The following is a 72,089-nucleotide window of genomic DNA, read 5'->3' as shown; positions in this document are numbered from 1 at the left end:
CTTTGACAGGTTCCACGTAAGTGTGGTCAGAGTGGCATTCTACATGAGAAGTCTATGAATTTTAGTCACAGCTGTTTCATTGTTGATCCTTGCTCTGCCCTGTGTCACCTTGTGGAGAACTCTGGCAGGAGTGACATGAGATTGTGTGCACCATTTATTGGTACTTACAAAGCTTTTGACTTTGTGGACAGTACACATTATAGACTAAGGCTCATGAATGTAACTGAACCTGAATTACTACTGCTTCCCCAGGATCTGTATCTTAATAGCATTATCTAGTTAGAATCAAAGGCAAACCTTTCATGAAGGCTAAGAGATGGATTTTTTACCCTTTTCTTCCAAATGTGATCCTAAATGACTTAAAACTGCTTTGGGATCTGTTAGCTGCATGTCCCCCACTAGCCGGAATTAAAATATTAGTACTATATTGTCTTCTGTATAGATGACATGCTTCTATTTATCCTAAACTACAAAGGGCTTGAAACTTGCCTCATCTATCTCACTATTGTATCTGGAAAAAAATGCCTTAATATCAACTCTTTTAAAGCTTGAATTGTTATTTTTGGTAGACATACTCTAAAGTATAGTATAGTATAGTATAGTGTAGTGTAGTGTAGTGTAGTGTAGTGTAGTGTAGTGTAGTGTAGTGTAGTGTAGTGTAGTATAGTATAGTATAGTGTTGCTGATTAACTTACACAGTGCATCCACAACTCTGTTTTTTCTGTCAGAAGTAAATTTACTGACCAAATTTATTATTTGATTGAAATTCTCAATGTTGTCCTAAAGGATTGAATTATCATAATTTTTAGCTACTATAATTATTTACTCCCTAATTCTACCTTCTTAGTGATAAATGATAATCAATTCTGGCACAGTCATAGTCCATTAAACATATAAAAATTAGAGTGAAATTAGCCTATTGCTATTAATCTTTAAATTGTTTAGTAATTGATTTTACATTGATTTCATTCATAGTGTTTTGTCTTTATAGATATCAATAATTTATTTAAAATTCTACACACTTGAAAAATTCCTTTTGGGATATTGTGTATTTTCTTTGAGAATATGTTCAAGAAAAGAAATAACCAAAGAGATTGTGTTTCTGTTCCACTATCAGGCCTGGGCAAAATTTTCTATTTAAATAGTGATTAATTTTTTCTCTCTGACCCAATATGAGGAAACCCTGGTGGTGTAGTGGATAAGAGCTACAGCTGCTAACCAAAGGGTCAGCAGTTCGAATCTACCAGGCACTCCTTGGAAACTCTATGGGGCAGTTCTACTCTGTCCTATAGGGTGGCTGTGAGTCGGAATCGACTGAACGGCACTAGGTCTGGTTTGGTTTGGACCTGATATGAAAATTGGATCACAGTCCTTATTCTTTGTTAGTTAAAGACAATTAAATTCCTAAGAAACAAACAAACAAAACACCTCATGCACATGGACAAATTTCTTCACAGAGTTTGATTACTGAGAAGTAAAATTTTGTGAAATAAGGGATACAAGCAATTGAGTTGCCATTTTAAACATCTAAGTGTGACTATGGTCTTCATAAAAAGTTTCTGACTTTTTTCTCCTTCCTTACATAAAAACAAATTATCTTCCCTGTTTTTCTTTTTGTTGTTGTTTTATATAATTCATTTTTACAATTAATATTTCATTGTATTTTTGGTGAATGTTTATACAGGAAATCAGGCCCCCACTTGACCATTTCTATACAAATTGTTCAGTGACGTTAGTTACATTTTTCACAGTGTGTCAACATTCTCCTTAATTGTGTTCTGGTTGTTCTGTTTCCAGTACTCTAGTTTCCCTGCCCCCTTATCTTCTTATCTTTGCTTTAGGGTACCTATGTTTTTCTACTATTACTTCATGGATATGTATTCCATCAAAATAAAGACATGGAATCAGAGAAGTCATAACTTTTAAATCTTTAATTGAAATAAAATGTATCATCTGTGTAAATAAATATCGTAATATAAATGTGGACCGTTTTTCTTTAAAAAAAATGGTCAGGTTTTAAAGCAGTGAGTTGTGACTGGCACCCTAGATTCTCAGAAAAAAATACAACAAAGGGACAAGTTGTTTCCTAAAACCTTTGCAGGGAACTGAGGGACAGGGCACCCTTATGGAGAAACTCATAGGTTTCTCCTGTGATTTCAGCTCTATCCCAGTTGCATAAGAGAATGAAAAAGTACAAGACATAATTCGAGTCTCAAAGGAGCCTCCAACTTAGCTAAGAAGTCAAGATCAATACATGCACAAAGATTGTATATACTCCAGGCTCTGTTTAGGAAAAAGAATGAAAACAACAAATACAAAATTAGAGACAAATGAGAATACTTGGAGCCAGAAAAAGAAAATCCTGACAAATTACTGGAACTGTGAAGGTTTAGGTGTCTTTCTTCTGAGATTTTTCTAGGGAGTTTAACAGAATTGCTCACATGGAAATGCCTCGTGGATGCAGCCGGGCTTCCTTCCTGTCTGGAAAATTCAGCAACTCCAGGGACTCCCAGCTCTCATGGGGCCTTAGCAAGTGAGAAGCCCAGGGGTTTCAGCCTCACTGGCTTCTCTGTGCACCTGCTTCTGTGTATACCTGGTTTAGTCAGTAAGAAAACTGTAAATGACACCTGCGGGACCAAGAAATGTGTTAATCATTATAAACCGATCATATTTGAAATTATTTCTTCATTCGTCTGTTTTAAAACTAGAGCACGAGGGTAGAGAATCAATAAGAGGTTGGACAATTTTCCTTCTTCTGAATGTGCCTCAATTATTACTTGAATTTCCAGCACCTTGAGAGAATTTTGAGCCGGCATAGGGTTGTGTGAAGGTTGAGTTTTACAGGTGAGAATAGGTACCCCTCCTTTTTTCTGTGAAGACCCCACTGGGCACCCAGGAGTGTAGCAGACCAAGCAGAGTAGGCCTGTTACCAAGATAGTGGAAGTTTGGATGAGGGTTTGGTAATGGGATTCTACCTGTATCTTGTTGCCCATAGACCCCTTATGTGAAATCTCTACATTTATTCACTAGCCAGATACTATTGAGTACCTATTGTTAGGAGCCCTGGTGGTGCAGTGGTTAAAAGCTCAGGCTGCCGACCAAAAGATCAACAGTTTGAATCCACCAGCTGCTCCCTGGAAACCCTATGGGGCAGTTCTACCTTGTCCTATAGTGTCGCCATGAGTTGGGGTCCACTTGATGACAACCGGTTTGTTTTTTTTTATGTGCAGTACACTGGTCTAGCTGCTGGAGAAATGCAGAGAACAGATCAAAAAATGCTCGCACAAAGACATGATTAAATACAGCAGGTGTCATGTGGTTAGTGCCATAAAGAAAAATAAAGAGGACAAAAATGACAGACATGGGGAGACACAGAGAGCTTCTCCTGAAGGTGACAATGAAATGAAAGCGTAAGCTACAGGGTGTTTGGTGGAAGAGCATTCCATTTGAAGAGATCAGAGAGTGTAAAGGCCCTGAGGTTGGGGTACACTCAGGGTGTTAGAAGAACAACGTGGAGGTCACAGTGGGTAGAGAAGGGGAGAGCTGATAGGTTAGGGAGATAGCTAAGAACAAAATTATGTAATGCCTCGTAAACCATGGTCAGGGATCAGGAGGGTTCTTGAGCAGCGCTGGAAGATGACCTGACTTGGGTTTTAGAAGGGTCACTGTGATTTCTGTACAGGATAAAGAGCAGGTTGGGGAGGAATGTTACCAGAGAGGAGGCCATTGCAAGATCCCGGTGAGAAATAGCAGAGGCTTGGACTAGCGTTCTGGTAATGTGGGTGGTAAGAACTCACTGTATTTTATGTTTTTTTAACACAGTGCCTAGAACCCAGCACCAAGGAGGCTTACTTACAGATTTCCATGGAGGTCCACTCAAGGGCCTTCCTGGCTGCTACACTAGTATTTATCTAAGTGTGCCTTTGGGCCAACGTCATCAGAATCACCATGTGGCTTTGTCTAAGATGCAGATTTCAGGACCTCGCACTAGACTCACCTCTCTGGCGACGGAGGCCCAGGAATACAAGGTTCTAACAAACCCCCCTTATATGATTTTTATGTGGGATAAATTTTGAATCACTGCCTGGTCCTTACAGAAGAGAAAATTGAGCTCTTGAAAAGGTTTGTGTCCTGTGAAACATTTCAAGCCTACCGTTTAAATCCCTGCAGGCCGGAATTGAGAACATATCGTGAGCTCAATAATGAGAATTGCACAAGCTCACTGTTTATACCTAAGCTCTCAACATGGGATGCCTCCAGCAAGCTGTCATATTTCAGCCTTATCAAGGGCTTCATGAAAATTTCTGTCATTTTTTGATTGATTTTCATATTGCTGAACCTTCTGGGTAAACTTGATTTTTAGCTTTAGATTAGAGATTATAAATGCTAACAAGTGGACCTAGAATTTTCTTAAGCTGGTGTCCATATGAACCAAAAGTGTGACATTTGATGTTTAAGAGAAGGAAGATTTGGCATAGTTCTCTGAGGCTATTTTGCTTTATTATAATTTTAATTGACAGAGCCTCTATTAGCAAACGATTAATGCAACACATTGATTTCCTTGGCGTCCAAAACAGAGAAGATACTGCATTGGGATGAGCTAGCAAGGAACGAGACAGGAAAATACACTAGTTTTTTTTTTGTTTGTTTGTTTTCTTCTTCCTCTCTTAACTTTCTTTATTCCTTCATGCATAATCATCTTTATAGCCCATTGCTGTCGAGTGGATTCCAACTCATAGAAAAGAGTAAATACTAAATTGTAACTATTGATTCTAAACCCTTTTACCATTGTAAGCACTTGTATTATAAGCAGGGTGTGAGCATCACTTTTATTCTGCCTTTCTCCACAGCATCCTGCACACAGTACATGTATTATGTGGTTCCTGAAGTCACAATTCTTAATGGCTTTATAGTAGAGCAGTGTAATAGTGTGCTGTCCCTCATATGACCATTCTTTTACCGCTTGCCATTTGCACTTTCCTAGTTTTTCCCTATATAATAATGATATATGACATTGTTCTAAACATCTTTGTATAAATTATTTGTTTTCTTGGGGCTGTTTTCTTAGGAAATGTTCCCAGATGTCTGATTACTGGACAAACATGGAATAAGAGATTTTTTTTTTTAATCTTAATTTACTGCCCAGATTGTTTCTCAGAAAGCTTGAACTGATATTTAATGCCATGGATAACATTTCTTTTCCATTGTAGCAACATAAAATTAAAGCACTTTATTTATTTTTTGGTCTGCCAGTTTAATACATAGGACTCACCCTATTGTTTAAATCTTTTCATCATCTTTTCTGTGGATAACATAGGATACTTGTAAAACTGGGGCAGGAATTTAGGGCAAAGCCAGAGTGACAGCTTTCCTACAAATGGCTCCCTGGCACATCAGTGTTATTTTTCAGTCTCTTTGGCCCATTTTACAAGACATCCTGACCAAAGGACAGTTACAGATGCCCCACAAGGCTGCACTTTTCACAGAAGTTCTGCTGCTGGGCAGTAGAGGGCACTGTTTACTTGTACTGAGGCGAAACAAACCCTGACCTGTTTAGGGAGAGCAGCTGCTACCAGAGACAGCCCTTCGGACTTGTGGTCCAATGGCCACTGTGGTGGTGGCCGCATCTCCAACCCATGCCTGGCAAATCCTGTTACATTTTCGATTTGCAATTATTCATTAAGTTCCAGAAAATTCCAGCTGCCTAGTTGGAGACCACTGGAGTCATTTACACTGCCCACAATAAAGACTTAACACCAGGTGGGTGCCTACTGCAAGATGGAAAGCTGGCTAGCCCCAGGAAATACCAGCCTGCCCTTGACACCTGCAAAGCTCCAGGGAGCCATGGAGGCTAATTTGGGTTTGATGAGCAAGGAAGGTCAGAAATTTTGAGAGGCTTGGATAGGAACCAGATTGGAAATTTAGGACATTTTTATTAAATTTGGGAAGTAGTACCCAAGATTTTCAGGACAGTCATATTTTTACATTTCTTCTTCTTCTTTTTTTTTTGTCTTTCAAAAAGTCACAGAGGAAATGTACAAATACATTATTATAACAAAAGGTTAAATCGTATAATAGAGTGCTGAGCAAAAAATGAAAGCCTTCCTTTTATCTCATGTTTTAATTGCTTTCTATCCCTGGATGGTACAAATGGGTTAACACACTTGGCTGCTAACTGAAAGTTTGAAAGCTTAAACCCACCCACAGTTGCCTCAGAAGAAAAGACTGGCAACCTGTTTCTGAAAAGTCACGGCTATGAAAACCCTACAGAACAAGGTTCTACTATGACACACGTGGGGTCAGTATGAGTTGGAATTGACTTGACAAGCACTAGTTTGGTTTTGGTTTAATCACGCCATTGGTGAGGGAGGGATTCCTGCCCTAGGTTTTTGGGGATGGTCAAACACAGGGCATCCAAGGATGAGATCAACAGCAGTTCATTAGTTGCATATACTCACAGTCTGGGTGAGGAGGACATCGTGGCACACAGGTCCATACAGGGGTTGCACTCAGGAACAGCATGAATACCAGGACTGTGGGGAGGCAGACTTTGTAGTATCAAGAGAGTGGGATGCCCCTTGTTCCCACGGGAGTGTATGATTAGCTTGTTTGAATATTCCATGGTCTGGAAGGGAGCTGAAACTACTCAGGGGTAATACCACTTGTCTTCACTTTGTTGTACTCTGGTGGCTTGTGTATTGCTGTGATGCTAGAAGCTATGCCTCCAGTATTTCAAATACTAGTAGGGTCACCCATGGTGGACAGATTTCAGTAGAGCTTCAAGACTAAAACAGACTGGGAAGAAGCACCTGGCGATCTACTTCTGAAAAATTTGGCCAGTAAAACCCTTATGGATAGGGGTGGAGCATTCTCTGATATAGTGTCAGAAGATGAGGCCTTCATGTCAGAAGGCACTCAAAATACTAACCTGGTTGGAGTAAAGCTTTTGGGACTTCATTTGCTGATGTGACACGATTCAAAAGGAGAAGAAACAGCTGCAAACGTCCAGTAATAATCGGAATGTGAAATGTATGAAGTATGACTCAAGAAAAATTGGAAGTTGTCAAAAATGAAATAGAAGGCATAAAGATCGATATTGTAGACATTAATGAGCTGAAATGGACTGGTATGGGCTGTTTTGAATAGGACAATCATATGATCTACTAAGCCGGGAATGAAAAATTGAAGGGGAATGCATCACATTCATCATCAAGAAGAACATTTCAAGATCTATCCTGAAGTACAATGCTGTCAATGACAGGATAATATCCATACGCCTAAAGGATGAAAGGATGACCGGTTAATATGACCATTATCCAAATTTACTCACCAAGCAATAATGCCAAAGATGAAGAAATTAAAGATTTTTACCAACTTCTGCAGTCTGAAATTAATAAAAAATGCAATCAAGGTGCTTACGTAATTACTGGTGACTGGAATGTGAAAGTTAGAAACAAAAGAGGATAAGAAGTTGGAAAACATCACCTTGGTAATAGAAATGATGTCAGAGATTGCATGATAGAATTTTGCAAAGACCAACAGCTTCTTCATTGCAAATACCTTTTTTTTTTAACAATGTAGTCAGCGACTATACATGTGGACCTCACCAATGGAAAACTAGGAATCAAATCGACTACATCTGTGGAAAAATATGATGCAAAAGCTCATTATCATCAGTCAGAACAAGGCCAGGGGCTGACTGTGGAACAGACCATCCATTGATCTTATGCAAGTTCAAGGTGAAGCTTATACCTGATGAAAATTAGAACAGGTTCACGAGAGCCAAAGCACAAACTAGAGTATATCCCACCTCAATTTAGAGACCTTCCCAAGAATAAATTTGATGCATTGAACACTAATAGCCAAAGACCTGAAGACTTGTGGGATGCCATCAACGACATCATACATAAAAAAAGCAAGAGGTCATTAAAAAGATAGGAAAGAAAGAAAAGACCAAAATGGATGTCAGAAGAGACACTGAAACTTGAATGTAGAGTAGCTAAAGCTAAAGGAAAAAAATGATGAAGTAAAAGGGCTGAACAGAAGATTTCAAAGGGTGTCTTTGAAGACAAAGTATTATGAAATGTGCAAAGACCTGGAGTTAGAAAACCGAAAGGAAAGAACATGTTTGACACTTCTTAAGCTGGAAGAACTGAAGAAAAAATTCAAGCCCCAAGTTGCAATATTGAAGGGTTCTGTGGTAAAAATATTGAACAATGCAGGAAGCATCAAAAGAAGATGGAAGGAATACATAAAGTCACTGTACCAAAAAAAATGGTTGATGTTCAGCCACTTCAGGAGGTGCCATATACTTATGAACCAATGGTACTGAAGGAAGAAATCCAAGCTTCATTGAAGGCACTGATAAAAAATTAGGCTCCAGGAATTAACGGAATACCATTTGAGATGTTTCAACAAATGGATGCAATGGTGGAAGCATTCACTCATCTGTGCCAAGAAATTTGGAAGACAGCTACCTGGCCAGCTGACTGGAAGAGATCCACATACACTCCCATTCCAAAGAAAAAGGATCCAACAGAACGCAGAAATTATTGAGCAATGTCATTAATATCACATGCAAGTAAAATTATATGGAAGATAATTCAAAAACTGTTGCAGAAGTACATAAACAGGAAACTGCCAGAAATTGAGGCCACTGTTGATGTCAGATGGATCTTGGCTGAAAGCAGAGAATACCAGAAAGATATCCACCTGTGTTTATTGACTATGCAAAACATTCAACTGTGTGGATCATAACGAATTACAGATAACATTGAGAAGAATGGAAATTCCAGAACACTTAATTGTGCTCATGAGGAACCTGTATGTAGACCAATAGGCAATCATTTGAAAAGAGAAAAAGGGATACTGCGTGTTTTAAAATCAGAGAATGTGTGTGTCAGGGTTATATCCTTTCACCATACTTATTTAATCTGTATGCTGAGCAAATAATCTGAGAAGCTGGACTATGCGAAGAAGAACTGGGCATCAGAATTGGAGGAAGACTCGTTAACAACCTGTGATATGCAGATGACACAACTCTGCTTGCTGAAAAGGAAGAGGACTTGAAGCACTTACTGATGAAGATCAAAGAAAACAGCCTTCAGTATGGATTATAAAGAAAACAAAAATCCTCACAACTGGACCAATAAGCAACATCATAATAAACAGAGAAAAGATTGAAGTTGTCAAGTATTTCATTTTTTTTTTGGATCCACAATCAACACCAATGGAAGCAGCAGTCGAGAAATCAAATGACATATTGTACTGGCCAAATCTGCTTCAAAAGACCTCTTTAAAGTGTTCGAAAGGAAAGATGTCACCTTGAGGACTAACGTGCACCTGACCCAAGCCATGTTATTTTCAATTGCCTTATATGAATGGAATGCTGGTCTATTAATACGAAAGACCAAAGAAAAATTGATGCCTTTGAATTATGGTGTAGGTGGCGTGATGAATATTGAATATACCATGCATGGGCTGCCAGAAGAATGAACAAATCTGTCTTTGAAGAAGTACAGCCAGAATACTCCTTAAAAGTGAGGATAGTTTGACTTCATGCCTTGTACTTTGGGAGCGTTATCCGGAGAGATATGCCCCTGGAGAAGGACATCATTCTTGGTAAAGTAGAGGCTCATCAAAAAATAGGAAGACCCTCAACGAGATGGATTGACACAGTGGCTGCAACAATGGGCTCAAACACAGTAAGAATTGTGAGGATGGTGCACAGGGGCAGATTAACCAGTAAGCAAGGTACACACAGGCTTAATTGTGTTGATTTACTATTCTGTACTGCATAATTTCACATGAGTTTCATATCTTTGATATAGTGAAAAACAGATGAAATTGTGCACTACAGATTAATAAGTAAGCACAATTAAGCTTGTGTGTACCTTGATTATTGGATAATCTGTCCCTGATGGTAGAGAACCAAGCAGTGTTTCTTTCTGTTGTGCATGGGGTTGCTACGGGTCAGAACCACCTGGATGGCATCTAACAACTACAGCAACTCAGAGATAAGCAGGAATTGTACCTGCTCTGTTTGATAAGGAGGATTATTTGGGTAGAAGGCTTTATCCACTGGAGTAGAGTGAGGAGGGAAACCTGTGCTCATACCATTTGAGATCTTCCTGATTTTACCAGAGGAAAACCTAGTGTCATAGTGGTTAAGTGCTACAGTTGCTAAACAAAAGGTTGGCAGTTCGAATCCACCAGGCGCTCCTGGGAAACTCTATGGTGCAGTTCTACTCTGTCCTATAGGGTAGCTATGAGTCAGAATCCCCTCGACGGCAACAGGTTTTTTTTTTTTTTTTTTATCTTACCAGATGTCAAGGCAGTACATAATATCAAACCTTAATTTTACATCTTGCACCACACTTCCTCATTCTACTCACATTTCTTTCCTCAAAGGCCACCACTGCTAATAGTTTGATGACCTCTTTTTTTGACATTTGCACACATAGATTCATATACACATATCTTTTTTTTTCTCTTGAGAGTGAGATTTTACCATACATATTATCCTGAAACTAGTTTCCACTCAACAATAAGACTTCCCACTGTTTTCATAAGAGTTCAGATAGGCCTACCTTATTCTGTACAATGACCTGTAAAATGGGTCATCATGAATTAATAACCATTGTACTAATGACAGATACTTTAGGTTGTTTTACATTTTAACTGTTACAATTCATGTGAAGTGAAGTTCTTGTGTGTTCAACTTTGCACACAGACTTAAGTGTTTCTGTAGAGTCAGTGCTAGATATGAAATGGCAGGGTGAAATTCAATATGCATTTAAAATTCTAATAGAAATGGCCAATTTGCCCTCCAAAAAGTAGAAGGTAACTTCTTAGAGTTATTGATATGTACAGTCATTACACTGTTTTGGCAGTATGAAATGGGAGAAAGTCTTAAAATAATTTCATAGGCTAAAATCTTGAACAGGCTTATAAGACCTGTTTCCAAACAGCAACTGAGTTGATTCCGACTCATAGCAACCCTATAGGACAGAGTAGAACTACCCCCATAAGGTTTCCAAGGAGCAGCTGATGGATTTGAACTGCTGACCTTTTGGTTACAGCTAAGTTCTTAACCACTGTGCCACCGCTATAGATTATTCTATTTGCCTGGTTGCATTTACTTTAGTAGGTTATTATAAACTTTTTCTCGAATGAGATTCTTATGGCTGCTGTAAAAATCTTGTAAAAAATGGTGGAACTCTGACATGTTTCCCCCAAGGTCTGGGGCAGAGGGGTAGGATAGAGGAAGGAGCAAAACATCTTCCTGACCTGTAAGAGAGGTAGTAGAAAACACCATACATGGGGTGGGCCATGGTGAACACGTTTTACCCAGTCATATCTCATAACTAACTCAGGCCTCTATTCCACGCTCGTTCCCCTACTGTACACTCCAGCCTTTAAAACATAGATTAGATCATTTACTTCTCTGCTTAAAGTCTTCAATTGGGTTTCTGGCTGCAATTAGAATAAAATACAAAATCCTCACTTTGGCTTATTAGGCTTCTAACCTTTGCCACTTTGGCCTTACCTATTACTCTGCCCTCTTGGTACTCTCTGCTCCACCCGTATTGGCTTCATTCTGGCCCTAAAGACACCACACTGAAGTAGCCTTCAAGTAGAAGCGCTGGAGAGCTCCAAAATGTGCTCTCTGCTTTGTGTTGCCTGATGAAGCTAAAGGGGACTGGCCTGGGTTAAACAGGGTCAGGTAGTTGAGAGAACGAAAAGAGCGTTGACTCGGTATTCAGGCAGTGGAGCCTGGAGAGTTTGCTACAAGGGATGTGCTGATATTTCCCTGGACCAGGTGTGGGTCAAAGGGGAATGATTTCATCATAGAAACCTACAAGGAGGCAAGGAGGCCTCAGGCTTAAGAGGCTAGTGTGGATTGCAGGATACAAAATAGCTGTGGAAGGAATTTCAACCAGGGAAACTGCAGGCGAGTTGTGTTCCAAGACGGAAATCTCTGGAGAGGCCATGAAAGCATCTCATTCAGGAAAGAGATAGCTCAACATCTGCTGGCCCAGCAGGGAATTCAGCTTAACCATCTACTGGGCCCACCATAGTCCAAAGAAACCTCCCAGCTGAGAAATAATAGCACTCGTTCCTTCTCTTTCCCCATCCCACACCTTCTCCCATTGCCCACCAGCCTTCATAAAGCATGGAAGCCATGGAGCAGAGAGAGTAGGGAAAAGGAGGACTAGATCCACTGGCCACCCCCTCCACTCCCCACCATGCAAGCTGGGGAAACAGAGAAGATTAAATACTAAGGTAGATAATTCAGAGGCTTGATCTCTGCAGGAGAATGGACAAACTGATTACTGACTTGACACTGTATTTCCTGGAAAAGTGAGCAGAGGGCTCATTACCAGAGTTGCCAGAAAGTCGGCGGGTTGACCAAATCGATTTGTTGTTGTTGTTAGATGCTGTAGAGTTGCTCCCAACTCATGGTGACCCTATGCACAATGGGTTACTGCCTCTGAATTATGTGTGAAGCCCACTTCTCAATCTTGGCTGCACAGTAGTGTCACCTAGGGAGCTTTCAAAAACCCAAGGCCCAGACTATGTCCCAGACTTAATATATTTGAATTTTTGAGGGAGGGACCCAGGCATCAGAATTTTTTCACTGTATTTTTTTAATATAATTTTTATTGTGCTTTAAGTGAAAGTTTACAAATCAAGTCAGTCTCTCACACAAAAATCCATATACACTTTGCTATACACTCCCAATTACTCAGACAGCCCGGTCTCTCCCTCCACTCTCTTTTTGTGTCCATTTCGCCAGCTTCTAACCCCCTTCACCCTCTCATCTTCCCTCCAGGCAGGAGATGCCAACATAGTCTCAAGTGTCCACCTGATCCAAGAAGCTCACTCCTCACCAGCATCCCTCTCCAACCCATTGTCGAGTCCAAGCCATGTCTGAAGAGTTGGCTTCGGGAATGGTTCCTGTCCTGGGCCAACAGAAGGTCTGGGGGCCATGACCACCGGGGTTCTTCTAGTCTCAGTCAGACCATTAAATCTGGTCTTTTGAGAATTTGGGGTCTGCATCCCACTGCTCTCTTGCTCCCTCAGGGGTTCTCTGTTGTGTTCCCTGTCAGGGCAGTTATTGGTTGTAGCCGGACACCATCTAGTTCTTCTGGTTTCAGGATGATGTAGCCTCTGGTTCATGTGACCCTTTCTGTCTCTTGGGCTCGTAATCACCTTGTGTCCTTGGTGTTCTTCATTCTCCTTTGCTCCAAGTGGGTTGAGGCGAATTGATGCATCTTAGATGGCTGCTTGCTAGCATTTAAGACCCCAGACGACACTCTTCAGAGTGGGATGCAGAATGTTTTCTTAATAGATTTTATTATGCCAATTGACTAAGATGTCCCCTGAAACCATGGTCCCCAGACCCTGCCCCTGCTACGCTGGCCTTCGAAGCATTCAGTTTATTCAGGGAACTTCTTTGCTTTTGGTTTAGTCCAACTGTGCTGACCTCCCCTGTATTGTGTGCTCTCTTTCCCTTCACCTAAAGTAGTTCTTATCTATTATCTAATTAGTGAATGCCACTCTCCCACCCTCCTTACCTCCCCCCTCTTGTAACCACAAAAGAATGTTTTCTTCTCAGTTGAAACTATTTCTCAAGTTCTTATAACAGTGGACTTATACAATATTTGTCCTTTTGCAACTGACTAATTTCACTCAGCGTAATGCCTTCCAGGTTCCTCCGTGTTATGAAATGTTTCACAGATTGCTCACTGTTCTTTATCGATGCATAGTATTCCATTGTGTGAATATACCATAATTTATTTATCCATCATCTGTTGATGGGCACCTTGGTTGCTTCCATGTTTTTGCTATTGTCAACAGTGCTGCAATAAACATGGATGTGCATATATCTGTTCGTGTAAAGGCTCTTATTTCTTTAGGATATATTCCAAGGAGTGGGATTGCTGGATCATATGGTAGTTCTATTTCTAGCTTTTTAAGGAAGTGACAAATCCATTTCCAAAGTGGTTGTACCACCTTACGTTCCTACCAGCAGTGTATAAGTGTTCCAATCTCTCCACAGCCTCTCCAACATTTATTATTTTGTGTGTTTTGGATTAATGCCAGCCTTGCTGGAGTGAGATGAAATCTCATTGTAGTTTTGATCTGCATTTCTCTAATGGCTAATGATTGTGAACATTTCCTCATATATCTGTTAGCTACCTGAATGTCTTCTTTAGTGAAGTGTCTATTCATATCTTTTCCCCATTTTTTAATTGGGCTATTTGTCTTTTTGCAGTTGAGTTTTTGCAGTATCATGTAGATTTTAGAGATCAGGCACTGATCGGAAATGTCATAGCTAAAAACTTTTTCCCAGCCTTTTTACTCTTTTGGTGAAGTCTTTGGATGAGCATAGGTGTTTGATTTTTAGGAGCTCCCAGTTATCTAGTTTTTCTTCTACATTCTTTATAATGTTTTGTATACTGTTTATGCCATGTATTAGGGCTCCTAACATTATCCCTATTTTTTCTTCCATGATCTTTATCGTTTTAGATTTTATATTTAGGTCTTTGATCGATTTTGAGTTAGTTTTTGTGCATGGAGTAAAGTATGGGTCTTGTTTCGTTTTTTTTGCAGATGGATGTCCAGTTATGCCAGCACCATTTGTTAAAAAGACTGTCTTTTCCCCATTTAACTCTTTTGGGACGTTTGTCAAATATCAGCTGCTCATATGTGGATGGATTTATGTCTGGATTCTCAATTCTGTCCCATTGGTCCATGTATCTGTTCTTGTACCAGTACCAGGCTGTTTTGACTACTGTGGCGGTATAATAGGTTCTAAAATCAGGTAAAGTAAGGCCTCCTACTTTGTTCTTCTTTTTCGGTAATGCCTTATTTATCCGGGGCCTCTTTCCCTTCCATATGAAGTTGGTGATTTTTTTCTCCATCTCATTAAAGAATGTCTTTGGGATTTGGATCGGAATTGCATTAAATGTATAGATCGCTTTTGGTAGCATAGACATTTTTATAATGTTAAGCCTTCCTATCCATGAACAAGGTATGTTCTTCCACTTATATAAGTCTCTTTTGGTTTCTTGCAGAAGTGTACTGTAGTTTTCTTTGTATAAGTCTTTTACATCTCTGGTAAGATTTATTTCTAAGTATTTTATCTTCTTGGGGGTGACTGTAAATGGCATTGATTTGGTGATTTCCTCCTCCATGTTCTTTTTGTTGGTGTAGAGGAATCCAACTGATTTTTGTATGTTTATTTTGTATCCCGATACTCTGCTGAACTCTTCTATTAGTTTCAGTAGTTTTCTGGAGGATTCCTTAGGGTTTTCTGTGTATAAGATCATGTCATCTGCAAATAGAGATACCTTTACTTCTTCCTTGTCAATCTGGATGTCCTTTATTTCTTTATCTAGCCTAATTGCTCTGGCTAAGACTTCCAGCACAATGTTGAATAAGAGTGGTGATAAAGGGCATCCTTGTCTGGTTCCCGAGCTCAGTGGGAATGTTTTCAGGCTCTCTCCATTTCGGGTGATGTTGGCTGTCGGCTTTGTATAAATGCCCTTTATTATGTTGAGGAATCTTCCTTCTATTTCTATTTTGCTGAGAGTTTTTATCATGAATGAGTGTTCAACTTTGTCAAATGCCTTTTCTGCATCAATTGATAAAATCATGTGATTCTTGTCTTTTGTTTTATTTATGTGGTGGATTACACTAATTGTTTTTCTAATGTTGAACCATCCCTGCATACCTGGTATGAATCCCACTTGGTCATGGTGGATTATTTTTCTGATATGTTGTTGAATTCTATTGGCTCAAATTTTGTTGAGGATTTTTGCATCTACATTCATGAGGGCTATAGGTCCATAATTTTCTTTTTTTGTGTTGTCTTTACCTGGTTTTGGTATCAGGGGTATGGTGGCTTCATAGAATGAGTTTGCTTTGTTTTGTTTTGGTATACCCCTATGGGTTGCTTGAGTGAGCTAGGTTGATTATTTTCACCTTTGGAGGTCTGATGTCCAGTCCCCAGCTGGCTAGAGCTGTTATCAGGTATATCAGTCTAGGAGTCCATTCAGTTTTCTTATATGAATTCAGCTCAGGTTTCCAGGTAGCTGATACCAAGCGTGTGGTACAGGCTCTGTCATACAGTCTTAGAGGGGCAGTGGTGATTGGCGTATACTGGTATCTGATTGTAGCAGGGGGTCACGCTCTGAACAAGGCAGGGGGCTGAAATACCTTTAGTAGCAGTGGTGTTAACTCTTCTCTGAAAGTTTGTAGAACTCTGCAGTGAAGCCGTCCGGACCAGGGCTTTTTTTGGTTGGGAGTTTTTTGATTACCTTTTCAATCTCTTCTTTTTTATGGGTCTATTTAGTTCTACCTCTGTTTGTGTTAGTTTACGTAGGCAGTGTGTTTCTAGGAATTCATCCATTTCTTCTAGGTTTTCAAATTTGAGTACAGTTTTTCACAGTAATCTGATATGATTCTTTTAATTTAGGTTGGGTCTGTTGTAATATCACCCATCTCATTTCTTATTCAGGTTATTTACTCCTCTCCTGTTTTTCTTTTGTCAGTTTGGCCAGTGGTTTATCAATTTTATTGATGTATTCAAAAAACCAGCTTTTGGTCTTGTTAATTCTTTCAATTGTTTTTCTGTTTTCTATTTCATTTAGTTCAGCTCTGATTTTTATTATTTGTTTTCTTCTGGTGCCTCTGGGTTTCTTTTGTTGGTCTCTTTCTATTTGTTCAAGTTATTAGGATAGTTCTTTGATTTTGGCCCTTTCTTCTTTTTGGATGTGTGCATTTATTGATATAAATTGACCTCTGAGCACTGCTTTTGCTGTGTCCCAAAGGTTCTGATAGGGAGTGTTTTCATTCTCTTTGGATTCTCTGAATTTCTTTATTCCATCCTTAATGGCTTCTATAATCCAGTCTTTTTTGAGCAGGGTGTTGTTCAGTTTCCAAGTATTTGATTTCTTTTCCTGTTATTGATTTCTACTTTTATGGCCTTATGGTCAGAGAAGGTGCTTTGTAATATTTCAATGTTTTGGATTCTGCTAAGTCTTGCTTTATGACCTAATATGTGGTCTAGTCTAGAGAATGTTCCATGTGCACTAGAAAAGAAAGTATAGTTGGTTGCTGTTGGGTGGAGTGTTCTGTATATGTCTACAAGGTCAAGTTGGTGGATTGTGGCCTTTAGGTCTTCCGTGTCTTTATTGAGCTTCTTTCTGGATGTCCTGTCCTTCACTGAAAGTGGTGTGTTGAAGTCTCCTACTATTATTGTGGAGCTGTCTATCTCGCTTTTCAACGCTGATAGAGTGCGTTTTATGTATCTTGCAGCCCTGTCATTGGGTGCATAAATATTTAATATGGTTATATCTTCTTGGTGTATTGTCCCTTTCCTTCCTTATCCTTTCTGATGGGTTTAACTTTAAAGTCTCTTTTGTCAGAAATTAACATTGCCACTCCTGTTCTTTTTTGATTGCTGTTTGCTTGATATATTTTTTTTCCATTCTTTGAGTTTTAGTTTGTTTGTGTCTCTAAATCTAAGGTGTGTCTCTTGTAGGCAGCATATAGATGGATCTTGTTTTTTAATCTATTCTGCCACTCTCTGTCTCTTTATTGTTGCATTTAGTCCATTTACATTCAGGGTAATTATGGATAGGTATGAATTTAGTGCTATCATTTTGATGTCTTTTTTTGTGTGTTGACAGTTTCTTTTTCCCACTTGATTTTATGTGCTGAGTAGATTTACTTTATATATTGTCCTTTCCTCATATTTGGTGTTGTTGATTTTGTTTCACTGAGACTGTATTTTTCTCTTGTAATTTATTTTGATGAGTAGGATAGTTCGCCTGCTTTGTGGTTACCTTATTATTTACCCCTATTTTGCTAAAATTAAAACTAACTTTTATTTCTTTGTGTCACTGTATTTCCCTCTCCATATGGAAGGTGTATGATTACATTTCTTAAAAAAAAAAAAAAAAACCTCTTTATTATCTTAACGATGTCTTCTTTTATGTAATAACATCGCTGTTACCCTGTTTTGGGCTTTTTTTTTTTTAAATAATCTTGTTTTTTTTTTTTTTTTTTGATTTCCCTATTTGGGTTGACTTCTGGTTGCTCTGCCCAGTGTTCTAGTCTTGGGTTGATACCTGACATTATCAATTTTCTAACCAAAGAACTCCCTTTAGTATTTTGTAGTTTTGGTTTGTTTTTTACGAATTCCATCAACTTCTGTTTATCTGGAAATGTCTTAATTTCACCTACGTATTTTAAGAGACAGTTTTGCTGGATATGATTCTTGGCAGGCAATTTTTTTCTTTCAATTTTGTAACTATGTCATCCCATTATCTGCTTGCCTGCATGGTTTCTGCCAAGTAGTCCGAACTTATTCTTATTGGCTCTCCTTTTAGGCGACTTTTCATTTATCTCTCACTGCTCTTATAGTTGTCTCTTTATCTTTGGTTTTGGCAAGCTTGATTATAATATGTCTTGGTGACTTTCTTTTAAGATCTACCTTATGTGGAGTTTGATGAGCATCTTGGATAGATATCTTCTCATCTTTCACAATATCAGGGAATTTTTCTGACAACAAATCTTCGACAATTTTCTCTGTATTTTGTTATCCCTCCCTGTTCTGGTACTTCAATCACTCATAGGTTATTTCTCTTGATAGAGTCCCACATGATTCTTAAGGTTTCTTCATTTTTTAAAATTCTTTTTCTGATTTTTCTTCAAATATATTAGTGCCAAGTGATTTGTCTTCGAGTTCAGAAATTCTAGCTTCTACTTCCTCAGTTCTGCTCCTCTGACTTGCTATTGAGTTATCTAATTCTGTGATTTTATTGTTAACCTTCTGAATTTCTGATTGCTGTCTGTCTATGGATTTTTCCAGCTTATTAAACTTTTCATTATGTTCCTGAATAATCTTTCTAATTTCTTCAGTTGCTTTATCTATGTGTTCCTTGGCTTGTTCTGTGTATTGCCTGATTTCCTTCCTGATGTCTTGAAGGGTTCTGTATATTAAACTTTTGTATTCTGCATCTGGTAATTCCAGGAATGCACTTTCACCTAGAAGATCCCTGGATTCTTTGTTCTGAGAGCCTGTTGAGGTGATCATGGTCTGTTTTTGTATGTGACTTGATATTGACTGTTGTCTCTGAGCCATCTATAAGTTATTGTATTTAGTTAATGCTTGCTTACTATGTTGTAGCTGCTTGCTTTGTTTTGTTTTGGTATACCCCTATGGGTTGCTTGAGTGAGCTAGGTTGATTATTTTCACCTTTGGAGGTCTGATGTCCAGTCCCCAGCTGGCTAGAGCTGTTATCAGGTATATCAGTCTAGGAGTCCATTCAGTTTTCTTGTATGAATTCAGCTCAGGTTTCCAGGTAGCTGATATCAAGCGTGTGGTACAGGCTCTGTCATACAGTCTTAGAGGGGCAGTGGTGATTGGTGTATATACTGGTATTTGATTGTAGCAGGGGGTCACACTCTGAACAAGGCAGGGGGCCGAGACCCGATCCCCAAGTGTCTCTGAGGGAAACGTGTCTCTGTTCCCTAGAGTGTGCTGGTGGGTAGGCTCTGCAGAGGGACAACGGGCACACAAAGATTTTTGTTGTAAGGACTGGGAGATACCAGTTATCCCAGGACCCCTGTCGCAGGGGGCTGGGAGACCCAAGTGGAGCCACCAATCCTTAGGTCCCTGTTGTGGGTAGGTGAGGACCTTGTTTAATAGGCAAAGCAATGTCAAAAGTCAAACACCCACCTTTCCACCACACCGCTGAAATGGTTGGAGTCTGCCAACAAGGGTCTATTCTCCCGAAATAGGCCCACGCCAGTGCATGCAGAAGAGAAAGGTGTTAAGGTCCACGGATGGTTTATGCCTGGTCAGGAGCCACTTCTCTCCTGAGCTCCCCCAGTTAATGGAGCTAGCAAATTATCTTTCCCCTCAGTTGCAAATTTTTTCCTTCCCCAAGGCTGGGAGGATGGTTCTATGTGCTCACCGGGGTCTATTTCAGGCCCAGGGATTCAGCAGCTGAAGCCCGTTTGGGGGTGGGGGGGGGTGCCGTAAAATATATGCAAGTACTTAGCTTTTGCCAAGAGCACACTGTTCTCCTCAGGTTCTGGAGGTCTGAGCAGGCTGTGTGGCTGGCTGCTTTTCCCTGAGGAAACTGCAGCTGAATGCTAGTACCAGCCTGCTGCCACCCCCACTGCTCCAAGGGCTCCCTGCGATTCAGGTCTGGTGACTCCTCTACACTTCCGAACAGCCTCTTCCTCCCCTGCCCCTCAGTTCATTGTCTAAGCTTGCCTTTGATGCTCAGGGCTCCCAGCTTGTCACAAATATACTCATTTCACTTGTTTTTTCAGGTTTTTGTTGTAAAGAGGACTCAATGGAAGCATTGGTCTATTCTGCCATCTTGGCTCTGCCTCTATCCAGGCATCAGAATTTTTAAAGCTCTTTATGTGACTTCGATGCAATGAAACAGTGAGAGACAAAAATAAAGTTGCATTTTGATCACAACTAGTAGATGCCTCATGTACTGGAAACATTTTTGCTTATGTGTTAATTCCTAGGTCTTTATAATCCTTGAACTCCTTTAAGCACTGCTTTACAAATTACAAATTTAAATAGTTTATTTTAGATTTAGTTTTTATTTTATTTATGTTGTCGTTGTTGAGAACATGCACAGCAGAAATACACTAATTCAATAATTCCTACATGTACAACTCAGTTACATTGATTACATTCTTTGAGTTGTGCAACCATTCTCATCCTCTTTTTCTGAGTTGTTCCTTCCCCATTAACATCAACTCACTGCCCTCATAAGTTTCCTATCTAATCTTTTGAGTTGCTCTTGTCAATTTGATCCCATGTAAATCAATCTTACAAAAAAGCACAATGCTCAAGACAGGCATTCTTTACGAATTAAGCCAAACAATTGTTTGTTTTTAAGAAGACTTCAGGGGATATTTTTGTTTTAGGATTTAAAGTTTAAAGATTATTTCAGAGCAATAGTTTCAGGGGTTCATGTAGCCTTAATGGCTCCAGAAAATCTAGATTCTATGAGCATTTGAAATTCTGTTCTGTGTTTTCCCCCTTTTGATCAGAATTTTCCGATAGACTCTTGGATCAAAATGTTCAGTAATGGTAGCTGGGCACCATCCAGTTCTTCTGGTCTCAAGGCAAAGAGGCAGTTCATGGAGGCAATTAGCCACACATTTCATTTCCTCTTCCTATTCCTGACTCTCCTTCATCCTTTGTTGCTCTAGGCAAATAGAGACCAATTGCTGTACCTTGGTGGCTGCTTGCAAGACTGTAAGACCCCAGACACTACGCAATGAAGTAGAAGGTAGAACAGAAGCACTGAACATGTCTTATAGGTAAATTTTAAACTTTAAAAATATTTAGGTCGAGTCTATTACCTAAATCTACAAAAGATATGTTTTCTGAAATATATGGCTAAGGCTTATCTACAGTCAAGAATCTAAACTATATTCCACATTGAGTTGTGAGAAGGCTATCTTACAACTGAAATTGAAAAATACATAAGAACTTTATAAATGTACTGCAATGTGATTAATCCTCAATTAAATTTATGATGGGACATACTCTAATTTCCCAATACATATCCAGTTTGATAAAGATATGAATATCACTGGGCTTCAGGAACATTCTAGAAAGTTTGGGTTAGGTTCACTGTCCTGCTTCAATAGTAAGAGGAACTACCTTGGAGAAAATAACAGTTTGTCAGGAATGGCAAGAACCTCACTTGTGATTTTTTTTCATACAAACTTCCTTCCCCTCCCCACCCCCATGGTGTTTAGTGATTCCCAAAATCCAAGTGTTTGGACAGACTGCATCAGAATCACTTTAAGGGTCTGTTAAAAATATCAATTCCCTGCCTCAACCCCAGGCCTCTGGAACCTACCCTTCCTGGGGGTGAAGCCTGAGCAGCATATTTTAACAAGTGCTCCCACGTGGTTCTGGTGCCTGGACAAGTTTGGGCAGCACTGGCAAATGCCAGCTGTTAATGAAACTTTTGACTAAGTATAAAGCCTGCAGTGGAGAGAGATAAGTCCTCTGTTAGGAAACAAACTATTAGCTGTTAAAAAGAAGTATCGGTGTCTGTGGGCTATGTTTCTGCAAAGCTATCTTCCTGTGATGCCATCTAAAATATTCTTCAGTGACTACGGTAAACTATTTTAGGAGCTGTTGGGAGGGTTTCCTGTATTTTCAGTGGAGGGTCACATTGTTTGAATTTTCCCAGAAGTTTTCATTATCTGGTTGTATGCTTACAATGACTTATCAGGGAAATAGGAGGGGGCAAGAATCCTGGTCACTCATGTGGCCTGAGCCATCATGTGGGACATGAACTCCCCTCATCATTGAGTCTTTGGCCATCTTTTTCCTCTGTGTAGCACAGGGAAAAAGGAACAGGCTTAGAGGCCAGGCAGTTATTGAATAAAACCCTGGCATGGCCACATATTAGCAGTGTGAACTTAGCTGAATTCCATGACCTCTCTGAACATCTGCTAATTCATCAGTCAGGTGGGGTTAACCATGAATTAACACACTTAAGAGCTCATTCAACCAGTACTGAATACCTTCTATAGATCAATGTCTCTGGCTTCTCCGGTACAACAGATGCCCAGCGAATGATAGCCAGAAATGGATTGAAGAATGACCTAGTCAGTAAATTGCATAGGGTCTCATATTGATAAGAAGTGCTAACATATTTCTGGAAATGTTATTAAGATAGAGACAGTTGTGATTCTCAGAAGTCATCTCAAGGAGTATTTTGGGAACTGAAAGAAATTCTTTCAGAAACTGGCTAAGATGAAGGTGAGAAGGGAAAGTGTGGGTGTCAATGAGTAAGACCATGCATTTTTTTCTTTGCCTGGGACAGTCCTAGTTTATATCTGCTGTTCTGGCATAATTAGTCATGACACCCCTTTTTACTCTTGTATGTGTCCCAAGTTGGAAGCTGAGTTATATGGTTGTTCTATGTCTTAGTTACCTAGCGCTGCTATAACAGAAATATCACAGGTGTGTGTCTTTAAAGAATAGAAATTTGTTTTTCTGCAGGTCTGGAGGCTAGAAGTCCAAATCGGGGTCTCTTAGCCATGTCTATTTCTTCCTTCTTGGTAACCTTGGTTCTTGGAGATCCTCACATGGTGTCTGTTCCCCTCCTCCTGTGTGTGCCTGTCTCTGTATCTCACCTGCTCTTCTAATAACTAAGAAATGATTAGATTTCAAATGCATCCTACTCAGGTATGATCTACAACATAACAAAGAAAACCCTATTTCCAAGCAGTATTATATCTACAGGTGCAGGGGTTAGGATTCCAACATATTTTGGGGAGATCAATTTAGTCCATAGCACCCTATTTAAGGGTCAAGCTCAGGTAACATTAACTGGTCACTGGACTGTGTTTGCTGTGGAGATTTGGTGGTCCTGAGTAGATGTGCAAGCTTGGGGCCTGTTATGGATTGAATTGTATCCCCCCAAAATATGTGTCAACTTGCCTATGTCATGATTCCCAGTATTGTGTGGTTGTCCACCATTTTGCGATTTGATGTGATTATACTATGTGTTGTAAATTCTAACCTCTATGATGTTAATGAGGCAGGATAGAGGCAGTTATGCTAATGAGGCAGGACTCAATCTACAGGATTAGGTTGTATCTTGAGTCAATCTCTTTTGAGATACTAAAAAAGACAAGTGAGTAGAGAGGAGAGGGACTTCATGCCACCAAAAAAAGCACTGGGAACAGAGTGCATTCTTTGGACGCAGTGTCCCTGAGCCAAGAAGCTCCTAGGCCAGGAGAAGATTGATGACAAAGATCTTCCCCAGAGCCAAGAGAGAGAAAAAGCCTTACCCTAGAGCTGGTGCCCTGAGTTCAGACTTCTAGCAGCCTAACTGTGAAAGAATACATTTCTGTTTGTTAAAACCATTCACTTGTGGTATTTCTGTTTTTAGCAGCACAAGATAACTGAGATAGGGACAGATCGGAGCTGCTTGAATACTCAAGGAGAGGTTGAGCATTGCCCCTAGTGCACTTCTCACTTAATACTCAGTCTTTGTTCTAAATACTTATTAAGAAAAATAGTAGTTTGAAGGAGCACTAAGGGACCCATGGCTCAGGCTAGCCAAATGGGATTCATATGCTTACTACTGCAATGACAAAGCGAATAGTTACTTTTTTCAGGAAGAGAGTTGGGCTAGGCACCAGGAAGCCCAGACTTGAGTCTTCATCATTTATTTAACCTATCTCTGACTCATTTTTCCCATTGTCACTTCTAGCTGTTATACATTCCTCTGATAGGCTGCCTCCTAACTTCTGATCAGCCATATGCTGGAAATGAGATCATCAAAGTTGGTAATCGAGTTAAAAATAAAATAATTAAATCCTGAGTGATGACCCATGCCTCTCCTGTAAGAAATATTGAATATAGTATAAGATCTCTTTTTAGCTGCTCTAGACTTATTTTACTCCTTTCCTTCTCTTTTTTTTTATTCTTCTTTTTTTGCAGAGAGACCACAGTTTATTAGTGGTTACAATTTTTTTTTTTTTTTTTTTTTTTTACCAGCAGAGGGTAGGAGGGAGAAGCAGGGAACTATTTATTTATTTATTTTATTGTGCTTTAGGTGAAAGTTTGCAGCTCAAGTTAATTTCTCATTAAAAAATGTATACACTTGTTGTTTTGTGACATATGTTGCAACTCCCACAATGTGACAGCACTCTCCCCCTTTTCATCCTGGGTTCTCCGTGTCCCTTTGAGCAGTTTCTGTCCCTTCCTGTCTTCTCTTCCTGCTTTTGGATAGGAGTTGCCCATTTAGTCTTGTATATTTTGTAGAACTAAGAAGCATGTTCCTCACGTGTGTTATTTTTTGTTTTATAGGCCTGTCTAACCTTTTTTTTTTAACCTTTGCCTGAAAAGTGGGCTTCAGGAATGGTTCAATTCTGGGTTAGCAGAGCTTCTGGGGGCCATAGGTTCACGGGTTTCTCCAGTCCGTCAGACTAGTTAGTCTTGTCATTTTACCGAATTTGAATTCTGTTCTACATTTTTCTCCGGCTCTGTCTGGGACTCTCTGTTGTGATTCCTGTCAGGGGAGTCATTTGTGCTACCCAGGCACTATCTGGTTCTCCTGGTTACAGGCTGGTAAAGTTTCTGGTTCAAGTGGTTCTTTAGTCCTTTGGGCTAATATTTTACTTGTGTCTTTGGTTTTCTCCATTCTCCTTTGCTCCGGGTGGGATGGGATCGGTAGATGTACATTAGATGACCGCTTACAGCCTTTTAAGACCCCAGATGCTACTCACCAAAGTGGGATGTAGAACATTTTCTCTATAAATTTTTAGTCAATTGACATAGATGCCCCCCAAGGTTATGGTCCCCAGGCCCCAGCCCCAGCTTCTTGGTCCCTCAAAGTGTTTGGATGTGTCTAGGAAACTTCTGTGCTTTTGCTTTGATCCAGTTGTGCTGACTTTCCCTATATTGTGTGTTGTCCTTTCCTTCACTGAAGTTGACACTTATCTACTATCTAGTTAGTGATATTCCCTCCCCCTCCCTCTCCACCCTCATAACCATCAAAGAATGCTTTCTTCATCTTTTTTATATTATACTTAAGCTGAAGATTTATAGAACAGACTAGCTTCTCATTAAAAAATTAGTACACACATTGTTTTGTGATATTGGTTACCAACCCCATGACATGTCAACACTCTCCCTTCTAGAACCTGGGTTCCCTATAACCAGCTTTCCTGTTCCCTTCTGCCTGAAAGTCCTTGTTCCTGGGCTGGTGTGTTCCTTTAGTCTTTCGTTCTATGGGCCCATCTAATCTTTGGGTGAAGGGTGAAACTCAGAATGACTTCATTACTGAGCTAAAAGGGTGTCCAGGGCCATGCCCTCGTGGTTTCTCTAGTTTCTGTCAAGCCAGTAAGTCTAGTCGTTTTTTGTGAGTTACAATTTTGTTCTACATTTTTCTCCAACTCTGTCTGGGACACTCCATTGTGATCCCTGTCAGAGCAGTCAGTGGTGGTAGCCAGGTACTACCTAGTTGTGCTGAACTCAGTCTGGTGCAGACAGTGGTAGTTGTGGCCCATTAGTCCTTTGGACTAATCTTTGCCTTATGTCTTTGGTTTTCATCATTCTCCCTTGCTCCAGACAGGGTGAGACCTGTGGAGTATCTTAGATGGCCCCTCACAAGCTTTTAAGACCCCAGATGCTGCTTACCAAAGTAGAATTTTCTTTATAAACTAAGTTATGCCAATTGAGCTAGGTGTTCCCCGAGACCATGGTCCTCACAGCCCTCAGCCCAGCAATTCGGTCCCTCAGGAAGTTCGGATGTGTCCATGGAGCTTGCATGACCTTGCCTTGTAAAAGTTGTGCTGGCTTCCCCAGTATCGTGTACTGTCTTACCTTTTACCAAAGTTACCACTTATCTATTGTCTATTTAGTTTTTTTCCATCCTTACCCTTCCTCTCCCTCTTAACCATCAAAGATTATTTCTTTTTGTATGTAAGCCTTTTCATGAGTTTTTACTGTAGTGGTCTCATACAATATTTGACCTTTTGTGATTGGCCTATTTCACTCAGCATAATGCCCCCCAGATTCATCCATGTTGCCAGATGCTTAGAAGATTCATCATTGCTCTTTGCCATTGGTAGTACTCCTATGTGTATATGTACATAGTTTATCTGTTCATCTGTTGATGGGCATCTAGGTTGTTTCCATCTGTTTGCTATTGTGAACAATGCTGCAATGAACATGGGTGTGCATATGTCTATTTGTGTTACAGCTCTTATTTCTCTAGGATATATTCCTAGGAGTGGGATTGCTGGATCATATGGTATTTCTATTTCTAGCTTTCTAACAAAGCACCATATCTTTTTCCAAAATGGTTGTACCATTTTGCATTCCTGCCAGCAGTGCATAAGAGTTCAGATCTCCCCGCAGTCTTGCCAACATTTGTTATTTTCTGTCTTATTGATTCGTGCCAATAATGCTGGAGTGAGATGGTATCTCATTTTGGTTTTGTTTTGCATTTCTCTAATGGTTAACCATCACGAGCATTTCCTCCTGTGTCTGTTAGCCACTTGAACGTCTTCTTTGGTGAAGTGTCTGTTCATTTCCTTTGTCCATTTTTTAATTGGATTATTTGTCTTTTTGTTTTAGAGGTGTCGGATTTTCTTATGTATTTTAGAGATCAGACCCTTGTCAGATATGTCAAAGCCCAAAATTTTTTCCCAGTCTGTAGGTTCCCTTTTTTACTCTTTTGGTGAAGTCTTTCAATGAGCACAAGTGTTTAATTTTTACATGATCCCAGTTATCTAGCTTATCTTCTGCAGTTTGTGTGTTGTTAGTTATGGTTTGTATCCTGTTAATACCATGTATTAGGGCCTCTAGTGGTGATACTATTTTTTCTTCTATGATCTTTATAGTTTTTGGTTTTATATTTAGGTCTTTGATCCATTTTGAATTAGTTTTTGTGTATGGTGTGAGGTATGGGTCCTGTTTCACTTTTTTGCAGATGAATATCCAGTTTTGCTAGCACCATTTTTTAAAAAGACTCTCTTTTCCCCGTTTGGTGGACTTTGGGCCCTTGTTGAAGATCCGGCGACCGTAGGTGGATGGATTTATATCCGGGTTCTCAATTTGCTCCTTTGGTCAACCTATCTGTTGTTGTACTAGTAGCAGGCTGTTTTGACTACCTTAGCTGTATTGTATGTTCCGAGGTCAGTTAGTGTGAGTCTTCCTACTTTATTCTTCTTTTTCAATAGTGCTTTACTTATCTCGGGCTTCTTCCTTTTCCATATAAAGTTAATGATTAGTTTTTCCATCTCTTTAAAGAATGTTGTTGGTATTTAGATCTGGATTTCACTGTGTTTGTAGATTGCTTTGGGTAGAACTGTCATTTTCACAATGTTGAGTCTACCTATCCATGAGCATGGTATGTTTTTCCATTTACATAGATCTCTTCTGGTTTCTTGCAGTTTTGTTTTGTAGTGATCATTGTATAGGTCTTTTACATCCCTGGTTAGATTTATTCCTAAGTATTTTATTTTTTTAGCGCCTATTATAAAAAAAAAAAAAGGGGGCCTATTATAAATGGTATTATTTTCCTGATTTCCTTTTCTTCATTCTCTTTATTGGTTCAGAGGAATCCAACTGATTTTTGTATGTTTATCTTGAATCGTGTTACTCTGCTGAATCTTTCTGTTAGTTCCAGCAGTTTTCTCATGGAGTCTTTTGGATTTTCTATGTATAGTACCATATCATCTGCAAATAGGGATGGTCTTACTTCTTACTTACCAATTTGGATGCCTTAATTTCTTTTTCTTGCCTTATTGCTCTAGCTAGGACTTCCAGCACAATGTTAAATAGGAGTGATGAAAAAAGGCATCCTTATTTTGTTCCTGTTCGCAAGGGAATGTTTTCAGCTTCTCTCCATTAGGAATGATGTAGGCTGTTGGTTTTGTATAGATGCCCTTCATTATTTTGAGGAATTTCCCTTCTATACCTGTTTTACTGAGAGTTTTTATCAGGAATGGATGTTGGACTTTGTTGAATGCCTTTTCTGTGTCAATTGAGATGACCATGTGATTATTTTCTTTTACTTAGGTGGTGGATTATGTTGATTGATTTTCTAATGTTGAATTGTCCTTACATGCCTGGTATGAATCCCACTTGATCAAAAACAACCCATTGCCATTGAGTTGATTCCGACTCATAGTGACCCTATAGGACAGAGTAGAACTGCCCCATAGAGTTTCCAAGGAGCACCTGATGGATTCGAACTGCTGACCTTTTGGTTAGCAGCCGTAGCACTTAACCACTATGCCACCAGGGTTTCCCCTACATGATCACGGTGTATTAATTTTTTGATAAGATAATGAATGCTGTTGGCTAAAATTTTGTTGAGAATTTTTCATCAATATTTACGAGAGATATTGGTCTATAATTTTCTGTTTTGTCGTGTCTTTGCCTTGTTTTGGTATCAGGGTTATGCTGGCTTCATAGAATGAATTTGAAAGTATCCTTTCCTTTTCTATGTTCTGAAATAGTTTGGGTAGTACTGGTGTAAGCTTTTCTCTGAATATTTGGTCGAATTTTCCAGTGAAGCCATCTGCGCCAGGACTTTATTTTTCTTGGGAGTTTTATTATCTTTTTTATTACCTGTTCAATCTCTTCTCTTGTTATGGGTCTGTTTAGATTTTCAACATTATTTTCTGTTACCAGGCGCCCCTTGGAAACTCTATGGGGCAGTTCTACCCTGTCCTGTAGGGTCACTATGAGTTGGAATCGACTCGACAGCACTGGTTTTTTTGGGTATTTTCTGTTAGTTTGGGTAGGTAGTGTGTTTCTAGAAATTTGTCCATTTTCTCTTGGTTTTCAAGTTTGTTGGAGTGCAGTTTTTCATAGTGCTCTGTTATGATCCTTTTTATTTCAGTTGGGTCTGTTGTAATGCACCCCATTTCATTTCTTATTTGGGTTATTTGCATCCTCTCTGTTTTTCTCTTGTCAGTTTGGCCAGTCATTTGTTGATTTTGTTGATCCTTTCAAAGAATCAATTTTTGGTTTTGTCGATTCTTTCTATTGTTTTTCTATTCTTTATTTCATTTATTTCTGCTCTGATCTTTACTATTTCCTTTCTTCTGGTGTCTGTGAGTTTCTTTTGCTCTTCTCTTTCTATTTGTTTGAGTTGTGTAGCTAATGTTTTGATTTTGTCCTTTTCTTCTTTTTTGATGTGTGCATTTATTTCTATAAATTGACCTCTGAGCACTGCCTTTGCTGTCTCCCAAAGGTTTTGGTATGATGTGTTTTCATTCTTGTTTCATTCTAGGAATTTTTTGTTTCTATCTTTGATTTCTTCTATTACCCAGTGATTTTTAAGCGGGGTGTTATTCAGTTTCTGTGTAATCGATTTTTTTTCCTTGCCCTTTCTGTTGTTAATTTCTACTTTGATGGCATTGTGGTCAGAGAAGATACTTTGTATTATCTCAATGTTTTGGATTTTGTTGAGGGTCACTTTGTTGCCTGAGATGTGGTCTATTCTGAAGAAAGTTCCATGTGCATTGGAAAAGAATGTGTACCTTGCAGGTTTTGGGTGGAGTGTTCTACTTATGTCTATGAGGTCAAGTTGGTTGATTGTGCCCTTTAGACCTTCTGTATCTTTGTTGAGTTTCTTTCTAGGTGTTCTGTACTTTACTGAGAGTGGTGTGTTGAAATCTCCTTCTATTATTGTGGAACTGTTAGTTTCTCTTTTCAGTGCTGTTAGAATTTGTTTTATGTATTTTGGAGACCTGTCATTGGGTGTGTAGATATTTATTGTGGTTATTCTTCATGATGGATCATCCCTTTAATCATTATATAATGCCTTTCTTTGTCTTTTATGGTGGATTTTGTTTTTAAGTTTATTTTATCTGAGATTAGTATTGCCACTCCTGCTCTTTTCTGGTAGCTGTTTGCTTGATATATTTTTTCTATCCTTTGGTTTTTAATAAATTTATGTCTTTGTTTCTAAGGTGTGTCTGTTATACACAGCATATTGATGGACCTTGTTTTTTTATTCATGCTCTCACTCTCTGTCTCTTTATGGGTGCATTTAGACCGTTTCCATTCAATGTAATTATTGATCGGTGTGAGTTTATTGTTGTCATTTTGTAGTGCTTTTTTTTTGTGTGTGATGCTGACTTCTTCTTTGTCACTTTTACCATCCTGTGCTGAATTCCTTTTGTTTGTGGATTTTTTTTTTTCCATTTCTTTTTGTAGAATTTGTGTTTACTGAGACTTTGTTTTTCTTCTTTATTTTGGTAAGTAGGTTTGTTGACTTTCTTTGTGGTTACCTTGAAATTTACCTTTATCTTCCTAGGTTTGAACCAGTCTTTTATTTCTTGGTATTGCCTTGCCTTCCTGTACATTAGAAAGTTCTATACCTACACAGTTTATTTCCTTTTTTATTGTTCTGACATTGTCGTTATTACCTAGGTTGGTATCTGGCTGATGCTGTCTTGTGTTCTAGATTCAAACTGTAGTCTGATGTTGTTTGTTCTCAATCTGAAGGACTCCCTTTAATAATTCTTGTAAGTTTGTTTTGATTTTTACATATTCTGTTAATTTCAGTTTATCTGGAAATGTCCTAATTTCAGCATCATATTTAAATGAGAGTTTTGCAAGATATATTATTCTTCGTTGGAAATTTTTTTTCTCTCAAAGTTTTATATATGTCATCCCATTGCTTTCTTGCCTGCATGGTTTTTGCAGAGTAATTAGAGCTTAGTCGTATTGTTTCCCTTTGTATGTGACTTTTTGTTTTTCTGTAGCTGCTCTCAGGATTCTTGCTTTGTCTTTGGTTTTAGCAAGTGTGATTGTGATATGTCTTGATGATTTTCTTTTCTTTTTAAAAAATAATTTTTATTGTGCTTTAAGTGAAAGTTTACAAATCAAGTCAGTCTGTCACATATAAGCTTATATATCCCTTACTACATACTCCCATTTACTCACCCCCTAATGAGTCAGCCCACTCCCTCCTTTCAGTCTCTCCTTTCATGACCTTTTTGCCAGTTTCTAACCCTGTCTACCCTCCCATCTCCCCTCCAGACAGGAGATGCCAACACAGTCTTGAGTGTCCACCTGATACAAGTGGCTCACTCTTCATCAGCATCTCTCTCCAACACATTGTCCAGTCCCTTCCATGTCTGATGAGTTGTCTTTGGGAATGGTTCCTGTCCTGGGCCAACAGAAGGTTTGGGGACCATGACTGCCGGGATTCTTCTAGTCTCAGTCAGACCATTAAGTCTGGTCTTTTTATGAGAATTTGGGGTCTGCATCCCACTGTTCTCCTGCTCCCTCAGGGGTTCTCTGTTGTGCTCCGTGTCAGGGCAGTCATGGGTTGTGGCCGGGCACCATCTATTTCTTCTGGTCTCAGGATGATGTAAGTCTCTAGTTCATGTGGCCCTTTCTGTCTCTTGGGCTCATACTTATCGTGTGACCTTGGTGATCTTCATTCTCCTTTGATCCAGGTGGGTTGAGACCGATTGATGCATCTTAGATGGCCGCATGTTAGCATTTAAGACCCCAGATGCCACACTTCAAAGTGGGATGCAGAATGCTTTCATAATAGAATTTATTTTCCCAATTGACTTAGAAGTCCCCTTAAGCCATAGCCCTCAAACCCCCGCCCTTCCTCCACTGATCTTCGAAACATTCAGTTTATCCCAGAAACTTCTTTGCTTTTGGTCCAGTCTAGTTGAGCTGACCTTCCCTGTATTGAATGTTGTCCTTCCCTTCACCTAAAGTAGTTCTTATCTACTAACTAATCAGTAAATAACCCTGTCCCTCCCTCCCCACTCTGGTAACCACAAAAGAATGTGTTCTTCTCAGTTTATACTATTTCTCAAGATCTTATAATAGTGGTCTTATACGATATTTGTCATTTTGCATCTGACAAATTTCACTCTGCATAATTCCTCCATGTTATGAAATGTTTCACAGATTCGTCACTGTTCTTTATCGATGCATAGAATTCCATTGTGTGAATATACCATAATTTACTTAACCATTCATCCGTTGATGGACACCTTGGTTGCTTCCAGCTTTTTGCTATTGTAAACAGTGCTGCGATAAACATGGGTGTGCATATATCTGTTCATGTAAAGGCTCTTATTTCTCTAGGGTATAATCCGAAGAGTGGGATTTCTGGGTTGTATGGTAGTTCTATTTCTAACTGTTTAAGAAAACGCCAATAGATTTCCAAATTGGTTCTACCATTTGACATTCCCACCAGCAGTGTATAAGAGTTCCAATCTCTCCGCAGCCTCTCTAACATTTATTATTTTGTGTTTTTGGATTAATGCCAGCCTTGTTGGAGTGAGATGGAACCTCATCGCTTTAATTTGCATTTCTCTAATGGCTAATGATCGAGAGCATTTTCTCATGTATCTGTTAGCTGCCTGAATATCTACTTTAGTGAAGTGCGTGTTCATATGCTTTGCCCACTTTTTGATTGGGTTGTTTGTCTTTTTGTGGTTGAGTTTTAACAGAATCATATATATTTTAGAGATCATGCCCTGGTTGGAGATGTAATAGCTGAAAATTTTTTCCCAAACTGTAGGTGGTCTTTTTACTCTTTTGGTGAAGTCTTTACATGAGCATAGGTGTTTGATTTTTAGGACCTCCCAGTTATCTGGTTTCTCTTTGTCATTTTTAGTAATGTTTTGTATTCTGTTTATGCCTTGTATTAGGACTCCTAATGTTGTCCCTATTTTTTCTTCCATGATTTTTATCGTTTTAGTCTTTATGTTTAGGTCTTGATCTGCTTGGAGTTAGTTTTTGTGCATGGTGTGAGGTATGGGTCCTGTTTCATTTTTTTGCAAATGGATATCCAGTTATGCCAGCACCATTTGTTAAAAAGACTATCTTTTCCCCAGTTAACTGACACACTGGGCCTTTGTCAAATATCAGCAGCGTATATGTGGATGGATTTATATCTGGGTTCTCAATTTTGTTTCACTGGTCTATGTGCCTGTTGTTGTACCAGTACCAGGCTGTTTTGACTACTGTGGCTGTATAATATGTTCTAAAATCAGGTAGATTGAGGCCTCCCACTTTCTTCTTCTTTTTCAGTGTTGCTTTACTTATCCGGGGCTTCTTTCCCTTCCATATGAAGTTGGTGATTTGTTTCTCCATCAGTTTAAAAAATGTCATTGGAATTTGGATCGGAAGTGCATTGTATGTATAGATGGCTTTTGGTAGAATAGACATTTTTACTATGTTAAGTCTTCCTATCCATGAACAAGGTATGTTTTTCCACTTATGTAGGTCCCTTTTAGTTTCTTGCACTAGTACTTTGTAGTTTTCTTTGTATAGGTCTTTTACATCTTTGGTAAGATTTATTCCTAAGTATTTTATCTTCTTGGGGGCTACTGTGAATGGTATTGATTTGGTGATTTCCTCTTCAATGTTCTTTTTGTTGATGTAGAGGAATCCGAGTGATTTTTGTATGTTTATCTTCTAACCTGAGACTCTGCCAAACTCTTCTATTAGTTTCAGTAGTTTTCTGGAGGATTCCTTGGGGTTTTCTGTGTATAAGATCATGTCATCTGCAAATAGAGATAATTTTACTTCTTCCTTGCCAGTCCGAATGTCCTTTATTTCTTTGTCTAGCCTAATTACTCTGGCTAGGACCTCTAGCACAATGTTGAATAAGAACGGTGATAAAGGGCATCCTTGTCTGGTTCCCGTTCTCAAGGGAAATGCTTTCAGGCTCTCTCCATTTAGAATGATGTTGGCTGTTGACTTTGTATAAAAAAAAAGTATAGATGCCCTTTATTATGCTGAGGAATTTTCCTTCAATTCCTATTTTGCTGAGAGTTTTTATCCTGCATGCGTGTTGGACTTTGTCAAATACCTTTTCTGCATCAATTGATAAGATCATGTGGTTTTTGTCTTTTGCTTTATTTATATGGTGGATTACATTAATGGTTTTTCTAATATTAAACCAACCTTGCATACCTGGTATAAATCCCACTTGGTCATGGTGGATTACTTTTTTGTTATGTTGTTGAATTCTATTGGCTCAAATTTTGTTGAGGATTTTTGCATGTATGTTCATGAGGGATATAGGTCTGTAATTTTCTTTTTTTTGTGGTGTCTTTACCTGGTTTTGGTATCAGGGATATGGTGGCTTCATAGAATAAGTTAGGTAGTATTCCATCATTTTCTATGCTTTGAAATACCCTTAGTAGTAGGAATGTTAACTCTTCTCTGAAAGTTTGGTAGAACTCTGCAGTGAAGCTGTCCGGGCCAGGGCTTTTATTTGTTGGGAGTTTTTTGATTACCTTTTCAATCTCTTTTTTTGTTATGGGTCTATTTAGTTGTTCTACTTCTTATTGTGTTAGTTTAGGTAGGTGGTGTGTTTCTAGGAATTCATCCATTTCTTCTAGGTTTGCAAATTTGTTAGAGTACAATTTTTCATAATAATCTGATATGATTCTTTTAATTTCAGTTGGGTCTGTTGTGATATGGCCCATCTCATTTCTTATTCAGGTTATTTGTTTCCTTTCCTGTATTTCTTTAGTCAGTCTGGCCAATGGTTTATCAATTTTGTTAATTTTTTCAAAGAACCAGCTTTTGGCTTTGTTAATTCTTTCAATTGTTTTTCTGTTCTTTAATTCATTTAGTTCAGCTCTAATTTTTATTGTTTTCTTCTGGTGCCTGATGGATTCTTTTGTTGCTCGTGTTCTATTTGTTCAAGTTGTAGGGACAGTTCTCTGCTTTTGGCTCTTTCTTCTTTTTGTATGTGTGCATTTATCGATATAAATTGACCTCTGAGCACTGCTTTTGCTGTGTCCCAGAGGTTTTGATAGGAAGTATTTTCATTCCCATTGCATTCTATGAATTTCTTTATTCCCTCCTTAATATCTTCTATAACCCAGTCTTTTTTGAGCAGGGTATCTTTCAGTTTCCAAGTATTTGATTTCTTTTCCCTGATTTTTCTATTATTGATTTCTACTTTTATGGCCTTGTGGTCTGAGAAGATGCTTTGTAATATTTTGATGTTTTGGATTCTGCAAAGGTTTGTTTTATGACCTAATATGTGATCTATTCTAGAGAATGTTCCGTGTGCACTAAAAAAAAAAAAAGATTACTTTGCAGTTGTTGGGTGGAGTGTTCTGTATAAGTCTATGAGGTCAAGTTGGTTAATTGTAGCAATTAGGTCTTCCGTGTCTCTATTGAGCTTCTTCCTGGAAGTCCTATCCTTCTCCGAAAGTGGTGTGTTGAAGTCTCCTACTATAATTGTGGAGGTGTTTATCTCACTTTTCAGTTCTGTTAAACTTTGTTTTATGTATCTTGCAGCCCTGTCATTGGGTGCATAAATATTTAATATGGTTATATCTTCCTGGTCAATTGTCCCTTTTATCATTATGTAGTGTCCTTCTTTATCCTTTGTGGTGGATTTAAGTTTAAAGTCTATTTTGTCAGAAATTAATATTGCTACTCCTGCTCTTTTTTGATTGTTGTTTGCTTAATATATATTTTCCATCCTTTGAGTTTTAGTTTGTTTATGTCTCTAAGTCTAAGGTGTGTCTCTTGTAGGCAGCATATAGACAGATCATGTTTCTTTATCCAGTCTGAGACTCTCTGTCTCTTTATTGGTGCATTTAGTCCATTTACATTCAGCATAATTATAGATAAGTATGTGTTTAGAGCTGTCATTTTGATGCCTTTATGTGTGTGTTGTGGACAATTTCATTTTTCCACTTACTTTTTTGTGCTGAGACATTTTTCTTTGTAAATTGTGAGTTCCTCATTCTCATAGTAGTCGAATTTATGTTTGCTGAGTCGTTACGTTTGTCTTGGTTTTTATTTTGAGTTATGGAATTGCTAGACCTCTTTGTGATTACCTTAATATTCACCCCTATTTTTCTAAGTAGAAACCTAGCTTGTATCGTCCTATATCGCCTTGTTTTCCTCTCCATATGGCAGTTCTATGCCTCCTGTATTTAGTCCCTCTTTTTGATTATTGTGATCTTTTACATAATGGCTTCAATGATTCCCTGTTTTGAGCATTTTTTTCTTTTTAAAATTAATCTTAATTTGTTTTTTGTGATTTCCCTATTTGAGTTGATATCAGAATGTTCTGTTCTGTGACCTTGTGTCATGTTGGTATCTGATATTGATTTTTTGACCAAGCAATTTCCTTTAGTATTTCTAGTAGCTTTGGTTTGGTTTTTGCAAATTCTCTAAGCTTGTGTTTATTTGTAAATGTTTTAATTTCACTTTTATATTTGAGAGAGAGTTTTGCTGGATATATGATCCTTGGCTGGAAGTTTTTCTCCTTCAGTGCTCTATATATGTCATCCCATTGCCTTCTTGACTGCATGTTTTCTGCTGAGTAGTCTGAGCTTATTCTTATTGATTCTCCTTTGTAGGAGACCTTTCTTTTATCCCTGGCTGCTCTTAAAATTTTCTCTTTATCTTTGGTTTTGGCAAGTTTGATGATAATATGTCTTGGTGATTTTATTTTTGGATCAATCTTAAATGGGGTTCGATGAGCATCTTGGATAGATATCCTTTCGTCTTTCATGATGTCAGGGGAGTTTTCTGCCAACAGATCTTCAACTATTCTCTATGTATTTTCTATTATCCCTCCTTGTTCCGGAACTCCAATCACATGCAAGTTATTCTTCTTGAAAGAGCCCCACATGATTCTTAGGGTTTCTTCATTTGTTTTAATTCTTTTATCTGATTTTTCTTCAGCTATATTGGTTTCAATTGTCTTATCCTCCACCTTCCCCACTCTGCATTCCAATTGCTAGATTCTGCTCCTCTGTCTTCCTATTGAGTTGTCTAATTCTGTAATTTTACTATTAATCTTTTGTATTTCTGAATGCTGTCTCTCTATGGATTCTTGCAGCATATTAATTTTTCTACTATGTTCTTGAATAATCTTTTTGATTTCTTCAACTGCTTTATCAGTGTGTTCCTTGCCTTTTTCTGTAGATTGCCTTATTTCATTTTTGAGGTCATCCCTGATGTCTTGAAGTAGTCTGTAAATTAGTTTTTTATATTCTGCATCTGGCAATTCCAGAATTGTATCTTCATTTGGGAAAGATTTTGATTCTTTAGTTTGGGGAGTTGTAGATGCAATCATGGTCTGCTTCTTTATGTGGTTTGATATCGACTGCTGTGTCCAAGCCATCTATAAGATATTGTAATGATTTTTTTTTTATATTTGCTCACTGAGTCTTATCTTGTTTTGTTTTCTTTCAATATATGTAGATGAGCTACTAGATTGTGCTGTCTTGATTGTTGTAGCCCTTGAATCACTTATGTCCTATTACCAGGTGGTTTGGGCTGGTACCAGATATATAAGCCTAAGAGTCCATTCACTATTCTTGAGTAGAATCTGATTTTGCATTACCAAGTGTGTGGTGTAAACTGTCACCTATTCACTTAGAGGGGTAGTGGTGATAGTGGTGTGTACCAGATTCTAGTAGCAGCAGGGGGTCACACTCCAGGGGGGCAGGATGCTGACAGGCTTTCCCCAAGTGCCAGTGAGATAGGTGTGTCTCTATTCCTAAAGCACTTTGATGGGTGGGCTCTGCAGCTGTACCTTAGGCACCCAATGCATGTACCTCTACAGATTGGTAGGTGTCACTATCCTCAGACCCCTATGGCAGGAGTCTAGGTGGTTTGGGTGGAGCTTCAGCCCTCAGTTCCCTGTTGTGGGTCAGTGAGGGCTCTGTTTAATAGGTAGAGATATCAGACCTGTTAAACTTGTCTTTCCAGTAATCTGCTAAAACAATTACAGTCAGATCCATATGAGAATCGCGTTTGCATTATAATAGCCACCTTTTTCCCTGTAGGGATGAAAGCCCAAGACTGTGGATCTCATATGCTTGGCTGGAGCTGGTTCTGTATTTTTAGTCCAAGTTTGGGAAGTCAGGGAAGGATTTTTGGTCCCTGGGTTTTTTGTAGCTGCTTCTCTCAGGCCAGGAGAATGAGTTAGGAAAAGACAAAAAAAGAGGAACCCCCAAAACAAAAACAAAAAACCACAGAGCACTTCACTCTCTGGCTCGGGAAATTCCAATGTTAATGAAGCCGCCGGGGAAGGGGAGGGGAGGGATCAGATAGATAGGAGAGAGTAGGACTCAGGAGTATAGACAAAGTTACTTATGTTGCTTGGCGATGACTGTTTTATCTGAGATTCCCGAGGGGTGTGTAGCCTGTGTGTGTTGGCTGGGTCAAGATTGTCCCTGAGGGTCAGGCTTGGGTCCTGTGCTTGTGCTGTCTCAGAAGCTGTGATCAGTTCCTCCAATCCCAGTCCAAAGCCCAGTGCCAAGGTTCCCCGGCTAGGACGCCACACTCCAGGCTCCAAAACCAGTCGCTTCTTCCCAGCGTTTTTCTCCTCCCGTCAGCTGCGTCACTGCACTGCCTGCGTGCACTGGCTAGGCTTTCCCGGAGGTCACTTCTTGGGGCTAGGGCTGTGTCCCGTGTTTGCACCATCTCAGGATGCCGTGCTCAGCTCCCCTGCGCCCAATCCAAAGCCCGGCGCCAAGGTTTTCTGACTGGAATGCTGGCTTCAGGCTCCGAAAACAGTCACTGCTTCCCCGTGGTTGCTCGTTTTCTCATTAGCCAAGTCAGTGTGGAGTCTGCTTGCGCTGCCTGATCTTTGTCACTGAGGTCAACTCTTTAGATCTGTTTTTGATGGTCAAGGTTTGTAGATTGTCATGTATGTGATCGATTCACTTGTTTTTCCGAGTCTTTGTTGCAAGAGGGATCCGAGGTAGCCTCTATGTAGTCAGCCATCTTGGACCCCATGATTTTCTTTTGAGGTCTATCCTATAGGGGTTCATGGAGCTTCTTGGATGGTCAGCCTTTCATCTTTCATCTTTCATCATATTAGGGACTTTTTTGTTGGTAATGCTTCAACGATCCTCTCTGTGTTTTCCGTTTTCTTCCCCTATTCTGGAACTCCGATCATGCACGAATTTTTACTTTTGATTGTATTCCACATCAAATTAATGCTCTATTCTGTGTATAAGCCTAAAAAAACAGCATAAAACTTAAAGAATAGGACATTTGCTTTGGTCCAGTTGTGATTCCTTTCCTTCTTATCTGAAGAATTTTCCAAATATCAGAGGCTGCTGGGTAAGTGCAAAGTAGTCATGTCAGTCAGGTGTGGTAGTTGTTTAAAGTTGCACTACGTAGTGCCAGAGAACAAGACACATAGATATGTTGTCTTTTCTTTTTTTAACTTCCTTGACAGTCCTTCTAGTCTCCTCACAAATTTATGCCCTCTGTGTGAACCTCTTCCCTGAACTCCAGACTTGCATGTCAAATTACATAGTCGACACTTCCTCATGGATGACTAATAGACATTTGAAATTAAATATGCCCCTAGTTGAACTCTTAACTTCCCCTAAACCTATTCTTTCTGAAGATTCCTCTATCTCAGTCACTAGGAATTCGATTCTTTTAGTTGTGTGGGCAAAAAATCTTAGTGTCATCTTTGATTTCTGTCTTTCACTCATGCTACACTCAATACATCAGCAAATCCTGTCAGTTGATGTCCACAATTCAACTACTTTGTGTCATCTTCACTGTTCCTATTTGGTCCAAGCCAGCATCATGTTTTGCCTAGATTATTTCAGTAGTCTCCCAGTTCACCTCTTTGCTTTCACCTTGGTCCTCTGATAGCCTATTCTTTATAATAGCCAGAGGGAGCCTGTTCAAACATAACACAGGTTGTGTCACTTGTTGCTCAAAATCCTCCAGTGGTTTCACAGTTTTCTCAGATTCAATGCTGTTACCATTATCTGTTGCCATAGAGTGGATTCCAACTTATAGCAACCCTATATGGACAGAGTAGAACTGCCCCCATAGGGTTTCCAAGGAATGGCTGGTGGATTTGAACTGCCAACTTTTTGGTCAGCAGCCAAGCTCTTAACCACTATGCAACTAGAGCTCTTGAGTCAATGCTAGAGCCATTAAAAAACCAAACCAAACCTGTTGCTTAGTCGATTCTGACTCCCATAGGGTTTCCAAGGCTGTGAATCATTATGGAAGCCAACTGCCACATCTTTTTCATGCAGACAGTGAAGGACATAACCACTACCCAACAGAGCTCCTGGTCCAGAGCCCTTACAATAACCTGAAAGACTCTACATGGCCTGTTCCACCCATTCTCCATGTTCCCATTGATGTGAGCTCATTAACCATGACTCTACTTCTCCGGGGTTCCGTTCAGCCAGATTACCATCCTTGCTGTTCTTGGCACATGAACATGTACTTCCACTAGCAGATTCCCATCAGGCATGCTTCTTTTCTGGTCTTTGCTGTTGATCTTTTCCTCTGCCTAGAACATTTTTCTTTGAAATATCCACTTGACTTATTCCCTCACATCCTCCTTGTTCTTGTTCAAATTTTTAGGGAGTCTCTGGCATCTCTATTGCATCGACCCTCACACCCTTTGCTCTCTTTTATTTCTTTTTTTTTTCCTCTCAGCACACATCACCATTTAACATACTGTATTTTCTCACAAATAACACTCCTATGTAAATAACTCACTCACACATATAATGCACAGAAATGATGAAATTAAGTAAAATAGTTACGGCGTACCGTGGCCATGCATATACCTCACATTTCTCATGACATTTCCAGAGGTGAATTTCTACCTCATGAACCCATCCTCCCATATTACAGGTAAACCATATCATTCTGTTCATTTTCTTTAATCTCCTGCTTTTGTGTATGAGAATAGTTCAAAAATGTTACTTTTGATCATAATTGTATAATGAAGGTATAAACCAGGGTCAAGAAGTCATAAATTGAGTTTGGTAGTCCCCTGGTATTTGGAAAAATAAATAATTAAAACTGTGTGTTTGTTTCTATTAAGTTGATAATTATAGCACATTAGCTCAACAGTTTGTTAGAAATCCTTATCAGATCATCTTAAGTGAAACCATTAGGTTATGTTAAAAGTTATGTTAGGTCTGCTTATTTCATAGTTCGATTGAGTCTTCTTGGTGTCAATTGAAGTCAGCAACATGTAAAAAACACTGGCATAGTGAGCTTACAAAAATAATGCACAGAGGGTTGCTTGGTTGACAAAAAAATATAACATGCCCTTTATTTGCAAAAAATGCAATACATTTTATATTTTACTTATTTAAATAATTATTTGTTGTAACTCTCTGCTTTGTTCAACTTGAATGTAAGCTCTGACAACAGATTTTTTTTTTTTTAAATATGTTTGGATAACTGCTTTAGTCTCAGAATCTAATAAAGTGTTTGACACGTAGTAGTTCCTCAAAAGTATTTGCTGAAGGAATGAATGAATAACTCATTAAATTCAACTGAATTTTACTGAGCAAGACATCTGCAACACGACTTAGGCTTCTCTCTCTTTTTTTTTCATATTTAGGATTAAATATAATAAAATACTATTAATATAACTTAAGAATCTTCAAGTGTTTCTTTGCTGGCTAGCCCAGCTTTTCTCTCTGGGTGGGCTCGGGGTCCTTACTAGTATCATTAATCTATGTGGTACTCATATTCTGGTAAAAGGAATGGCAGGGACCTTACATAAAGGGAAACCTTAAAAAAAAAATTGTAGAAGCTGCCATCTGTTGTAAGTAGAGACAGCCAGCCCCCTTGAAGCATATCTATAGTCTGGACTGGCCATCTTCATTATGCGAATATGGGATGGTTTGGCTTTGCTGCCTTGAGGAAAGTGTGATGTTCATGGCCTAGCAAAATCTCTGTCTTCCCTGTTGTCCTGTTATTTGCCTTCCAGTTGATTCTGACTCATGGTGACCCCACGTCTTTTCTAGTTTTACAGAACCAAGCCAAACAAACCAAACCAAACCAAAAGGAATCTCTGTGTGGCACAAGAGTTTAAGCGGTCATAAAAGTTGGTGGTTAGAACCCACCAAGAAGAGCTTAAGAAGAAAGGCCTAGCGATCTGCTTCCAAAAGGTCACAGCCCTGAAAACCCTCTAGAGTGCAGTTTCACTATATACCTATTGGGTCACCACGGGTTGGAATTGGCTCCGTGGCAGCTGATTTGGTTTTTGGTTTTTAAGGAAGATTTGGATAAAGGGCCAGGGGACTTCTGAAATTGAAGAAACTGAGTCACTAATTCAGAGGTTACTGAACTTTTTTCTGTAAAGGGCCAGATGGTAAATATTTTAGGCTGTGGGGTATACCATCTCAGACAACTCTGCTGTTATAAGTGGGGCAGCAGCCATACACAATACTTAAATGCATAAACACGGCTACGTTCCAATAAAAGTTTATTTGTGGACACTGAAGTTTGAAATTCATATAACTTTCATGTGTCATGAAATGTCAACATTCTTTTGATTTTTAAAACTATTTAAAATGTCAAAATCATTCTTAGCTCGTGGGTCATACAAAGGCAGACAGAGGCTAGAATTGGTCCAGATGTTCACAGTTTGTCCACTTTTGCTCTAGCTCTTGATCTCCAAGATAAAAGATAGCCCTACAGTTCACATGGTAGAGGAAAGGACTTGTTCCTACACACAGAAAGCTGTTATGGACCTGATCTTTCTTGGCCTGGTGATATGCTTTGAGATACATTGACTAATGTTCATGTGTGAGAGAGACCTGTAACTTTGGGGTCTGGGTGTAGGGCAACCTTTAGTCGGCGCAAGGGTTTGGGAGCATTGACATGATCACAGCATTAGTTGCCTACCCCACTGATTGTGTAGGACCAGTGACCAGCTGGCGTAGTTGATCCCATTTTGTATTCCAGTGTCTCTCTCTGCTTGACATTTGGAAGCAGGACCAGCCCCTTTTGAAATCAGTGAACTTCCAGGATCTTTTGGGATGGTGTTGGGGGAAGTACAATTTGGGATGGTGTTGGGGGAAGTTCTTCAGAGGGAGTTCCTGGACTTCCTGTCAAGGTGATTATATAAGGTCAAACCCAACATATTTGTAACCCAAGCTGGTGAATTTGTTCATACCTTTTACACCTAAATAGTTTCTTTTTCGTCCCCAGAGTCTCAGAGCATGGTATCCCCTGAGAGCTAAGTAAATAATTGGTGAATTGAAGTTTATAAAAATGTAAGCAAATGCTCATTCCTTGGTCAACATTGTCTTAAGGATTTTTGGAATTAAAAGGAAAGGAATAAGTTTATGTTGAGCAATGGACTATCATGCTCAGGCACAGTGCTATGAGCCATCACATATGTTATCTGCTTTAATCCTTCGAAGAAGGATTTGTCCTGTTGGCTCTTTGCACTCCATTTCATTTAAGTAGACAAATACCATCTATTCTTTGTTTGATGCAGGAGGAAAAAGTGTATTAGATGTGCTAGGATAGATAATTCTGAAGTCTTCACACTGTCATTAAAACTGGTCAAAATCCACCTCCTGTATCTAGCTATTTTTCTATTCCCACTGCTTACATATTTTGTTGTTGTTGTTATTGTTATGTGCTGTCGAGTTGGTTCTGACTCATAGCGACCCTATGACAACATTGAAATAGCATACTCTCAAGAGAACTAGGTAGTTCACTATGTGTACTTACATGCAACTACGGTAGTCCCCCCTTATCGGCAGGGGAAGCATTCCAAGACCTCCCGTGGGTGCCTGATAGTACTGAACCCTATATACACTACATCTTGTCCTATATATGTATACCTATGGTAAAGTTTAATTTATAAATTACATACAATAAGAGATGAACAATTATAACAATCTACTGTAATAAAATTACGTGAGTGTGGCCCCTGGATGGGATGGAGTGGGACCAGTGAAACTGGGGATAATACCTCCTTCAATTACTAGGCTTAAGGGCCTACTTTTCGGTGGTGTAGATTCTTGCAATGTTTCATACTGTTCTTGTACTATGTGTTATTTTTTTACTTTAGGGATCTTGTAACTGAACATGGATAGTTTTAAGCTTTTGATTGTTAACTTCATCCTCTCTCTTGTATCTGTTTTTACTATCCAGAGATCAAGGATATTTTGATCTATAGTATCTATCTCAGTTTCTTAGTGCTGCTGTAACAGAAATACGAGCAAGCAGCTTTAACAAACAAATTTATTTTCTCACAGTTTAGGAGACTAAAATCCAAATTCAGAGTGTCAGCTCTAGAGAAAGGCTTTCTCTGTCAGTTCTGGGCCAAGGTCCTTGTCTCTTTACAGCTTCCGTTCCTCGGTTCCTTGGTGATCTTCATGTGGCACGTATCTTCCCCTCTGCTTGTGCTTCCTTCTCTGTAACTAATCTGTTCTTTTTCAGTCTCAAAGGTGATTGGCTTAAGGCACATCCTACACTGATATGGTCTTGTTAACAAAACAGAGAAACTCCTGTTCCCAAATGGGATTACCTTCACAGGTATGAGGGTTTAGGCTTTACAACACCTATTTTGGGGGAAAACAATTTAATTGTCTAACAATATGTTTTGATTTTTTGTGCTGTAAGGATGGTTTCAGAACTCCTTTAGCAAGCCAAGAGCAGAAATGGAAGACAGACCTCACATTTTCACAACCACTGGCTACAGTGGCTCTGGGCTTTGTTGCTCAGTCTTCTTTTTCCGGCTATGAAGGGAGCGATAGCAGCACCCATGAAACACCAAGCAGAGGGCCTGACACTTGGTAAGAGCTCAGTAAGTGCTAGCTGAATCTCACCTATGCTTAAACACAGACAGTGCCTGTGAGGTTCCAACAGGGGGCTCTGATTGTACACAGGAGGTGGGCTCTGACTTTGGACCTGGCAGGGACCTTGATGCAAATGTTGCCAGTGTGCTAGAAGTGTTCAGGTGGCTGGTCCTCTCTACTTACCCAAAGGCCAGTTTAAGGAAAAATGGGACATAGCTAAGAGTTAAAACTGAAATATAGCTCAAGAAATGATAGGATTGTAATGAAAAACCAATTAGACAGATGGCTGACACATACTTTTAACTTTCTTAAGGATATTTAGAGAAGTTATTTTGGTAGTGTGTGAAGGCAATGCTTGACAGCAGGTGTTAGTCACCATCATTTAGAATGTGTCTAATAGAGTCTTAGGTAGGGAAGCAGGAATACTGACATTTTATTTTGTCATTTTCCTGTTAAGATGTCAAACATGCTTTTTAAACAACATTTTTAATGATTTCAGAGAACAAGTTATCAGCTCTCATCTCTGAGCAGCTGACAGACTCACTCGGGATAGAAATCCTTTCCATGTCTTTTAAACCAAGTGTTTCAAGGAAAGAATTATCAGGTATATTGTTTTTTTAGATTAGAATATTCAAGTGAAATACAGATCTTACTTGCTGTTTACTACAAGGGATAGAATTAAGGTTAAATCACTTCATTGTAAATCAGAGCTCCAGGGTCCTGATCCCAGCTGTGCAGCTGAGATAGTGAGAGCCAGATAAAGTAATTTTCAGTTTCTTGGGACACTATTTTCCCAATGGAAAAGAGTTGTTGGGAAAGTGTTTAAATGGTGTGGAAGAGAAGAGCATTCAGCAGAAGAACATTTTGGAAGAAACCTTGTTAAATTCTGACAATTGTACCAATCTTACCAGAATAACTCCTCTAACTATCCTTAAGAAAGTTAGAAGTGTGTGTCGGCCATCTGTCTAACTGGTTTTTCATTAGAATCCTACCATTTCTCTAGATATATTACCATTTTTTTTGAGTGCTGCTTTGAAAACCCACAGTGAGAAATTTTTATTTAAAGAATAAAAAAAAAAATGGGATGAAGAGTAGGAAAGGAGAATGGAAAAAGCAGAAAAAGTAGTTAGAGATATAATTGGAGGAGTTTTAAGGGAGGGTTTTTTCAAAAATACAAACACTGAAGAATGAAAAACTCAAGAGAAGAATGAAAAACTCAAGAGAGCGGGTGCCTTGGATCTCCTTGAGGAAAACAGGGCAAGCTCAAATGAGGTTATCTCAGGAACATAACATCCTAAAGACAAGTCCTCAATGATACATTTGCAAATATCCACTTAAGATTTATGGGTTGAAGAGATGAGTACGAAATGAATCAGGATGACTCAAACAATGTTTTTGTGGTTATCAATGTACCAATTATGGAGCTTTAAGAGTACAAGAATTAGAGTCATTTTGAAATGAATGTCTGGAAGGGCTCTTCTTGGCTTAGTGTAATTGCTAAGAGCACTAAGAAATTTAATTTGTACATATGTTACAACCACTGGGAAACTAAAATATTGTAAGAAAAAAATCATCCTATAGTTAAGGAAATATTGCAAATTTCTAAGTTGAATGTTGGTGGAAAATAAGATAAGCAGCAAACTTTTCAAATTACACATCTCAATGCAAAATATTTTGGATAGAATATTTACTGTAATTTTCAATTTCATAAACAGCTGTGAACACCTACGGAGTACTATTTTGAGTACTAGGAGCAGTATTCAAAATATTTTCTGAAATAAAGCACTGACAATCTGGAGAGTATTTCCAGAACTATGCCCATCTCCCATTATTATGATACAGTAAATTCTCATTATTTATGGATTTAATTATCTGCAAATTCACCAACTCATTAAAGTTTTATGTTTAATCCCAAAACCAATACTCACAGAGATTTCATGCTCATTCATGGACATGTGGAGAGAGCATGTGAAAAATCTGAGTTGCCCGGCATGCATGTTCCCAGCTGAGGTCTAATAAGGTGATACTCTGCCTTTTTGTTTCAGCTCTTACACTGCAAATGTTAACATTTTATTTAGTGGCATGTTTTGTTCTTTTTTTCATTTTTTGTACTTTTTGTGGGTGATTTCATGGTTTAAAATGGCCCCCAAGCATAGTGCTGAAGTGCTGCCTAGTATTTCCTAAGTGCAAGAAGACTGATTCGACTTATAGAGCAAATATGTGTGTTTGATAAACTTAGTTCAGGCATGAGTTATAGTGCTGTCGGCTATAAGTTCAATGTTAATGAATCAACAATATATTTTAAATAAGTTGTATTTAAACAGAAACATACAGAAAACTAAGTTATATATTGATTGGTTGATGAAAATGTTGTGACCAGAGGCTTGCAAAAACCCAATCCTGTATTTCTCCTAGGAGCAATGGTTCAGTATTCACCAATTCAGTGTTCATGCAACTGTATAGAACATAACCACCATGAATAATTCAAACTGACTGTATATTACAACTTATTGTTTTAAGAGCTTCAAATATCCTTAATGTGCTTAACTTTACAATCAAAGTGATTTTTCTCCCTTAATATCCCACACTCATCTCTCCCCTCCTGCCCCCCCACCCCCCGCCTGTCTTCGGTCATATTTTTCTTTAGACATTTCACTGAGAAACACTTGAACAATTCATTTTTGTATTTTTATATGGAGGAGATAATAGAATATAGAGTTAAATATTGGGATGTAAAATTTATCTTTAGCAATGGTGATCTCTTCATTATAGTTAGGCTGCAACTACTGACTAATATTTGAGGACAATCGACACATTTGAATCAGAGAACGTTAGAGTTGGAAGGAACCCTGGAGTGCAACTGTTTTAAATACATTATTTTACAGATTCAAATCCATTCAACAAGACCTGTTGAGCATCTACTATGGGCCAGCACTGGGCTGGCTGCTGAGATCCCACCACGGAAAAATAGGACTCAAAGAGGTCCAGCAACTTACCCAAGGTCACATGTTTTGCTAGATACCTCTTCTATGATCCACTCTACACCATTCTCCACCCTGCTTTATACCTCTGTAGGCTGACCTTTAGGGACATTGCATTAAAAGTTTACTTGTCTTCTGACTTCCAGTTGTGATTAGTTTGTGGGGAACTTTATCCATGGGATCAGAAACTAGGGAGGAGAGTAAGGTCAGGGCGTTTAGTCTCCTGATTCCTTCCCTTTGAGATTGCCATGAATTGGTTTTGTACTCCTTGGCTGTGTCTGTCAGGGAGTCCTTTCCCATCAACTCTCTTTCTGGGTTCTGATAACTACTCCCTCCCCTTGCTCTTTAGACTAGGGATGGTAGAAGCATTTCACAATTACCAACCCCTGGTTCTGTATCATCCCTGTGGTTTCCCTATTCTCTGCCCAAATCTTTGTGAACAGTTCTTTAATTAATCTCTTCTTAAAGTGTCCAGTTTTAGTGTGCATCTATTTTCTGTTGGGGCCATGAAGGACATAACATCCTATAGAATAATTTTCAATTTACCCAATTTGTAATATCTCTTGAGGTTGTTAGTAAGCCAGTTTAACTTAAGGTTCATAACATCCTGACTGATAACAGAGTTTAGCCATTTTTAAGTGACTGATAGCCAGGGAACTGCAGTGGGGACGAGATGGAGTCAGTATGGTGGCACCAGAAATTTACATTCATTGTGTTCAAGTTGGTATTTAAATAATTGGTGGCTTAATTCAATTCTTTGATTCTGAATTCTATTAAGTGGATTTCCTTTAGGTGAGAGATACCTATTCTATCCTTTCTCCATAAAAGTTATAGTAAATGCCAAAGCATTGTGTTTTGGTAGAATTTTACCAAAAGTTTGATTGTCAAACTAGTTAAGTTGCAACAGAGTTGGTCTACACCTCTGAAATAGGGGTTGCCTTCAGAGGTTGGAGGAAAACCTTGACATTGCATGTTTTTCATAATGTGGTGGCTTGTGTGTTGCCCTGATGCTGGAAGCTATGCCACAAGTATTTCAAATACTAGCATGGTTACCCATGGTGCACAGGTTTCAGCAGAGCTTCCGGACTAAGACAGACTAGGAAGAAGGACCTGGTGATCTACTTCTGAAAAAAATATTTGCCAGTGAAAAACCTTATGAATAGCAGTGGAACATTATCTAGTACAGTGCCTGAAGATAAGTCCCTCAGGTTGGAAGGCACTCAAAATATGCCTGGAGAAGAGCTGCCTCCTCAGTCAACTTTAATGACGTGGATGGAGTAAAGCTACTCAGACTTTCCTTTGCCGAGGTGGCATGACTCAAAATGAGAGGAAACAGCTGTAAACATCCATTAAAAATTGGAATATGGAATGTATGAAGTATAAATCTAGGAAAACTGGAAGTCCTCAAAAATGAAATGGACTGCATAAAAATCGATACCCTAGGCATTACTGAGCTGAAATAGACAGGTATTGGACAATTTGAATCAGACAATCATAAAATCTACTATGCTAGGAATGACAAACTGAAGAGGAACGACATCATATTCATGGTGAAAAAGAACATTTTAAGACCTATCCTGAAGTACAACGCTTTCAGTGATAGGATAATACCCCTACACCTACAAGGAAGATCAGTTTATGCAACTATTATTCAAATTTATGCAAATATCACTAAGGCCAAAGATGAAGAAATTGAATATTTTTACCAACTTCTGCAGTCTGAAATTGATTAAACATACAATCAAGATGGATTGATAACTAACGATGATTGGAATGCATAAATTGGAATAAAGAAAGATCACTAGTTGGAAAATATGGCATTGGTGATAGAAGCAATGCTGGAGAACTCATGATAGAATTTGGCAATACCAATGACTTCCTTCCCTCACGTGTCTGTCAGTTTGTCATACTGTGAGGTCTTGTGTGTTGCCGTGATGCTGGAAGCTATGCCACCAGTATTCAGATACCAGCAGGGTCACCCATGGAGGACAGGTTTCAGCTGAACTTCCAGACTGAGACAGACTAGGAAGAAGGACCCGGCAGTCTACTTCTGAAAAGCATCAGCCAGTGAAAACCTTATGAATGGCAGTGGAACATTGTCTGATATAGTGCTGGAAGTTGAGCCCCCCAAGTTGGAAGGCACTCAAAAGATGACTGGGGAAGAGCTGCCTCCCCAAAGTAGAGTCGACCTTAATGATGTGGATTGAGTAAAGCTTTCAGGACCTTCATTTGCTGATGTGGCACAACTCCAAATGAGAAGAAACAGCTGCAAACATCCATTAATAATTGGAACCTGGAATGTACGAAGTATGAATCCAGGTAAACTAGAAATCGTCAAAAATGAAATGGAATGCATAAACATCAATATCCTAGGCATTAGTGAGCTGCAATGGACTGGTACTGGCCATTTTGAATGAGAAAATCATATAGTCTACTATGCTGGGAATGACAACTCGAAGAGGAATGGTGTTGCATTCATCGTCAAAAAGAATGTTTCAAGATGTATCCTGAAGTACAACACCGTCAGTGATAGGACAATATCCATACACCTACAAGGAAGACCAGTTAATATGACTATTATTCAAATTTATGCACCAACCACTAGGGCCAAAGATGAAGAATTAGAAGATTTTTATCAGCTGTTGCAGTCTGAAATTGATTGAACATGCAATCAAGATGAATTGATAATTACTGGTGATTGGAATGCGAAAGTTGGAAATAAAGAAGAAGGACCAGTAGTTGCAAGCTATGGCCTTGGTGATAGAAACAATGCCGGACATCAAATGAAAGAATTTTGCAAGACCAATGACTTCTTCATTGCAAATACCTTCTTTCACCAACATAAATGGCGACTATGCACATGGACTTCACCAGATGGAACACACAGAAATCAAATTGTCTACATCTGTGGAAAGAGAAAATGGAAAAGCTCAATATCATCAGTCAGAACAAGGCCAGGAGTCGGCTGTGGAACAGACCATCAATTGCAAGTTCAAGCTGAAACTGAAGAAAATCAGAGTAAGTCCACGAGAGCCAAAATATGACCTTAAGTATATCCCACCTGAATTTAGAGACCATCTCAAGAATAGATTTACACATTGAACACTAGTGACCTCAGACCAGACGAGTTGTGGAATGACATCAAGGACATCATCCATGAAGAAAGCAAGAGGTCACTGAAAAGACAGGAAAGAAAGAAAAGACCAAGATGGATGTCAGAGGAGACTCTGAAACTTGCTCTTGAGCATGGAGCAGCTAAAGCAAAAGGAAGAATTGATGAAGTAAAAGAACTGAACAGAAGATTTCAAAGGGCAGCTCGAGAAGACAAAATTAAGTATTATAATGACATGTGCAAAGAGCTGGAGTCAGAAAACCAAAAAGGAAGAAAGCGCTCGGCGTTTCTCAAGCTGAAAGAACTGAAGAAAAAATTCAAGCCTCGACTTGCAATAGGGAAGGATTTCATGGGGGAAAATATTAAATGACACAGGAAGCATCAAAAGAAGATGGAAGGAATACACAGAGTCATTATACCAAAAAGAATTAGTCGATATTCAACCATTTCAAGAGGTGGTATATGATCAGGAACCGATGGTACTAAAGGAAGAAGTCCAAGCTGCTCTGAAGGCATTGGTGAAAAACAAGGCTCCAGGAATTGATGGAGTATCAGTTGAGAAGTTTCAACAAGCAGATGCAGTGCTGGAGGTGCTCACTCGTCTATGTCAAGAAATATGGAAGACAGCTAGCTTCCTGGCCAACTGTTTGGAAGAGATCCATATTTATGCCTATTCCCAAGAAAGGTGATCCAACCGAATGTGGAAATTATAGAACAATATCATTAATATCACACGCAAGCAAAATTCTGCTGAACATCCTTCAAAAACAGTTGCAGCAGTATATCGACAGAGAACTGCCAGAAATTCAGGCCAGTTTCAGAAGAGGACGTGGAACCAGGAATATTATTGTTGATGTCAGATGGATCCTGGCTGAATGAAAGCAGAGAATACCAGAAGGATGTTTACCTGTGTTTTATTGATTATGCAAAGGCATTTGACTGTGTGATCATAACAAACTATGGATAACACTGCGAAGAATGGGAATTCCAGAACACTTAATTGTGCTCATGAGGAACATTTACATAGATCAAAAGGCAGTTGTTTGGGCAGAACAAGGGGATACTGATTGGTTTAAAGTCAGGAAATGTGTGAGTCGGTTGTATTCTTTCACCATACCTATTTAATCTGTATGCTGAGCAAATAATATGAGAAGCTGGACTATATGAAGAAGAACGGGGCATCAGGATTGGAGGAAGACTCATTAACAACCTGTGTTATGCAGATGACACAACCTTGCTTGCTGAAAGTGAAGAGGACTTGAAGCACTTACTAATGAAGATCAAAGACCACAGCCTTCAGTATGGATTACACCTCAACATAAAGAAAACAAAAATTCTCACAACTGCACCAATGAGCAACATCATGATAAACAGAGAAGAGACTGAAGTTGTCAAGGATTTCATTTTAGTTGGATCCACAATCAACAGCCCTGGAAGCAGCAGTCAAGAAATCAAAAGATTCATTGCATTGGGCAAATCTGCTACAAAGGACCTCTTCAAAGTGTTGAAAAGGAAAGATGTCACCCTGAAGACTAAGGTGTGCCTGACCCAAGCCATGGTATTTTCAATCACATCATATGCGTGTGAAAGCTGGACAATGAATAAGGAAGACCGAAGAAGAGTTGATGCCTTTGAATTGTGGTGTTGGCGAAGAATATTGAATATACCATGGACTATCAAAAGAACGAACAAATCTGTTCTGGAAGAAGTACATCCAGGATGCTTCTTAGAAGCAAGGGTGGCAAGACTGCTTCTTACATACTTTGGACATGTTGTCAGGAGGGATCAGTCCCTGGAGAAGGACATCATGCTTGACAGAGTACAAGGTCAGCAGAAAAGAGGAAGACCCTCAACGAGGTGGATTGACACAGTGGCTGCAACAATGAGCTCAAGCATAACCAATGATTGTAAGGATGGTGCAGGACCGGGCAGTGTTTCGTTCTGTTGTGCATAGGGCAGCTATGAGTCGGAACTGACTCGATGGCACCTAACAACAACAATGACTTTCTTATTGCTCATGTCTTTTTCAACAACATAAATGGCAGCTATACACATGGACCTTACCAGATGGAAAATACAGGGATCAAATTGACTATATCTGTGGGAAGAGACAATGGAGAAGCTAAATGTCATCAGTCGCAACAAGGCCAGGAGCCAACTGCAGAACAGACCATCGATTGCTTGCACCTCAACATAAAGAAAACAAAAATCCTCACAACTGGATCGATAAGCAGCATCATGATAAATGGAGAAAAGGTTGAAGTTGTTTAGGATTTTATTGTACTTGGATCCACAATCAACACCCATGGAAGCAGCAGTGAAGAAATCAAAGTACGTATTGCATTGGGTAAATCTGCTGCAAAAGACCGCTTTAATGTGTTAAAAAGCAAAGATGTGCTTTTGAGAACTAAGGTGCTCCTGACCCAAGTCAACGTATTTTCTGTTGCCTCACATGCATAGGAAAGCTGGACAATGAACTAGCAAGACCAAAGAAGAATTGACGCCTTTGAATTATAGTGTTGGTGAAGAATATTGTATAGACCACTGACTTCCAGAAGAACAAACAAATCTGTCTTGTAAGAAGTGTAGCCAAAATGTTCCTTAGAAGCAAGGATGGAGACACTTCGTCTCACATACCTTGGACATGTTATCAGGAGGGACTAGTCCCTGAAGAAAGACATAATGTGTGGTAAAGTAGAGGATCTGCAAAAAAGAAGAAGACCCTCAAGGAGATGGATTGACACAGTGGCTGTAACAATGGGCTCAAACATAATGATTACGAGGATGGCACAGGACTGGGCAGTGTTTCTTTCTGCTGTACATGGGGTTGTTAGGAGTCAGAGTCAGCTCGACGGCACCTAACAACAAATACATAGTTTGGAGAAATATTTAAGATCACCTAAAAAGTTCCTGGAAAAATATTGAATTAATATACCACTGAGGTAGTTTCCAACTCTATGATTCTACAATTCATTTTTCAAATTAAGAAGCTGAAGCCCAGAGAGGTTATACGACTTTGCCAAAAAACATACAGATAGTGTAGAGCAAGGACTTTACGACCTGTGATGTCAGTCTTGGCACATCCACTATCAAATTTATAAGCCCCCATCAAGTCCTAAGTAACAAACTAATTTGCTTTCTAAACTTTCACCTAAGGCACAATTAAAAAAAAAAAAAAAAAAAAGAAGAACCTGTATTCCTTCTACTTCACTATTAAACTTTTATTTTAAACTCAGCCTCGGTTACCTTCCAAGTCATTTTTAAAGGAATCACTTATCAACTGAGGTTTAAATATGCCTCTGAAAGAGGCTGGACACGGAAGAATAATTGATGCATTCAAATTGTTGTGTTGGCAAAGAATATGGTATATACCAAGGATTGACGAAAGAATGAACAAATCAGTCTTAGAAAAAATACAAGAATGTTCCTTAGAAACGAGGATGGTGAGACCTCATCTTGCTTACTTTGGACACAGAAGGAGCCCTGGTGGATCAACGGTTAAGTGCTCAGCTCTAACCAAGAGGTCAGCAGTTCGAACCTACCAGCTGCTCATGGAAGACAAGACCTGGTAGTCTGCTCCTGTAAAGATTACAGCCTAGGAAACCCTATGGGGCACTTCTACTCTGTCATCTAAGGTGGCTATGAGTTAGAATTGACTTAATAGCACAAAACAACAACAACTTTGGTCACATCATCAGGAAAGACCAGTTGCTAGAAAAGAACATCATGTTTGGTAGAGAGTCAGCAAAAATGAGGAAAACCCTCATTGAGTTTGATTGTCATAAAAGCCAAAACAATGAACACAAACTCAAACTCTGTGAAGAATTTGATTTGTGTGCTGCTACAGAAAGATCGTGAAGCTAGCACAGGACCAATGTTTCATTCTGTTATACATAAGATCACCATGAGATGGAGACAACAACAACAACAAAAAGGGTACAGATGAATTTGGCAATATACATACAGCACACCTACTGCTCTTTCATTGGTGCCATCTCTGCAATTCCAAAGAAATAATGAGTCACTAATTAAACTCAGAAAACCCTGGTGGAGTAGTGGTTAAGTGCTATGGCTGCTAACCAAAACGTCGGTAGTTCAAATCCACCAGGTGCTCCTTGGAAACTCTATGGGTTGGTTCTACTCTGTCCTATAGGGTCTCTATGAATCGGAATCGACCTGGTAGCAGTGGATTTAATTAAACTCAGTGGAGCCCTGGAGGTACAGTGGTTAAGATTTCGGCTGCTAACCAAAAGGTTGGCAGTTCGAATCCACCAGTCACCCCTTGGAAACTGTGTGGGGGCAGTTCTACTCTGTCAATTGGGTCATTATGAGTTGGAATTGACTCAACAGGAAAAGTTTGGTTTATTTGAATTAAACTGTACTTAAGACCAAAAAAAAAAAAAAAAATTTTTTTTTTAAGACCCAGATCCCACTGCCTGGTGCACTTCAAAATGTTAATGTGTGAAACGACTTTCCAGCTGGTAAGTTTCCTGTTGTAAGTATTCATTTGAGGACAAGAAGAAAAACAATATTTAATTAAAAGTTGAGATTTGTTTTGGAAACCAAGCTAAGAACTGTGGTATCTCAGATTTTACAGAAGCTCCTTCAATGATAGAGATACATGCAGTACTTTGTACTGAGATAGCCTGTAATTGGACAGGCTAATTTCTCTCCCCGTTTCTGTGTTTCTTCCATCAGAACTCAGTAGAAGAACACCCTGTAGTAAGTGGAAATCTCATGAAACATATGAATAAGTAAGGGAAGGTGGGTGACCATGAGAAAAAACTGGTGCAGCAAGGGATGTAATATAATTGCCAGCTACCATTCCTTAAGGTCAAGGATCTCCTTCTGGCTCAGGTCTTTTCTTCCTTTCCACTGCTGTGCGCATCTTAGCTCCTCTTAGTCCCTGTGTGAGCGCTGTCAGCTAACTGACTTACCTTCTTGTTCAGCACCTGCTATATCATGAGGTGCATCAGCAAGGGAAAGAGCAACTCTCCTCTCAGTTTCCCTGCCAAGCTCTTTGAAGAATTTGGTCCATGTACTGGTACAGAAAAATCAAAGAAGAGAAAGTACATTTAATGCATTTTTCATTTTTATTGCCAAAGTATGTGTAAGTATATGGTAACCAGTAATGATTTATACTAATAACATATCTTCCTCTGAATTCCAGAACATTTTCTAGGCAACGGTCCATCAATCCTCCAAGCGACTTTTAATACAGATAGGAAAATGAACATGTTTTCTATAGCTCATAAGCAATATCGATGCACTTAATAAACCCAGTTTTACAGTGTTACTTATGATAATCCCTCAGGCCTAGGCAAGTCAGAGAAGTGAGCTTATGTTGGGACAGGCATGCCCTGAGTTAAATGTAAATGAGTGTGTCTGATACCAGGTACCTCATAAATATTAAATATATATTGAATGATTTAGGTTTCCACAGAAAATTTCTTCCTTATATTTAAAAATATTCTTTCTTATTTTTTTAAATGGCAGAAGTACTACACATAATTAGAAATTTACAAAAGGATATAAAAGAAAATATGAAAATTCTTCTCATAGCCACCCTCGATCTCACTCCCCAGAAGTACTGTTAATAGTTTGCGTATACTTAAAAACTTTTTTTCTTACATATATAATATATATACTTTGTAAAATAAAGGTGTATATATTACTTTGCAACTTTTTTTACACTTATTCATACATGTTATGGTATTAAAAATCTAATTCATCCTTTTTAATTGCCACTTTTTTTTCAGCTTAAGAGATTTTTAACCCATCCCCACTGATAATTATTTATGTCATTTCTAATTATCTTCATATTGCAAACAATGTTATAATAAATAATAAAGTGCTACCATAAAAGTTCTTGTAGCATTGTTTGCAATAAGAAAAGAAGAATTATAACCTTTCTTGGGGAAAGTTAGTATGTCTTTTACATAAATTCCTGAAGGAAGAACTGCCCTTCAAAGACTAAGTCCATGTACAAATTATTTTTTGTGTAACAGCTTAAGACAATCATTTACTATTACTCACAAGGCTGTATGTTAAGGTGGTCATGGTTTAATATTTTCCTCTTCTGTTTCTGAGGGTAAGGGGAGAGTTCCAGGAAAGAGCTCTTACCTACAAGGGACCTGAATGATCTTTCTGCTTTTAGTCTCATAGTATTATTAAAGGCCTTTCTTGGGGGACATGTCTACTCTGGCAAAGGATACCCTTCGGGGGAGCGCACACTTTGAGTAAGTTTTGGCAGTCATTCTGGGTTCTAGGTGTTACTCTTTCTCTGTGACAGTGGAGAAGAGTGTCTAGAATATTCCATGTCTCCTACCCTTTAATTTCTGTATATCTGAGTTGAGTTTGCTCCAGGTTTGGAGGTGCCACAGTGAGGGTTTTCTGAATGAATTTCCTCTCTTTTCTCTTTACCACTATTTCCCCCATAATTTGGGAGAAGTCATCCATGTGTTTATTCTGGGAGCCCATCTTCTGTCCTAATTGTTCAGTCTCTGGATAATATGTTTAAAGGATTTGTTTGAGTTACATTTCCTTTACTTGTTTCACCATTGATAACACCTCCCTTTCTTTTTTATTGTCTTTTATATTTTTGGAGGACAGTGGTTATATGAATCTATGTCTCCCATCCTTCTCCAGAAGTGATTTGTTTGTGTTTAACTCTCTTTAAAAGTTCTCATAAAACTCATTTTTTGCGTCTAGGTTTAAATACCTCTCATTGTTCCAACCTTCATTAGGTCTGTCTGAAGCATATGAGATGTAGCATACATATCAGATGAAGTGCAGTTGTGTATAGATTCATGGAAAGGTCTTTCAGAAAATGGGTCCTCTAGGTGGATTTAATCATTTTTTTTTTAATTATTTTTCAATTTTGACCCCAAAATGCACTGAAAAGTAATTTGGTAGGAAATTCAGTTGCCATTTCTATAAATTCCTTGGATTTCAAAATCTATTTAACCAAGATTAAGTTGTAATAAAACAAGTATGTTTAGTTGTAATAAAAAAATGAGAAAGCTGGCTGGGGCACCCAGCAAACAGTGTCCTGAGGTAGGGATTCCTGCCGCTGGTATGTAGAGGGTGAACCCCTCAGGAAGCACGTGAAGGTGGGTATTTAAGCTGCGTACTGGTGAAAGAAGACTACAAATCCTGGCTTGTCCTTTCTGCACAATCAGCTATACCATGTATCCTCAAGGCCTGGTGAGTTTTCCCTGGGGCATCTCCAGATATGGAGTATAATTAGGGAAAAATGAGGGAAAGATCAAGAGGAGCACTGTAGGAGAAAAAAGCTTCATTCTCCCAATGGGTCATTTGTTTCCTAAAGCATAAAGGGCAAAGGTTACATCCTGGCTTAAAGCGATCTACAAAGTGAGAGCTTCCTGCAGCATGCATGTAAGAAAAGAGAAATGGTTGTAAGTGGTTTGAGTAAAGACTTCCATGCACTTCTAATTGAGGCAACCCTACTCCCATCCACAGCCCAGTGTTAGAAATATATCTGCCTTCCTTCTGGCAGAGGAAGCTTAGTCTTCAGCTCTTACAGGTAACTTGACTCGGAAGAAGGTGGGGGTAATAAAGTAAGAGAGATATAGTAATGACCACCAGCAGTTGACAGATTCTATCTCCAGAAAAATGGGCATTTATGATTGGTCCCTTAGCTAGCACCCTCATTCTGATTTCTTCTAATCACCTGCTTCAATGAAGGAACCGAAAACGAATCTTAGGATTCAGCTTGAGTTTAGGGTTGTTTTGAAAACTCCAGAGCTTCTAAGAAAACTCAACCTAATAGGGAACAAGTATTTAAATTTTTACTCAATTGTGGCATTTTCATAAATAAATTGATAGTATTTGAAAAGTGAAGTATATCGTTGGCTAGTTAAAACTAAAAACTTCTTATTCATTTGAATTTCAGGAGCATCCTGATAAGGAAATAATTCAGGCATTAAAAACTACTTTTTCTGTTTCAATTATCTTTTATTATTTACTGAGATATGACAATAAAGATGCAACATAAATGTAACAAAGCATGAGGCTGTACTCAGGTGTGGGATGTGTGATCACCACTTAAGGCAGGAATCTGTTTCTGAACCAAGCCCCAGGTTGTGGAGCTCCCTCCTTGTGTGAACTTTATAAGTAGAAACAAAAGTGAAAGGCTAACAAAACACTCTCCGTTGCCAAGGAAACACAGTGTTTTCTGTGGAATGAAGGAGAAAAGCAGGAACTTTCCACTCTTGTTGACTCGCTACAAGTCAATATCAATGATCCTGAATAAATGGTTTGTCAAACAACAAAGCCCTGTTGCCCTTTGCATAGACAGAAACTTTAAACAGTGTAAAAAATTGATACTTACCTATTCATTTCTTTGAGATATGGTCTTGCCACTATCTCCTTTTACATAATTAGAAGATTTTACTCTCTGTATGCTCTCCCCTCTCTACTGCATAAAAGAACATGTATAAAGTTCATAGCAGAGAGGACTCAGACTAGTACAGTTAAAAACATACGATTTGAGCATTTGTATGCACCTGGGTTAGGAATTGTAAGCTCTTCAGGGGGAAGGCCTTCATAATTCTTATTCATCTCTGTTACCCCAGTACACAAGAGAGGTCCAGATTAGACATTAACTAATGTTTGTTAAAAAAAAGAAGTATGTATATATATATATATATATATATATATAATCTATATATGTGTGTGTGTATGTATATATAATTTGAGTCTTATTCTACCAGGTTCTAATCAGCTAATAGTTAGATGCATACTAAGAACTATGGCTACCTACAGATGAGCCTTTTCTAATTAATTGGCTTCACACAGTCTCTAAAGAGATCTCTGCTTACTGCTCTTCTTATATGATAAGAAGGCATCACTTTGGCTATGTGCACAGTAGAAGTAAGAAGAAGAGTTCCTATTCACCTTTGTGGATCACCTATTGTAAGCATCAGGAATTGAGATAGTTCAGCATGGTACATCCTATAAGATCACATTGTGTATTTCCTCTTCAAATAAGGTGACATAGGAAGATTTCATTGAGGGAAAGATGACCATGCCCTGAGCGCACTTTTATCTACTCATATCCTCAAGTTTTCATTTAGCAACTGAGATTAGACAACAGTTGTTGGAGGACATTGCAAGCTTGTAAAAGGCTGAGATTGTTCTTTAAATAATAAAGAAAACAAACAGAAAAAAACTTCATGAAACATTAGAAAAAAAATTTAATGCTCCTCTGGTCTCTAGTATTGTGCTGAGTACGTGTTAGGCACTCAATAAATAGTTGTTCAATGATTGATTGGGTGGTGCAAACTGTTAATGTGCTTGACTGCTAACAGAAAGGATGGAAGGTCAGGCTTGCCCAGAGGCACCTTGGAAGAAAGGTCTGGTGATCTACTACAAAAAACTCAGCCATTGAAAACCGTATGGAGCACAGATCTACTCTGACACATGTGGGGTCTTCATGAGTTGGAGTCAACTCAATGACAACTGGTTTTACTGGTTTATTACACTGTAGAAAATCATTAGGATTGAAAGGTAGTTGAGAAAATAGGTTAAAAATTAAAAGAAGAGTGAAAATAATTTGAATAAAAGTAAGATCTCTGCTTTAGGTGAATTAATATGAAATTCTTATACATGTCTCTAAAAAATGCTGCAATGTTTTCTAATGTCCGAGACTTCTAATCACTCCTACGGATGTGAATGGCTAGAATCTTTGTCACTCTATTGATCATCAAGATGGACTTGACTTAATTCCCTGGATAGTCTCTTTCCTCATTGATCTGAATTTCTTCTGGAAGCTGAGCTCACAGATGAAAAATTGTACTTACCAGGCAGACAGAAGAGAATATTGTTGGGTCTAGGGTAGCTATTTCTTTGGGTTACTTATTGTCTCTTAAGACTCTGAGTGGTGTAGGTAGAAAGAATGCAAGAGAATTATAAAGGAGAAAATCTGAGTGTTGGGTTTGCCCAGCTCTGGATCAGATTCAGTTTACATCTTCTTCAACATATTGCTTCATTTCCCCTCTTCAATGTTTACTTAAATATCAACTTAGTGGATGATCAATACACCATATTGTCTAGTTCTTATTGAATGTTTCAATCAAATGTTCAAATGTTTGGTTTTCTATCCATAATGATATTGAATCATAATCCCAGGAAAATCTAGGGCCTCCTGGTTTATAATGCTGTTGTTGAGAGGATTGTGAACGTGTAGTTTCAAGTTCAAGAGAGTGTCACCCTGCTTTCATATATGTGTTCATTATAAAAAAAAAAAAAAATATAGGGAATATAAAATAACTCACTTGGAAGTAGAAATGGAAAACTTCCGTACACTGTTGGATTAAACTGGAAAATTAGTAGTGATTACAACTTGTTGTTTGTCTTAGCTTCTAAAATTTCAAAATGTATCAACATTTTTTTTTTATTGTACTTTAGATGAAGGTTTACAGAGCAAATTAGCTTCTCATTACACAATCAATGCCCATAAGTTTTGTGACATTAGCTGCTGTCTTAGGGTGGGTTCTCTAGAGAAACAAAGCCAGTGAAGTGTATAAATATGTATATAGAGAGATTTATATCAAGGAACCAGCTCATGTGATTGTAGAGTTTGGATCGTCCCACGTCTGTGGATCAGGCTAGAGGCCTCTCCTAATTTATGGAGCTACAGAAGCTGGTAAACCCGAGAATGGCAGGTTGGAAAGCAGGGCTTGCTCACAGGCTGTGAGGTAGAGCAATCCCAAGGTCGGCAGGTAAGACTGCAAGGTTTCTCCTGATTCACATATCTGCAGGGGCTGGCGAACCTAAGATTAGTAGGTTGGGGGCAGGACTCTTGCTCGCAGGCTGTGAAGATCCATGAATCCCAATATCAACAGGTAAGTTGCTAGCTCAAGTCCCAAGAACGGGAGGTCAGACAAGAGGCAGCTGCTGGATCCAGAACAAGTCAAAAACCTTGGTGAGGCAAGCAGGAAAGAAGTAGTCAGCAGAAGGTGACTGAGGTGAACCACCTCAGGCCCTGCCCCCGCCAGTACCACTCAGCAGATTCCATCATGCGGGTGATCACATATCAAATTTCAAAAGGGAAGTGATCACATTATATAACTGCTAAAACGCTGAGAATCATGGCCCAGCCAAACTGACACACAATCTTAACCATCACAGCTACCAATACCACAGCATGTCAACACTCTCCCTTTCACAACTGTACTTCCCCATTAACATCTTTTCAAAATGCATTAACATTTTAGATTATGTATTATAAAATACATTTAGATAATGTATTTCCATTTTCAAAAATCTAAAGAGGAATGGAAGAACCATGTGGTGAAACAAATTGCTGGTTAGTGAGTGATAGAATTGTGCTGATACTGCAGGCCTGACACTGGAAGGGAAAGGGAAGTAACACTTACTTAGGAGTTCTCTGTTCCAGACTCCATGCCTGATGCTTCAATAGAGTAGATCTTTTAATGCTTATAACAACTGTTTTATGTTTTAAGTTAACATTATTATGAGGTTGAACCAAATGAAGTTGCCAATGAATCGTAGGTCAAAAATGATTGAATACTGGCAATTTCAAATAGTTCAATCTAATCTTATCCCCTTTTTACAAAGGAAAACTGATATACAGAGAGATTAAGTAATTTTCCCAAATAACAAATTTTTAAACCCAGGTTTGATGTTCCCAAAATCTATTCTTATCTTACCATACTGGGCTGCCTTCCAAAAATCTTTGTCATTACTTCCTTGTTGATACTGGAGAAGTCATTTAATATGTCTGCAGCATGGTTTCCATATCCATAGATGCTCTAATAATACCTACCCACTACTTGATAAGATTGTAATTAGGGTCTGATGAGTTTCTAAGTAAAACTGTTTTGGGAACATGTCCTGGAAATGTATTATCATATTCTTGTTTTTCAGTCTAGGAATGTGGCCAAAAGGTATAACATCAACCAAAATGGAAAACATATAACTTTCCTTGATATAAACTATGTCTTTTTAGTCTCTACCCTAAAATGTCTTGAATTTCTTATAATTGGGAAAATTATATTTTACCATGGAAAAATCATTTCTAGCTTGGCAATGTTTTGCATTTAAATAGCTGAAAAGATCGCAGCTGCATAATTGTTACCAACTGGCTTCTTAGGGGTAATTAAGTGTGTTTGTTCAAAGAAAAAGAGGAAACCTTTACTGGAATGTTCAGGAAGTTTGACTAATAACTTTATGGTATCCACAGCACTGAGTACGGTTTTTACTACATATAGCATGTACTCAATATATATTAAGTGAATGACAGCATATAAAAAAATAAGGAAGAGAGATTAAAAAAATAAAATCCTTACTATAACCTCTGCAGAAGAATTAATATTAGAATGACCTCTTTGCCCTCTGATTTTCAGAAGATTGTCTTACTAAGAAAAGAGTACAGGAATACCTAGGAACTGCTTGAATAAATGAGAGAATTGGTTTTATTTGAGTATGTGTAGGTAGGTTTCAAATGTATATTTCTTCTTTTTCCCTTGAGTGTGGCTAGAATACATATGTGCCACAAACTCTAACCCATTGCTGTTGAGTCAATTCTAATTCATAGTGACCCTATAGGGCAGAGTAGAGCTGCTCCATAGGGTTTTCATGGAATGGCTGATGAATTCGAACTGCTGAACTTTTGGTTAGCAGCTGAGCTCTTACCCATTGCACCACCTGGGGCCCCCATGAACTCTAGTAGGTACTAATGAGGCACTGGGAACAAGACAGACATGGTCTCGCGCTTCTCCAGTTCACAGTGTACCCTGGTGCTCTAGAGTCAGCCTGGTGAATTGATTTCTTGGAAATTTGTTTGAACAGGTTTTCTGAGCAGAGTTTAAAGAGAATGAAAGGAGCACAGTTGTCATCTGGCTCATAGTTAAGGAACATTTACAGGAATAGGAAATTCTTTGGATGCTTTGAGGACTTACACTCAATGTTTAGCTGGTAAAAATCATGATGCTTACGTGCCTGACTCCTTCTGCCTGGAAGCCAGAAGTGAGAGAGTCAGAGATAAAAGAAGGAGTCATGCTATAGGGAGTGAGGAACTTGCAGCATGGAAAACCTGAGCAAGGATGAGAAGAATGTAGCATTAGATGTGGATCATCAGCTACTGGTCCTCTGTCCTCAACTTCACTAATCCTGAGGGTTTTTATAGACTTGTTTGTCTAGCTTTTCAGCAGAATATCCCATAGTGAACCAAAAAGCTTAGTGCAGGTGGTAAATGTTGCCTGCATAACAGAAATACTAAAAACAAAAACTTCTCATGGCATAAAAGAGTTGGTGAACTTATAAGGTGAGCAAATTTCTGTTCAATGTTTGAGCTTCTACCAACCAAGATTATAATGTATTTGATTGCTATTTCAATAATGATAAATTTAATATGGGCGTAGTTACTATAAATAAGTCCTATATGTTTAATTAGAAACCCTGGCGGCGTAGTGGTTAAGGGCTACAGCTGCTCACCAAAGGGTCAGCGATTCAAATCCACCAGGCACTCCTTGGAAACTCTATGGGGCAGTCCTACCCTGTCCTGTAGGATTGCTATGAGTCAGAATTGACTCAACGGCAATAGGTTATGGGTTACATGTTTAATTAGAAGGGTTTGGGTTATGACAAAGTCTGAGACTATGAGCCTGAGTACATTATCCAGTGTTTGAGATATGCCTAAGAAGACATGAATGAGAGGAGTTTGAAAAACTGACTAGAGGTCGCCTTACATGTACATATAGACCAGAGCGCCCATCAAGGTGAAGGCCAGCATCTGGGACATGATCCAGGCTGTTCCTGGGGAATGGCAGGCAGTAAGATAATACTATTCATACATATGCTAAGTATGCACACACTCTTACAATGGAGTGAAGTCATGATTTTGCCACTTTATAAAGATATCCACTGAGCAAGGCTAAGTGAGATCCACCATTCCAGCAACACCTGAAGATTTGGTTACAGAACTGCAAACTGCAAAGTTACAGTAACAGCTGGTATGTGTACAAATGTGCCTGCATACAAGGACAGGGAAAACAAAAAGCTGAATTATTTAAAATAAATATTCAAACACCATAACTGATTTATCTCAGCTATTGCTTCATGTAGCTTCACATTCCTCAAAATGTAGTTGAGTTTTAGAAAGTATAGGATTAGATTCATTTAGGCTGATTTTTTTTTCTTTTTTTTTTTTGCCTAGATAGAGGTTGGTAGTAAATTCTTGTTCAAAACTACTTCTTTAATGTAGTATATTCTACAGAGGGAAGGGTTTCAAGAGGAACTTACTGTAAAGAAACAAAGGGTAGAAGTAGGGGTGGAAATAGCATGAATTTTGGACGTACTCATTTGCCCACGCAGAATTCTCAAAATGATACTCTGTTTTGGTTCTCCTGGTATCCTTCAAAACAGGGGCCTTCATACATCAAGCCAGAAGTCGGAGGAAAAGACTTTTGCCATCCAAACTTGAGCCTCTTCAGATTCTGGTTCTGTTCCTCCTCTGGGTGTTCCTTGGACCAGTGTGAATGGATGGAGTTGGGTTGTGTGGGGTAAGGAGGTATCCGTGTTTATGATGGCCACATTAGCAAATAAAAATACAGGAAGCCCAGTTAAATTTGAATTTCAGAGAAACAATGGATACTTTTTTAGTTTGAGTATATCTTGTGCAATACTTGGGACATACCATACCATATCCGTTGCCATTGAGTTGATTCTGACTCATAGCGACCCTATAACAACTTCAGACATATTCACACTAAAAATGTATTCATTGTTTATCTAAATTTCAAATTTAACTGAGCCTCCTATATTTTATCTGGCAACCTTAAATTGGAGCTTTAGTGGAGGAAGCTTCCATTTAAAGGTTGCTGGAATTTTGCTGTGGACATTTGTTGATGATATTGTTTTGCATAGTGTTATTTGATTGGATCCCTTTGTTGTTGTTTTTAGGTGCCATCGAGTCAGTTCCGGCTCATAGAGACCCTATGTACAACAGAATGAAACACTGCCTGGTCCTGCACCATCCTCATGATCGTTGTTACGCTTGAGCCCATTGTTGCAGTCACTGTGTCAGTCCATCTCCTTGAGGGTCTTCCTCTTTTTTGCTGACCCTTCATTTTACCAAGCATGATGTCCTCCTGATAACATGTCCAAAGTATATGAGACATAGTCTAGCCATCCTGCCTTCTAAAGGGCATTCTGGCTGTACTTGATCTCCTTTAGATAATCAAATGTAAGGAGAAGGGAGCACAGAGTTTTACAGGAATTTTTTTGTGACTTGACAAAGGCCACTGCTCTCAAGATTCTCCGGATGGGCAGAGGGAGTATTTGGGTAGGAAGTGGGCATATTTGCGTAGGCCTAAAAGTCTCCTGGGGGCAGTGATTTTTCTGTGGTAGAACCCTCACCTTTCTTTCAGGAGTACCTGAATTTGATTCTTGGCAATGTACCTCACGTGCAGCCACCGTCTGTCAGTGGAGGCTTACATGTTGCTAAAATGCTGACCAGGCTTCAGTGGAGCTTCCAGACTAAGGCAGACTAGGAAGAAAGACCTGGCAATCTACTTTTGAAAAAAATCAGGCAGTGAAAGCCCTATGGATCACAATGGTCTGATTCCATTGTGCATGAGATTGCCATGAGTCAAGGGCTGACTCAATGGCAGCAAACAACAACAGAAGTTTCCTGAGAGGAAAGGAATTAAAATCTTAACTTATTTGATTTTTTGTTATTTGTTATTTGTTTTGGAGTCCCTGAGTGGTACAGAAGGTTAATGTGTCCAACTGCTAATAGAAAGGTTGGAGGTTCAAGTCTACCCAGAGTACCTCAAAGAAAGGCCTGGTAACCTACTTCTGGAAAATCGGCCATTGAAAAGTCTCAGGATTATAGTTCTATTCTGACACACATGGGGTCACCATGAATTGGGCTTGACTCAAAAACTGCTTGCTTTTGTTAAACCTCTGTTATTGGAAACCCTGGTGGCATAGTGGTTAAGAGCTATGGCTGCTAACCAAAAGGTTGTCAGTTTGAATCCACTAAGCGCTCCTTGGAAACTCTATGGTGAAGTCCTATTCTGTCCCATAGGGTCGCTATGAGTTGGAATCTACTAGACGGCAACGGGTTTGGTTTTTGGTTTTTTGGTTACTGGATGGTTTCATGTAGTTAAAGCCTAAATAAAGGATTAAGATGGTCCTGACTGAAAAAAAAAGACTGAGGCTGTAACCAAATAAAGGTTCTTGTCCTGTCCTATTAGCTGAGTGAAATAAGATGGATGCCACACCACCAGTTGCAAGGCAAACAGAAAGTGGAAATTTATTATCTGCGCAGACAAGGAGCAACACTGGGTCTAGCAACCATAAAGCCATGTGCTCACTCTCTGAGGGGGTTGGGGAGCTTTTTATTTCCAGTCATGTCTGGGGGTTGGGTTTGGTCCCTGGAACTCCTTGCCCTTACCTCTCCCATATCCACATTTGGAGGTCTGGATGTCAAATCATGTCGATGATGTTCAGGTCCAAGGGCAGTTCTTTAGGTTCTGCTCAAGCGCCAAAATCTTGGTACGTGCATGTGCAGGATTCTGGCACCAAATTCAAAATGTGGTTAGGGCCACAGCGCGGTCAGGCCAAACCGCAGTTAGAAGTTTTGGGTTGGTAGGCTGCGAGGGGGCGGGGAAACACGGTTTTGTCGGGGGGTGGGAATCTCAGTGGAAGCTTCAAGACCTTGCAGATAAAGACAGCCAGGGTCTTAGAAGAGAGCTACGGTAAGGGTAGAGGAAACTAGACTGGTGGCTTTGGTCCACTTCAGAATTTCCATCCATTATGTGCCACAGGCTAAAAACCCCATGATCTTGTCTTCCTGGCAAAGGGTGTGCGATGTCAATAATCCCTAATATATGAGAAATAAGGCTTAATCTCAGGGGTCAAATATTCAATTCTTTGCCAGGGCAACACTGGAGGGATATAAGCACTTCTGTGGTTGGGCAAATATTTAATATTTGAATCAGCACTGCGAGCCTCACAAGAATGGACCAAGGTGCAGGTTTATCAAAAATGTGTTACAGTTTGCTGTGCTCAAGTTTCAAATAGCATCCCCATGCTTTATCTTACTCAACTTTTCTTCTTATACCCTCAGTCCCTTATGTTGAGTAGTATTCAGCTTGCCTGACTTCTTGCCTCCACCAAGTGTTAATTTTTCCAGGAAGCTCTTGGCCTTGGCTCCCCTTGCTATTTGATTTCTGTTGTCTCTTCTTACCCTCAGTTGAAGAGACAAACCTGTTGGAATGCTTTAGTAATCCTTTTCCCTGGAGGCTCCTTGGCTCCAGTATACAAACAGAAAGTAGAGGTGGGTGAGTGTGTATATGGGAATGTGTACTGGTGAGGAGGTGGGACGTGTTAGCCCTCTCCATTGTGGAGACATCTACATTATAGCTCCAGTCTCAGCCAACCCCACCCCTATGTGTTTAAAGTAACTAATGCCTGGCACACCAAGATGTTTAATAAATGTTCCTTTCCGTTCACCTCTGTATTAGCACCTTCCCTGGAACTAGCTAGTTAGTTTTATACCCAGCCAGGGGAGAAGAACTGTTAACCAAAAAGTGGGCAGTTCAAATTCACAAGCTGCTCCTTGGAAACCCTATGGGGCAGTTCTACTCTGTCCTATAGTGTCACTCTGGGTCAGAACTGACTCTATGGCACCTAACAACAACAACAGAGGAGAGAGGTCAGGAAGAAAGAAGACTTTCTTTTCTTTGCTTGGAAGGAAATTGTCAGTGTCTCCCAGATCAGAAAGGGTAGAATTGAATCTGGACAGGCAAAAGTGATCACACAGTGTGAACTGCTATCTGGTGACTTTAGTCAGATTTTTAAAGTTATGGGGACCTCGGTTTTTAACTTTATCAAGATAAAGAACCCACTAAAAAACCCACTGCTGGTCCAGTCGATTCCAACTCATAGCGACCCTACAGGACAGAGTAGAACTGCCCCATAGAGCTTCTAAAGAGTGTCTGGCGAATTGGAACTGCGAACCTCTTGGTTAGCAGCCATAGCACGAGTGTGAACTAAATCGGTGATTTTTAACCCTGGGTGCACATTTGAATCACCTGAGAAGCGTTCAGAAAAATCCAGTGGCCATGCTAGGGTGAGCATATCATTTATCAACCAAACTAGGACCCTTAGAGAGTAAAAAGAGGAGCTAAAAATAATTAACCAAAACCAAGGCCACTGCCGCCGAGTCGATTCCGACTCATAGCAACCCTGGAGGACAGGGTAGAGCTGCCCCATAGAGTTGCCAAGGAGCGCCTGGCAACTGCCGACCTTTTGGTTAGCAGCCCTAGCACTGAACCACTATGCCGCCAGGGTTTCCATTTTAGCAAGCGTTAATGTATAACAGGAGTAGAACGTGTTCTCTCTACACACTCCTGGAAATTCTGACTTAACAGGCCCGGGGCGGGGCTTCCAAAGCTCAGGAAGTCATTCTGATAAGCAGCTGGTCTGTGAATCACGGGTATCCTCCAACTCTTGCAATCCTTTGCGCTAAGCCTAATAGAGCCTTGTGTCTTTTATACTCGGGAGCCAATAGTTGGCTGTGGGTGGGTGTCTAATTTCTGGGTAATTGTGTTTAATCCTCAGTGGGCATTGTTTATTCACTGCTTTCTCTGAGTCCTTCCTGTTACTATGGTGGCGGGGGAGGATGTAAAAGAGGAAAAATTTCAGGTCCATTTTGCTTATTTTTCTCTTAGAGAGAAGCCCAACTCTAAAGCAATCTATCTGGAACCATGACCTACCACAGGGAAAGTAGATTAAAAAAATATCGTCCTCTCTGGGAAAAGAACACGTTTACTCACTCCTGAATTCAGGTCATATTATTTATTGTGCAAGGATTAACTGGCACATCCAATTAAGGTGAGCGCTAGGAATTGCATGTGAAGCCTTGCTGGACGATTACTGACCACAGTATCCGGGCCTTGGCTCCCCTTGCTTGTGCACATCTCCGGGCTTGCGCAGGGATAGTGCAGGGCTGTCATCTCTTTCTAATTAGCAAAAACCACATTTATTGCTTACGTAGCTCTCAATCTGGCAATGCAGAATTTTTAGATTGCTCTGTGTTGTCCTCTTAGGGGAAATGGAACTAATTGAAACTCCCATGAAACTTATGTGTCAGTCAGAGTCCCCACCCCATACCTGTGGTCTCTGAAGGGATGCCCTTTGATCGTCATGTGTTGTACCCCGTGACGCTGCTTATACATTCAGACGTTATTGGGTACATGTAGGCAAGTGAGCCAAGGGCAGCCAGGGTTGCAGCAGGAAAGATGACATGAGCCATTGCAATTTCCTTTCTCTAGAACATCATCTAAGAGAGGGAGGGCAGTTAATTCTAGGAAAGACCCAGGGAGGGGGGTGGGTGGGTAGACTGAGCGGATGTCTCAGTTCCCTAGTGCTATGGTTAACAGAAATAGCACAAGTGAGTGGCTTTGAAGAAATGAAATTTATTTTCTGACAGTTCAGGAGGCTGAAAGTATGAATTCAGGGTGTGGCTCTAGGAAGAAGTCCTTCCTTGTCTATTTCAGCTTCTAGTAGCTCCCCTTGATCTTTGGAGCTCCTGGGCTTGTAGATTCGTCTGTCTCCATTGTCCTCTCCTTGTGTGTTTCTATTCTACTCTTTTAATAGCTCAGAAGTGATTAGGTTTAATGTCGACTCTGACTCTACTCTGCTATGACCTCACTAACATAAAAAAGAAAATCCCCTTTTTCCAAACAGGGTCGTGTTTACAGGTACAGGGGCTAGGATTTCTGCATATTTTGGGGAGACATAATTCAATCCATAGTAATGGGCCATTTTCAGTCAAAGAGGATCCCTGGTGGTGCAGTAGTTAAGAGCTCAGCTGCTAATCAAAAGGTCAGTGGTTTGAATCCACCAGCCACTCCTTGGATACTCTATGGGGCATTTTTACTCTGTCCTATAGGGTCACTTAGAGTCAGAATTGACCCGATGACAATGTTTTCTTTTTTTTTTTTGGTCAAAGATGGGAGGGATCAGAAACCTAAGAGAAAGCAAATACAGAGATGCTGAAAGCGTGGCATGGGCATTAGCACTGGTGTAGGAAGTATTTGTTATCAGTCTCTGATGAGCAAAGGAAAGGGAGGAAGCTAAGCCGTTAGACCTGTAGAACAAGTTAACATTACTGTGACATCCAAAGGTACAATTTTCTGTTTTATAAAAGTATCAGTCGATGGATTAGGGCATTAGTGGGGAGTGGGGGAAGGGTTCCTTTACCAAAGGTAATTTGAGAAGCACTAGATTAGAGGATGAGGAAGTAACAAGTCATGGTACAGGAAGAAGGAACCACCAGGAAAGGAACAGAGTCATTTTAATGGCTGAGTTTAATAGAAGATTCGTGAATGGTTGCTGCTGAAGCTCTTTGAGCCACCTCGAGCCCTGAGCCATTCCACCATCCTATCCTATTCTTGGAATCTGGTTTATAGGCTTTCTGTCATTTGAGTTTCTATCCCTTGTAACTAAAGGACCAAACAATATTAAAAAAAAAAAGCAAAGGAAGGGAATATTGACAAAGTTGTACTGAGGCTTGTAACTTGTCACACAATAAGATTGAGGACTGTCTTTAGATATTTGGTGGGGAGCATGATGAGTTGTCATGTCATTTTAAATTAGAAAGATAGGATTTAACAATTCATTTATTTAGTAGGAATCGACTCAATGGCAACGAGTTTGGTTTTTTTTTATGGAGTGGTGGGCCCAAAAGGGAGCCAATTAGATAGCAGGGAGAAACTGTAAGTCCCATGAGAGGAAAAAATTCTTATAAGAAAGGAGTCTAGCATAGTAACCTAGGGCATAATGTAAGTGTGTACTTGATCCCACCT

Source organism: Elephas maximus, chromosome 13 (assembly GCF_024166365.1).
Source record: "Elephas maximus indicus isolate mEleMax1 chromosome 13, mEleMax1 primary haplotype, whole genome shotgun sequence".
NCBI lineage: Eukaryota > Metazoa > Chordata > Mammalia > Proboscidea > Elephantidae > Elephas > Elephas maximus.
This window is presented reverse-complemented; position numbering follows the sequence as displayed.